We start from the raw sequence: 72,089 nt of genomic DNA, 5'->3' as shown, positions 1-72,089 counted from the left end.
GCCTCCTGGCCTGGCGCTGTCAGACTGGGCAGACAAGCTGGTGAGATATAGAGAGGAGAGCCGCACACCTCGTCATGCTGTCGTCATGACCAGGCTTGGGTTACACATGCGGCTATCATTGCCCCTACATAAAATAGGAGGGTGCGAGTGATAATAAAAAACACATAAATCTATGATAAACGTGTCAGGTTATCAGAATTCACACACATACGGTTGCTATGTTTGTTTCCCAACAATCAGTATACGATTGTGTTAATTTGTTCTGATATACCCTACTAGTCTTATTCTGGCATGGAGATTCAACAAAATTGACATAAATGGAGTTAGTGGTCATGAGGGGAAAATAAACTTGGAAGAAAACGTGCAAATAATTGTTCAAAAGGGTAGTTCTCTTAAAGGTCCTAAATATATCTGTCATAAACAGAGTTGCTTACTCCATGGCTTTGAGCAGGTGCAGAGTTCTCCAAAGTAACCTGGAGATTGATTTTTGTTCACTAGTTGTACACCAATAGTTCACAACGTGTCATATTTCTTTTTAATTCCTCTGGCAGAACCTCAAGCCAACTGGCGGGACAGCTGGCTGCTAGAAACCCTATGTGTGTGACTGTTTCATAAATTAGACACATATCCACAGATCGTGCCAATTTCTCTCTATCTTTCTCTCACTTTCCTTCGCACCGTCCCCCTCTCTCTCACACTCTCATGCTCTCATAAGAGCATCAGTTCCTGCAAAGATGTGGCACAGGCACACGGTAATGGACACTGATATATTGACACAGATGGAGAAAGAAGGACTGGCCGAAGAGTAGAAAGATAGAGAGAGATCTGATCATTCTCTCTATCACTCCCGATTGTCCATGTGGCCATTTAATGATCTGTTTTTCCTGCCAACACTAGTGGGAAGTAACATAAAGATTGAAAACACATCTTGGGTGTTAGGGTCAGTGGCAGAATTTGGATATAGCCAATGTCTGAAAGAGACACAAATAGAAAAGATGAGCTCTATTATTTAGCGGAGCAGAACCACTGAATCAAGTGTAAGCAGTGTATTGACATTAATGGCCTGCTATGATATTCTCCTTAAACATTTCAACAATTACCATTCCCCAGAGGGGCAGTGTTAAAGAGTGGAAGGTATAAATAGACATCCCATGTGATTTCCTCTCTGACAGAAAACAAAGCAGTCATTCAGCCATACAAAGTTTATTGGATTGTCAGCATTCACGTTATAATCTGATGAATTTGAAAGAGTTTAAATCCATTTATCCTAAGCTATGAAAGCTTAAGAATACTGTGCTGCCTGATTCAAACTGAATACTATGTCGCCTGACTTTGTTTGTGTATCCACTTAGATACACAACCATCATTTCTTACAGAACCATACACTTTTGGTTAGTGTGTAGGTCAGGTTACTTGACTTGATTTTTCCTTGCAGCCAGAGTTATGAACGATATGAAGAGGGAAAAATGGAAATAGCTCTTGTTTTGAGATCTCATTTTATAGGGTCCACTGAGAACTGAAGAATGACATTCAGCCTCATGAATTCAAGTGACCCTCTCAATAGCCAAATTGACCACAACTATTTACTTTGAACAGGGATGCCATGACCCTATAGGCAAGGCCTCAGTAAATGACCCTAGACAGGGCCTCTGTAACCTCTCCCTAACGGCTGTGTTTTATGATCACGGCAGGGACGTTCCAGGGCCAGTGGATGGGCGGCATGCGTCATGGCTACGGCGTGCGGCAGAGCGTGCCTTACGGCATGGCCACGGTGATCCGCTCGCCGCTGCGGACATCCCTGGCCTCGCTGCGCAGCGAACAGAGCAACGGCTCGGTGCTCCACGAGCAGCTCTCCGACAGCCCGGCGGGGACGCGCGGCGGCTTCGTCCTCAACTTCCACAGCGACAGCGAGCTGGGCGGCTCGGGCAAGAAGAAGGGCCTGTTCCGGCGCGGCTCGCTCTTCGGCAGCCTGCGGCAGCTGCGCAAGTCCGACTCGCGCTCGTCCATCTCCAGCAAGCGCAGCTCGGCGCGCAGCGACGCCACCATGAGCCGCATCAGCTCCAGCGACGCCAACTCCACCATCAGCTTCGGCGAAGGCGACGTAGCCGACGACTACCTGCCGTCTGAGGACCACGTTGACGCCACCACCACCGAGGCCTACATGGGCGAGTGGAAGAGCGACAAGCGCAACGGCTTCGGCGTCAGCGAGCGCTCCAACGGCATGAAGTATGAGGGCGAGTGGACGAACAACAAGCGCCACGGCTACGGGTGCACGATATTCCCCGACGGCACCAAGGAGGAAGGGAAGTACAAAAATAACGTTCTGGTGCGGGGCATCAAGAAGCAGCTCATTCCACTCAAGAACACCAAGACGAGGCAGAAGGTCGACCGCGCCGTGGAGGGAGCCATCCGGGCAGCTGCCATCGCCAGGACTAAAGTGGAAATAGCCACCTCAAGGTAAAATTAGCTCACACACATATACACACACACACACACACAAACACACACAAACACACACACACACACACACACACACACAAACACACACAAACACACACACACACAGCCATGTGAACAAAAATCCACAACACCAAAGCAGTACCAAAGCACACATATCTCAGACTCTGCACAGAATTATAATCTAAATTCTCCATCCTGTAGATCTCACGCCTGCCAGCCCTACCCGTCCTCCACCAAAATACACACTCATGTTGCGTGAGCGCGCTGTGTGCTTTAAACTGTGGGGCGTTATAGCTTTTTGGGGGTCGGGTGTCCCATGGTGGAGGATCACGACTGGGGCAGCGATATGATCCCTAAAAATGAGCCCATAGATTGCCTTAATTATCATGAGTGCAGCCCTGCTGAGTTCAGCATGAAGGAGTGTGGCCCTGGAAGCTGTCCTGTCTTGTCATGCAAGCAGAGGATATAGCCAGACAGCCAGGGCTGAGCCATATGGCTTATATGGAAGAAGTTCAACATGCTGAGGAGAATGGCAATATACAGTGTGATAGAATATGGTATAATAATAAAGAACAACTATAATGTGTAAGTATCAGCATTTTTTTACCAAAAAAGCAGACACAGCATACTGCCCAAAATAGTTGTTCAAGATAAAAGCAAATCGCACACACAGCATAGCTATCAAAGACTACCAAACTAAGTTTGGCTGTACAGAGCATGAAACACAATTCTGGATAAAGAACAACACCATTTGTTCAGGCAAAGACAACTGTAGGCCTAAACACCATATATCATAAAGCAGTGAGGGGTGAAAGCAAGTTGAATCAGTTTAGCTCACCACTACTCAAGTAACAACCGGCTACTATGCAAGATTAGTACTGCTCCAGCTAAATGAATTGCTTGTTTGGCAGTTTGCTAACATTTACTGAATCCCAGAAAGGGCTTTAGCCATGGACAATTCTCATATATTACACTCTCCTCACAATTGAAGAATTTGATAGGATGGTACTATGATGCATCTGACAGACTAATTTCCTACACTCCGGGTTGTTCCAGAGGATTGTGTATGTGTTTGTGTGTGTGGGAGAGAGAGAGGGAGCTGCAGCATTCTTCCTTGTTAAAATGTGGTCAGTTTTAAATGCACACAGATGATAGCCTGCATAGCACAATATTACACATACCATACTCAATATTCTGAATATGGTAAGTGTTGTATAAAATAGCATTGAATATATTGATATTTCTGATATACAGGCCAGTGCTAATGTTACGTAGCAGCCAGGCGGAGTAGCTGGAGTGCATGGGGGCTGTCGCATGGCCGCCAGCCACTCTCTAATGCTGATCAGCTGATCGATACTGATCCAGAAGAGTGCATAGGGTAGGGGTCAGGCTTTGGTGGGATGGGGACCTGAGAGAGAGGGGACCATGTGTTAAATGATAGATAGTGCGGTTTGTGGTGCGGTCAGCTGTTTGACCCTTTATGGACGTCTTGTCTCCTCCAGAAAGTGATAGGGTGAGGGTGAGTGGGTGCAATCAGCAGGGGAACTGAACATCTCTGTGTTCATCTGGGAACATCTCGCTGATAGAGGTTATGTAACTACACATTGGCTAGTTGATGCACGTGTTCTTTTTATTTATGCCTATTTATTTAATATATTAATGCTGTTTATTCAGTGCCAAAACATTGTAATTATTGCACTGCACTGTGCATAGTTGTGAAATAAATCACAGATCTTCTACACTACAACTGCTATGCTGTACTTCAGTTATTGATTGTTGAAATCCCAGTTGATTGCCTGTTTATTTCCTTAATTTCAATTGCTTTAATGCATTAATGACTAAAACATTCATGCAACCCAATGATGTAGTCACATGACCCGAGATTCATGTTGCATTCAGAAGTTCATGTTGGGACATGTGGGGAGGCTAACTGACCCTAGCACCTTGTAGGTCTGGGATGGCTGAGCCACGTCTCAGTGAAACATTATGAAAGATGAGTCTTCTCATGAAACACTTCCACACCTCAAGAAAAAACATACTCAGCTGCATGAGTAATGATTGAGACATGTATTTGTCCAGTGAACGCTTTGCTGTTGACTATCTACTATCCCTGTCAGACATGTTTTTTAAAAGACAAGAGGCATGGCTAGGTAACAAGAAAAGCCTCCCTTGGCTTTGTTTATTGTACCATGCTCTCTGACGCATTCAGAATTAGCTTCATGTTCAGATGTGATCAGACATTAGGCCTCCTCATGTTTTTTTAGGATCGGTGTAATTAAACATGTAGTCATGACACGTCACATTAGACATGCCTTTGACCTGTTTAAGAGCTTTCAGGCATTCCTCTTGATTTGTCCCACTAACCCTTTCTTATCTCTGAGGCTGTCTTCTCTCCTGAATCTGGCCACTCTTGCCTGTTGGTTACATTGTTGGATCTGTAAAAGAAACACCTGATTAACATGTGCTTCGCACACAGTCGATCGCCAAGCCTATGAATTTTAATGCAAGCTCTAATAATGAGGCCTTACGCAACCCGTGTAGTTAATGAAATAGTAATGTGTCCCAGAGCAGCATAATGAATGAAATATCTGGCCGTGCCTTTGAAGATTGTTATGGAGAGGAGTGATAAGCGCGGCCGAGATGCTAGAGAATGTGCAGAGAGTTGGAGAGGGGCTTTGGCTTGCGTCAGTGACTTCTGTCGCTTGACTGGAGGCCTGGGAGAGAGAGAGAGAGAGAGAGAGAGAGAGAGGGATAGAGACAGAGAGAGAGAGGGAGGGAGGGAGGGAGAGGGGGAGAGAGAGGGAGAGACCGAGGTGAGAGGGGAAGAGGGCAGTTCCTGGTACTGGCAGCGGTGTTCTCACACGTGGGTTCTGTCTCCAGTGTGTCAGCACCAGGGCCTGACTAAATAAGGCAAGACAGGAGTACAGCTCTGTAGTGGCGGCTCCATCTGTGCCACTGCTATCATCTGCTTGAGTACTCAGAGAAAGAGAGGGAGAGAGACACAGACAGATAGAGAGAGAGAGAGAGAGAGAGAGAGATTGTGTCTATTTGACCTGCAACTGAGATGACTCAGAACTTCATCGTTAGTTTACTGGTGCAGTATGGTTTCACAATACATGTTTGTAGTTTATGTCTGCAAAACAGTCATTCTTGTTCAGTCATCAGTGTCTAGGCTGTCTCACGTCACAGTTAAGAACAGATGTGTAGGCCTGAGAAAGGGAACTGAACAAGCCATGACTGGCACTGTATGTCAAAGAAGGGCAACAAGAGAGCTGATTATCAAAAGGAACCCTAAGCAATGGAATGTCCAGTAATAAAATGAAACATTCCATTTCATGGAGTAGATGAAGCTTGGTTCATAAGGTGAGAAAAGTGATATAACCATCTGGTTATATCACTTTTGGAACAACATTCTCAAATGGCCTCTTTATACTTGAAGAAGCCCCAGTGGAGGTTTTAAACATCCTGTCTGTTGAATATCTCACCATGGCCACTGCTTAATGACTTTAATACTCAATTAAGTGTAAACTAATGCCCTTCTCTATATTTGGTGTGTTTAAGGGGCAAATGGAATATGATGACTGTTGACTAATGCATTATATCGGGATGGAGATCCTAAGGAATCTTTTCCCCTCTAAGGAGTTATTATCACCTGGTAAAATATTTGCAACATGCTCCACACATCGCCCTGCGTGCGAATGAGTCATAATGATTGAATGAATTATAACAGAATAATTTCACAAACCCTTGTACTCCACCACTTACCTTGGGATGAATGGTAGAACGGATAACATAAAGGGACTGTGTGTGTGTGTGTGTGTGTGTGTGTGTGTGTGTGTGTGTGTGTGTGTATGTGTGTGTGTGTGTGTGTGTGTGTGTGTGTGTGTGTGTGTGTGTGTGTGTGTGTGTGTGTGTGTGTTCCTCTGTGGAAGGCAGGATGTGCTGGTCTTGACATCTTTATCGGAGCTCTTGTGTGAGCTAGTTGGAACGAGTGGGTGGAGGTGGAGGTGGAGGTGGAGGTGGGAGAGATGACGGCTGCCAAATGAAAACCTCAGAATATCTGCAAGTGCTCCTTCTGTCACCAAGGAGATGGTCCCTGGCTCAGTGTACTTCATACCACATCCACTACCAGGCTTTTATAGAGCACAAGCAATGCTTTAAAACGGACGCTTGAGATGACTTGTCAGTCCAAATGCATACTGAGTGCCATAGCACTGAATGGGAATAGATTGAGTAGGGGAGCTGTTACGCTGCACAGCTTATCAAGCTATCACCCAAGATAGACTGGAATTCTCCATTTGTGTGGGCAAGAGATTCTTATGTAATGAGGGCGGGCAAGAAACAGATCTGATGCTGGTTAGGTAATACTGAATGGCGGTGGTGGTGGTGATCAAATGAGTAATGTCACTGACACAATCTCTTTGGGAAATCCTCTGGAGTCCAGAGAGATGGATGCGTCCATCTATGCGGGTGTATCAAGCACAGCAGAGAAAATATACTTGAGCTGTTCTGTAATAATTACAGTGATCAAGATAACTGGTAATTAGCACAACAGTGCCATGCTTCATATAGCCTCGTTAATGAGCCCAGGGTGGTCTGACAGATAGTTCATAGGTTCATAATCCATAACTAATGTATGCAAAAACACACTAGTAATAGAATTACGTTGTGTAAAGAAATATGTTTATGGATAGAATATATGATATTGTTTATAGGAAATAATCTCTATGTTCTTCCAAAACAGAACGGATCTCTGATGATCTCTGAATTTACACATTCACTTTCAATTCACTTTAATGTCTAAGGACAGTTTGTCTTGTGTCTTACAAAGCTTATCACAAGGGGAAAGGCCTGTAATCCTTTAAAAGCAAGCTTAGTGCTCCTGAGGACAGTGAAATGATTGATACACACTCTATCTTGGATGTTTATTTTAGCCTTGATGGTCTGTATGAGACAGACTATATAAAGCTTCATTGAATTGGAAGAGTTTTTCCAATATAGATAAGGCAGTGTCAGGGAACCGGCATACTCCCAAGTGGATTCAAAGGCATTAGACTTTCTGGAGTAGTCCACAAGGTGATTGGGCACAGATGGGCATGAATAACCAGACAACAGATCATACTGAAGGGATGAAATGTTAGAAAGGGATAAAATTAGAGTGACATGTACAAGCTATGCCCCACTCCTCTCTGGCAGTCTTTTATGATAGCTTTTTTAAAGAAAAAAAGAGTAAGTCACTTGAGGATAATACCATCTGTTAAAGAAGGACTTTATTATTTCTGCAGGACATGCCACCCCAAACCTCTTGGTGTCAAGCTATTGATTTTGAGCCCGGAGAGGGGATCTGCAGAGCAGCTTATCTCATGTTCAAGCTCCTCTCCTCGCTCAGTATCTGGCAGTGCCATCCCCTTGTCTTACCCCAACCCCACCCCCCTCCATTCACTCACTCTCTCTCTCCCTCCATCCCTCTGTCCCTCTCTCTCTGTCTGTCTCTCTTTCTCTCTCCTCCTTTCAGGACGGCACATGCCAGGGCCAAGGCTGAGGCTGCTGACCAGGCTGCACTGCTGGCCAACCAGGACTCAGACATTGCCCGGGCAGTGGCTCGCGAGCTGTCCCCCAACTTCCATCAACCAGGTACATACCTCAACTCCCTACAGTACACACAGACACACACACACACACACACACATACACACACAGAGAGATACACACACACACACACACACACACACACACACACACACACACACACATACACACACACAATCACACTCGCACACACACACACACACACACACACACACATACACATACACATACACACACACAGATACATACACACACACACACACACACACACACACACACACACACACATACAGATACACACACACACACACACATACAAACACACACACACCTGCACACACACACACACACACACACACACACACACACACACACACACACACACTCTGGCCCTGTATGTACCACTGATACGTGCCCCCTCCCTCTGAATAACCCGCCCTTTGTGTCCCTCTCTTTGTGTCTGGCTTGAATGTCTCCCTTTTTCATGTATTTTTTCCACCCAAAGAAAGTAGAGCAGCTGTGCATGTAAATGAGCTTTGAATAGGATGAATATGATTATCATAATTTATCCCATGATCCTGTCAAACATTTCAAGGTTTCGTGTTTCCATACAGATACCGTAGAACAGAGAGTTTAGGGCCCAGAATGTTTTTGTGTTCTTAAGTTCACTTTGTATTTTTTTTATTAGTTTTCTCCTACAAATGAGAGCTACAGATCAAAGGAAATGAAGTAAATTTACAAGTATATGCCTTGAACAAAATGTTCTAATTACTAGCGAGCTACATTTGCAATTCTCCTCTTTAACATGCCTCTCTATACACTACCTTACACAACCTTACACAATGAGCTTGCATGCATATTTACTCGCAGATACACACACACACACACACACACACATACACACACACACACACACACACACACACACACACACACACACACACACACACACACACACACACACAGACGATCCAAGTTGATATCATGAACTCTATTTTCTGAATCAGCCCAAGTGGCTCTGCGTAGATACCTAGATATAGGGCCTAAAGCTATGCTAACCCATTGGTGCTTGACCTAACAAGAGTGCTGTTGTCTAGATAACAGCCCCAGGCAGTGAACTCTAGAACCTGTTCTGTTCCTGGCCTCCCTACTCCACGTACCGGCATCTCCTAACGATATGTCTGACTAACAAGAATAGAGAGTTAACTCTTATTGAATCTATTTATCTTTATCTTTATTTATTCAGCAGTTTTGTAGCAGAGAACCCAAGGGGCTAAAATCATCTCATAGTTTGATTATGAGATGTGTCTTTTACAGTTCAAACCAGGACATGACTTTCCATGACCATTAACAGTTTACTGAGAATACCTTGACATGCATCACAGAAGGATTGATCCATTTTTAATAAATTAACTCAGTGGCTTTGTCTACACTTTTGATTGCATCACCTGCTGATGAAGGCATGTTTTGGTTAGAGAAACATTCACACATTTCAGTAGTGTTCTAGAAGCTCAATATTCTGATGAGCTCACATACTACTGGACTGGAAATGTGTTGTGCTCATTGTCATTACGGATTCTTCAGGTTTCTTGTTTAAGGGAAGATGGTCTTGCAAGATTAGCGCTAACGGCTTCCAGTATCAGTCTGAAATCCCATGGCCATGTGAAATGAGTTTGTTTTAATGGGAGGAGGTGATATTAAACTGCTCCTGGACACAGCACGTTGTACTGCAGAAGCGATAGCACGGGATCGTCGCTCCACAGGCAGATTTACAGAGCTGGTGATGGCTAAGGGCCCAACTGGCTCATTGGAGCGTCGTCTCAGGGTTCTGGAGAGTGTGTGGGTGTCAGCTGGGGGAGCACTTTGCATTAGTGGTGGTCAGGAGAATGCAGGGAATGCCTGGAACCTCACACGGCAGTCGTAAACCAACTGATGGACATTTTTAGAGCCCGCTCATCCACCACTGGTGGGATAATAGTGCAAAATCCTGTGTTCTGCCAACATTTTATTTTTTTGTCAGCGGGTAAAATAAATGTGCAATACTTTTTGTCTTGTCCAGATTTTCCTTGTTTTGTAATAGAGAACTGGACTAGAGAAACACCATATCATATGAATGAAAACCAAGACCAACCACTGTGTATTAACCACTTTTTATCGAGACCAAAAGATAGTAAACACACAGTGTGTGGTGGTTGGTCTTATTTAATTGATATGTTCCTGCTACCAACCAGCAACTGCATATTGGCTGTGCATGGGGATTTCTTTTTAGCGTAGCATACATCATATATAAGTGTTGTTGTCTGTGTGTCTCTGTTCTTGTCAAGGCCCCGACTACATCAAACAGAGGTTTAATGAGCCAGTGGAGATTAAGGAGGTCCCAGAGGAGAAGAAGGAGAAGTCCCCGTCGGGAAGCCCTCACTTCTACCGCAAAGGGACAACCCCCACCCACACCCCAATTCACAGCCCGGGACCCACGCCTCCCCCCTCCCCGCCTCCCCCCACCAAAAAGAAGTCCTTTTTCAGTCGAAAACAAGACAATAAGACGCCCACTACGGAGACCGCAGTCACGGGCATCACGAAGGCCGCCTCCAAGATATCAGTAAAGCAGGAAACAGCTCTGGAGGTTGCTCCACCACCCAAGCCTGCCAAGTTAGCGGCGCCGGTCGCCAATGCCCACAGCAGCCCCGGAAACGGCGAGCTGCACTCGGAGTACCACGGCTACAAGGTCAAGGCCGAAGTAATGATCCCACCGGACCCACCAGAGGAGGAGATGGAGATGCAGGTGGAGGAGCCCCCAACACCACCCCCCATGAGGCAATACAGAGCACCCACCCCCAAACCCATGGCCCTCAGAGAGAGCAAACCTGAGCCAAAACTCAAGAAGCAGGAGTCGTTGAAGCCAAAGAGCCTATCTGAAACCAAGAAAGCCAGCCTGGAGATTACCACCGACAGTGTCGAACAAGAATCGGTAAGTGTAGGCTATAGGTGCCCTCCAAATACTTGGTTGTCTTCCTACTACACTTTCTCTGATATCTCTCACATGCTGGAGCACCCATGTGTCTCCTGTGAGAGGGAGAGGATGAGGATGAGTGAACTGATCTTTATTCTTTTTTTTTACAGGGCCCTAATTCAGTTCTGGTTATCCTTGTGATGCTTATAAATGTTGGTTTAGCTATTATTTTCGTCCATTTCCTAACCTGACAGAAGATCAAACAGGTAAGACACTGAGCATGGGAGCTTTGTGCAATGTATATAATTACAACAATTACGGCAATACTCTTTAATTAGCAATGCCTGTGATTCAACTCAATGACTATAACCACTCTAACTGTTTTGACTCCTTTAGTGACCTCATGAAAACTAGTGGCATAGGCCCCTAATTCTCTGCAGTTACGTCGACGGCCTTAAAAACAAAATGGCGGCAGGCAGACTCAGACTCAGGCAACTGGACGACTGGACTTAGAGCGAAACAGAAAGAAGGAAAAGAGAGTGTGTGAGAAAGAGAGAGAGAGAGAGAAGACACCTGGAGCTGTTGGGCCAGAGATTTTCCCAACAATCTCTCTGGTTATGATTCGTGTCTCTCTTGGTGCCCACTAGAGCTGAAGGAAGCAGATGTTGGGGAGAGCCAAAAATGAAAAATAATAATTAAAAAAAGAAAAAGAAAAATGAAAAAAAAAAAAGAATCATAAGTAAATAAAAGAGAGAAAAAAAGAGAATTCTGCTGATCCAAGCCAGTACCCCGTCAAGTGCATGGCCCCTCCAGTGGCGCTTTGAGAAGGGGGTGGGGGCGAGATAGGGGAAAGGGCTTAACTGGGTATGTTCGGAGATGCACTTTTAGATGACAGAAGCTAACAGCTGCCTTACTATTTTGCCATCTGACGTTTGCGGAGGGAGATGTGCGGCGCTTGAGCTGCCAGAGTGTGTATGTGTGTGCACACGTGTATCTGTGTGTGTGTGTATATGTGTGTGTGTATGTGTATGTATGTGTGTGACTGTGTCTGTGTGTGAGTGTGTGTGAACAGAGCTAACTGCCATTTCTCTGTGGCAGAATGTGTAAGTGTGTGTGTGTATGAATGTGTGTGTGAGTTTTTGTGTCTGTCTATGTGTGTCTGTCTCTGTCTGTGTGAGTTTGTGTTTGTGTGTCTGTCTATGTGTCTCTCTCTGTGTGTGTGTGTGTGTGTGTGTGTGTGTGTGTGTGTGTGTGTGTGTGTGTATGTGTTTGTGTGCGTGTGTGTTTGTGTGTGTATGTATTTGTGTGCATGTGCATGTGTGTGTGTGTGTGTGTGTGTGTGTGTGTGTGTGTGTGTGTGTGTGTGTGTAGTGTATGTGTGTATGTTTGTGTGTGTGTGCCCGTGTCCTTCTCGTCCCAGAGTTGAAGAGGCTGGGCATATTTATAAAGATAAGAGTCACTCAGTCTTATTCCATTACCTGCAAATGGACAGCCCTGTCCTACATCTCTCTCCGCTGACACTTGGGGAGGGTCACTCATGATATGGCCACGCGTAGGACTGGAGTTATGACGGTGTCTGAATTGTGTCCGTTTCTTAAATTGTTTTGTTTTAATGTTATTTTTACTACTGTTCATATTCTGTTGTGAGCAACAACTTTACAATCATGCTGTTTTTGTTTTGTTTTATTTGGTTTCATTTTTTAAAAATCCTAACTCTAAATATGATATGAATATAATCTTCACAAAAATAACACTAGCCAATAGACAGGACATTGTTTACCGAACAAAGATATTATGTTTCCAAGTACATTTAGTGTTGTAGAAATGACTCCTTTGAATTATTTTTGTTGATGTTATGAATTGGTGAATAATTAATTTATACCAGTATCTGAAATAATAGTGTGGTTTGGTTTTAAAACATTTTGACATGGGTGTAAGAGGTGATATAACATCATGTCTCAGAAAACAAATACTTGATCTTGTTTGTTCTTGTAATATAACAGTAGGGTGTATTGCATGGATTTTTTTCTTTAGTGTATTTACTTCTTTTTGGTTTGGGGAATGACCTGTTGCATTTGAATTTGCACCTTTAATTCTTTAATCGCTGAAAGTTACCCACTCACCTTTTATGCCCCTAGAGTTGTGGGGTTGTGTATGGCCATCATTCAGAATGCTTGAGAGTATTGTTTTGAGAATATTCAGGTAGAGCTCCTGATTCTGAGAGACTAGAATATGCAGAGACAGATGCCTTAAAAAATCATGAACCACTGTCAGTGTTTACCTCAGAAAAATTACAGAAGTCATTTCATTTTTGTTTTTGTCTTACCAGACAATTTTCATCATTAGAAGAATTTATTTATTTGTATTTATATCTGCCATCACTATTTAATGTGTCATTGATCTTTTTGTTAGGTAGAGCACAAGGGATTTGGATTTTATTTAATTTAAATTTAAAAGAGAAAACTTGTTATTTTTGCACCAGGGACAGAATAATATACATATATATTTTATATATTTTACAGAGTTCTATTTAGCTCAGTGCTAGACATTAAAAGGGTATTAATCGTGCTAACACCTCTGAAGCTACTTGATTTGAGACATTTGTTTGCATATAAACTTGTTTTGACACTGATAGACTGGAGGAAGTGTTGTGTTTGAGATAATGGCTGTAGATGAAGAATTAAGGGGCAGTAACGGCAAGGTGGCATATTTTACAGAGGGTTGTACTGACTGCCGCGGTATGTGGAAAATGATGGGGATCACCCGAGGAGTTTCCCAGAGGGAGAAATGGCAACAAGAATGTTTTTTTTTGTTTTGTTCTTTTTTCTTTTTCAAATGAACTCTTTTTCAAGGTGAAGGCTTTTATTTTTAATGTGGGAATTTTGTGGGTGCAAGACCCATTTGTGGCTATGTACATGGCTATTTTTTTAAGCGTACCCCACTGGCCTTCTCCAAAGAAATATTGTTATTGAAAGGTAAAACCCCCTTTTTGGTAATGTTTATGTGCCAATAAACAAACGTATGTCATGTTTCTAGTAATTTTTACACACAATAAATGAACTTGTTTGGGTATTTTTCTAAAAAGAAGCAACACTGATTGTATGCCATAACGAAGTTGTTAGAAAATGTAACGCATATTATACTTTTTACAGTCAAATTCATTTGTGCTGATGCAGTCAAAACTTTGAACTGTTGATGTGATTGTACTATTTCAATAATTGACAAAACAATGAGAATGTGTTGATAAAATTTTTGATACACACTACCCCTCAAGCCTTGATTAATACTCTTGTGTCTGTATTTTTTGGAATATTGCTTCTGTTAAATTATGATTAAAAATGTGATTTTATGACATTAAGATATTTTTAATTAATGTGTGTGTATAATATGTCACTTGGCAAATGCTCATCATCTGTATTAATTCTGCTAAAATGCAAAAGCATTTAACAACACCGGGACCAAAACCTAGGTTCAGATTGGGAAGGGAAGTCCCCTTGCTATAGCCTACACCCCAGCCATGGCAGCAGGTATGTGGTGCTTTATTTAAGAGCAGTTCACCCTACCACACACACTTGGGTGTCAAAACTGCCCCCTTGTCTGGAGGATTGCTGTGGTGATCCTGTGACCAAAATAGTGAACAACAGCTGCGGCAGGGAGTGTCATATTTGAGAGCAGAGAGTGTAGCTCCCCCTGTCCCCAACACACTTTACCCCTCCCCAACCCAACCCCACCCCACCCCACCCTCCCATGAGCACAAGGCTACCATAGCTTAATCCCATACAACAATCACAGTGAGCAAAAGAACATACTGCAAAAAACTGGTTATTGCATGACTAACACATGTCTGTTCTCTATACAGATTCTATGAATTGTGTTAAAAATATGTTTTTCAGTTCATAAGGTGTTCATAACGTGTATATAACAAAAAAGAAAACTCATTAATCAATCAAAGGGACATGCCAAGATTAAGTGGAGCCGTTGTTTAAGCAACAAATTAATCAAGGCTTTTCAAACAGTTGCTATTTAATTAAACTCAACCTTTGGTGTGATGTAATGGGATATGCACGTGTAAAAGGTACCAATGAAGCTCATGGGAAATGAGCCAACTGTATAGGGCTGATGTAACTGCACCACAAAGGGACAGAAAGGTGAGGACCCAAACAGAAAGTGTCATTGTAGTTTTGCTGTCCAACTGTTTTCCATGACAGTGAGCCATCATCTTTAAATATAGAGGCAGCTGGAGATCTACAGTGCCATTACAGAATCACACAGAGCTGGTTGCATTTCCCTTGATAACTGTTCTCCTCACATTAGTTACTCCCCTTCCCTCTCGAAATGCGCCGCCAGTCACTTCAAATACCAAGCTATCTGATTTCTCTCAAATCTCACAATAAACATGGCATTTATTTTTAAAGGTTCTTTTGAACCAACAGAGAGGAAGGGGGGTAAACTTAGAGGCTGAACAGTTTCAGAAACATTTCTGGGGGAATGGCCAAGGTCAGACAACACTGGTGACCAGACCATGTGAGGCATGCGAATGCGAGACAGCGACAAACCTCAAACATCTCCGACTACATACACAATCTCATGTTTCACAGGTCATAGCTTCTTTCATATAAAAGGCCCCTCACAAGAAGAGGGAAGGAATCTAACATTGGGGAAGATACAAGCCACGTTTACTGCTCCCCCATGCATGGCAACTGGACACCTTCCTGCAGACCAAAGAACGGACACACTCCCTTTATAGAAACTGTTATATCCATTTTCCAATGTTAATATGTGTGGGACATGCATGCATGGTCTCTTTTATTTTTAATCAATGTTAAAGCCACCACATGACTCTTTGAACAGAGGTAAACAATCATAAATATTCAGGCTAGGACACTCCCATTAACAAACTCAAAGGCATCTCATGTCTGTCCAAACTCAGGGACTCATATTGGCAGAACCAGACCACAGAAAACATGTTCAAGTCCATTACAAACTCTAATTGAACAGGATTATCATATGCGCGCGCGCACACACTCACATGCATGCACACACACACACATAGTACAAATGGCCCCTAGCCCAACACCCCCAAACCCCCACCCTGCACCTATGCCTCCACATTCACCTTTGGAGTATGTTAGAAGCACGCACAGACACACACACACATATAGACACACATATACAGACACACACACACATATCCTCCCACCCTGCACCTACGCCTCCCCATTCACCTTTGGAACATGCTAGTGGCTCCTTGATTAACCCCTCGAACCCCCCCCCCTCCTTTGCCATTAGAGCTAGATTGATAGGCCCCCAGGGTCAGAGCTCAGAGATGGGCTTGTCCGTGGGCACCTGTTGCCTCTCGTCAGGGAACCCAGCAACACTGTGCCCACTGGCAGATGCCACTCCAGCCCCCAGGGTCTTTCCGCTCCACGCTCCACCCATGCCCATGGTGTATATATAGCAAGCATGACACTATGGCAAAGGGCTGCCATTACACTGCCCCAGGCCGGCGGGTCCACCTGCCATGGCTGAGGCCTCTGGTGATTTAAAGAGCAGTTTAAAAACTCCTCAGAGCAGAGGAAGACCTGCTTCCTGGGATTGCCGGCTTAGAGCTCAGGACACAACAACAGGAGACATCTTTATTTTATTTTTATATTTTTAATGAGGGTGATTTACATTGCTGAATGGAGCTAAGTGTACCAAGTATACTAAGGCCGTAATCTCCCCCAAATACCCTTATCCTCACCGTTGTCCCAAATGACCTGCCGAGGTACAGTCAGCGAATTTATGAAATTTCAAGCGCATACAATTTTTTGTCACATTCAGCATTCATCTCCCCACGACCGCTAGCTGTCCATTCCGTGAGCACACTGGAAAAAAGAACCCGGTCTTTGTAGGCAGCCCAGGCTCCAAAAACTGGAAACAAACAAAGTGGGGGCAGACTGTCTCCATAACAAAAACAAAACCCTACGTGGAATTTCTATGGGAATACTGAAGGTTGGGGTGAACTTCCTCTCTGGCGTGTTTTGTTTGGTCCTTGGTTCAAATACAATGTAGGCCTACGTTGTTTTGGACAAAAGTGTCTGCATAAACATAAACACAAACAAATGTGACTTCCTGCACAATCACTGACTGCACCTTTAACAACTGTTAACTAGAATAAATTCTATAGGCCTAAGTAACTAGCCAACAGCGCATCACATAAATTTAGGATTCGTTAATGTTCCCAATTCCATCAATTGTTGATGGGACATTTATTGTTCTAACACCATACCATACCAATACTACTTAATTTATACAGTCTACGCAACTGTACAAAATGAACGGATTTCGTTGTCAGTTCAACTCGTATTTAAAGGTTCTCTAAGCATGGTTGGGTAATGCCACTTCTGTTGACGTTTCAAATAAAACAGAGAGCTTGCTCACCCCTCCCTCCCATGCATTTGAAACTGACATGAACACGCATGTCGTCGGTGATGAGCTGGAACAGTTTGTTATGTTTCATGGTCCAGGCTGGATTAGGTTGTTTTCATTGTTGTTCTGTTTTGTTTTTGGAGCCTTGGCTGTCTACAGAGACCACGTTTTCCAATTCCAGTGTATTCAGAGGACAGACAGCTAGTGGGTCATAAGGAGATGTTTGTTGTGTGATAAAAAATGTTTTAGCTTAGAAACCGTGTAAGAGCACCTTTAATAATATTACAGTTTTTCTCGATCGTTTTGATACCTGTGTCAACTCTGACATCACATTCTCAAAACAGTTAACACCCGTGTCTGAACAAAAGCACTCTGGACAAAATGACACATTTTGCTTGCAAAAGGCTGTTACTCTCTCAAAACACTTAAAACATGCAGCAAAAGCAAATCTTGCCTTCAAACACTACAACTTGTTGCCAATTCAAAAACACTCTTTAATCAATCATTACACACTTGACAACAAAATGCAAAATCTAGTTCTCAAAATGAGCATTTTTGCTATGTCTGTTCCATTACTTTCTCATTTTTCTGGTATCAGAAAAAAACTGTGAAAAGAAAAAATGTACTGAATAAAAAAATAATTTATTCATTCCTCCCAAGATGTAACTGTCATTGACATGTAAGACATACAGCAAACACCTGTACTGTACATTTCATTGAACTACAACTTTCATCGAAATAGACCTACAGTAAACAACTTTTGTACTGTTTTCTCCACCAAATAGGCAATACAGTACTTTGTCTAAATGTGCATTAGATCCATACTTGCAAATAGCAACACAAAACAGACATCTCTTATGTAAAATGAATAATTGCTGATTGAAGAATTGTGCAAAGGAGTTTCACACAGGTGTATCAGAGATTCAGACTTATGCAAGGAATCTATACCACCTGTGAAAATATGTTTTCCTTTTGTTTAGCATGGGAAAACCAATAGAGTTTGGGGCTTTTGAATGACACCTCTGCTAACTGTTTTGCAAAAGGGTGTGAGAAATGTGTGAACCCAATGAAAATGTGTGAACACATTCGCAAGAGATGACTTCTGCTGTGCAAAGAAAGTAGTCATGAAGACCAAGTGGGTTCCAGTTTACTTAAGCAGGTAAAAGCAATCGAGAAAAACTGTTACAGAGGAATTCAGAGGAAGAAAAAACATTAGCGTCAGAGCATTTTGTAAAACTGTGTTGAAACAGGTTTTGTTATTCCTAAGAAATATGTGGTTTGAATGGGATGAAATTCTAACTAACCCCCCACACACATTTACAGTTGGCCTTGGGTGTTGGCATTTCTGAGAGAGAAAAAAACACACAAAACCTGTTTGGCAGGTTTATTCACGAATAACCTACGGTGATGTCCATGTCAGTAAATGTTGTCATGCAGGCAGTGTGTGGTATGGATACAATGCCCTGAATCAGGGACGTGTCTATGGGGAGGCTGGGGGACAGGAGCGGATTAATCATTTCCTGTGCCCTGGGCAACAAGACTCAAGGCCCCCCACCCACACCCCATAGCAACAATCGCAAAGTCGCTGTCATCAAGAACCTATACTTCTATACTAACAACATGGCTCAGTGAAGATGTATGTATGTACAATAGCCTCAGCATAAAGTTTATCAAGAGACAGAACAAATGCACAAATGTTTAACATACATACAGAGTAATCAGTGCTACAGAGCAATCAGTGCAGTGGAGAAAAAAGTGGCAGTAGGCTATAAGCTGGTATGGAGACATCAAATTGATTTTGACGTAAATGAAGTATGAAGCATACTCTCAGAAGAAAATAAAGGGAACCAAATGCCCAAACCAATGGTTGAAAACATTAAATAGCTTTTTTTTTCGATTGATAAGTCGAACAAACAAATTTGTACATGAAATGTAACTATATTCTGTAGTTTCATTGCTTCTAGGCATAATCATAATTGCATATGGCTTGCCATATGTTATGATGTTTAGCCATTAAATGTTCAAACAGCTTGCCATGGATGCACACACTGCCAAACTTTGTAATATAGCACCCCAAAATAATGAATTTCCTCTCCATATCAAAGAATAAAAAATGAGTCATGCGCAACTCTCAACTCGGCGTTTGGATACACGACATCTGCACATAAGCACAGCTTAACCGAGCCTACTTCAGGTTACAAATGTAGTTTGCAGTTTGCATATCAGTAGTCTTGTAGTTTCACAGTTGAGTTTGCACATTTTGTCAGCAGGTGGTGTTAACTTGGTGGACACTTATTTAAGTGACAATACGTGACAAAATCAGTTTCTAATTCACTAGCTTGTAATCAGTAATGCTAAGTGGCTCATTAAAAAGCAAGCAGCACCTTCAACCCCCATGCTGTGCATGCCTCCCTTTTCTATTGCGTGAAAAAAATCCTACAAAATCCTAAAAAAGTCTACTATGTCGCTCATAAAGCAACTGTGTTTGACAGTGGGCCTGAAATCAATAATTCATGTCATGTCATCAAGCTATTCATTTACAAATAAAATAACAACAGCAAAGACACTTACCACTACTGCCTGACTACTGTGTTCTAGTTCATCATATAAAAAAAGATTTTCTTTCCCTAACTTATTTGAACAGTAGTGGTTTGATAAAACCATTGGAGAAAAATGAGTGAATATGTGTCAACAAAACTCTCTCTTTCTCTCTCTCTCTCTCACACACACACACACACAGAATTCTAATACGGTACTCCCAGGTTGTGTCGGAGACAATCCCTCAGAAAGCAGAGACCTTGGTTCCCATGGATGACATGGAGAGTTGGCTTATGGTTTCAAAGAGCAGCATCTTTCCCTGGCCTGTTTAAGCACAGAAATAAGATACGTCGCCAGTTCCTCAATGAATGACAATACTCAGCAGCTGATGATGTGCTTGGCCCGTGAGTCAGAGCCAAGATCCTAAATGCTACACTGGCCCAGAGGAGTAGAGGACTGCTCCCTCCTATTGGGCTAATGCACTGGCCCCGAGGAGTAGAGGGCTGCTCCCTCCTATTGGGCTACTGCTTTCTACCTTCCCCACCACAGCTCACACTCCGCCTGGTAAGGACATTCCCTTGAACACATTAGGATGGATGTTTACAGGCAATAATAAATTGTATACATGATTCTCATATTCGTCTTTCTGTAATCAATCACAGTGTTTCGACCTAAAAATATCTAAAGGGGCTACTGGTTAGCGCCTCGGACGTGTATCCAGAGGGTTGCCGGTTCGAACTCCGACCAGTAGGCATGGCTGAAGTGCCCTTGAGCAAGGCACCTAACCCCTCACTGCTCAACGTGCGCCACTGTTGTTGCAGGCAGCTCACTGTGCCGGGATTAGTGATTGCTTCACCTCACTGTGTGTTCACTGTGTGCTGAGTGTGTTTCACTAATTCACGGATTGGGATAAATGCAGAGACCAAATTTCCCTCACGGGATCAAAAGAGTATATATACTTACTTGTACTTATAAAGTTTTAAGATGACTGGGTATTAGTCAGATGGCAAAGGAATCACTACATTCTTAAGTAAGACAAGGCAAAAAGCCACATGGCTTGTTGGGATGTGGTAAGAAAGCTCAGTCTATATAGCTCAGTCTTTCTATAGCTTGCTGTAGAGCAGCCTCTGCTGGTGGAGCATCTAGTCCAGAAAACCTGACGCTTACCTGCATTGGCAGTTTTTCCACACATGCACACACACACACATACACACTGGCAGTGCACACAAGTGTACACATTTGTACACACACACACACACACACACACACATGTAAACACAAATAAACATAAGCTGACATGCATTGGGATGTCACCAACATATATTTTCTCTCCAGTTTGTATAGACACACAAAAGTGTACACGGTCACACAAACACACGCATGCACACACGCACGCACGCACACACACACACACACACACACACACACATAAACGCATGCACGCAGGCACGCACGCACACGCACACACACACTAGAAATGTTTGGATGGGTTATCCCCCTCCGCCCTCCATCCACTGTTTTTTTAAGGTCTATGGGCAATGCAAAGCGCTGACACGAGGCTAAAGCTCTTGCTTGTTCTAGAAAAGAGACTGATCCAATGCAGCAAAGATATTTAAAGGCTAGTAAAGTTAATAGTATAGCCTTTTGGCTATGTTGTATCCCCAGAATATCAGCAGTGAACTCCGTCTCCGATCGGTAGGGACAAAAATAAATAAATAGACTACATAAAATGCACATCGGCAAACCTCACCTTACTTGACCATTTTTTATAATTGTAATAAAAAACGCAATTTGGCACATAATTTCAACATGCTGCTATACCTACTAATTAATGCCTTTGCACTTTATTTTTTTGCAAAAAGAAAGAAAGCCTGAATAAAATAATAATATGTCATTCACATTATAGGTTAATTAACTCTATCCACTGTCATATCAGGTTGATGACTAGGACGAGCCTGTTCTGAAGACTCCCGTTAATTTTGACTGCATGGGAAAAGAGCGCGTCTTTTTCAGGCAGATAGTGCAATTCATTTTATACCAGTATAACAATCATACAAGAAACAAACTATGGAGCCTCGATATTAAAGAAACGCCGACTCGACTCGATTCATTCCGAAATTTGCTGGTATAGGTTACCATAGGCTACTTAATTTAAGGTTTTGTTACCTTTAGTGTGTGTGTGTGTGTGTGTGTGTGTGTGTGTGTGTGTGTGTAGATTTTTCATTTGAGTGAGTTTGAAGTGAGACAGTTTGGGGTCTTTGAATGACATCTGTTAACTGTTTTACAAAAGGGTGTGACTTATGCTGTGCAAAGAAGGTGTTAATGAAGACCAAGTCAAGTGGATACCAGTTTCTTTAAGCAGATCAAAACAATCGAGGAAAACTTCAATTATTTGTGAAGGAAAATAAATCAGATCAAATAAATATGGCTATTATCTAACATACAAAGACAGAACTCAGCAAGAGGTCTCTTTATCTGGAGAATTGCTTATAACTCATATTGTTCTTCAATCTTGTCACAGTGACTGATTCAAAAATTAACATTAAAAAGGATAGCCTAGGTGTGGATTTTAAATGCTGTGCTAATTACTCCATTTCTCTTTTTAGTGATGGATGATGGTGAATAGATAGATGGTGAATAGATAGATGGTGAATAGATAGATAGATAGATAGATAGATAGATACTTTATGGATCCCCAAGGGGAAATTCAATAGAGATGGCACAAGGGCTGTAGACTATTTTTCTTTTATGTCCATTGTGATATTCAACTGGAGAAAAGTTTCTGGACGAAACAACTTCACAAAAACCAAGTAGGTCCCCTATGGGGCAAAAAAGACAAGAGTCAAAACTTCTTTAATCTGCTCGGTGTATTTTGGTAGCCTATATTTTACCGGATACTTACTGGAGTTAGTTGTTGATGGAATGATTTGGTGTATAAAGGAATTGTGTCACGGAAAGACTCTGAGGATATAAGGAAACATTAAAAAGTTGACATTATTCATTCAATATTCATTCAAGTTTAACAACTGTAACAAATCTTTAATGCCTTGGTGCTGGAACAAGGGAAGCGAGTGTGTTGTTAAAACTAACATTCCAGTGTCAACACTAAACTTTTACACATAATTTAGTTTTTATTAGATGTGACTTAGATTTTCTCATTGCAAATATGAGGTAGCTCCTGTTACAACAACAACATATGTGAGTTTTTCATCATGTTTCATCATGCATCCTGTTCATCTAGACCAGTGGATCTCAACCTGGGGTCCACGGACCCCACTAGGGGTCACCAGAGATTGCAGGGGGTCCGCACAATGTTGCCAGGGCTGACGTTGTAAGGTTACCACAATTATATTTGCGCACATTAAATGTATAAAATCCCAATAACACACCCGATTGGATAATCAAAATTCTCTATAATCCAAATTAAAACATATTTTTGTTCCACATTTAAATTCATGTAGCTATTTATTACCTCTGACCTTATAAGTTTGTAATTAATCACTTTATACTTTTTGTGTGTGTATGCGGGTAGGAGGCCATGTCTTAGACACAGGCAAGGGGGCCTTCAAGGAAAAAAGGTTGGGAAACACTAGACTACACCTACCCCCTTTGATGAGCTGGCATATTTTGAAGTATTCACAGGGCTCTGTCCTGTGATGGACCTCAAACCACTTTACACCTTTAGACCACACAGACACAGTCGCTCCAATAGAACTCACAGGACTCACTGCAAACAGCAAGAGCATTAAAATATAGCTGTCAATGGGATAAAGCCTTGCAAAAATTTGTGAACTCAAAGTGAGTGTATTTATAGGGGAAAAAATATGTGTATTTGAAAAGAAAGATTAATCTCACTTAAGATTCCTGATAATGTCACATGATATTCATTCTGTCCTAATAAACACGGTGATACACTCAAAAAAGCATCCATGAACTCTCCTGTAGATAAAGAAAAAATATTCAATAATTTGGATGCATTTCATTTTCAGTCACTGAAATATGAGGACACATTCAGATGCACTAAATCAAATATAGTAAATGTATTTGATTGATCAGGTTCTTGTTTGCTTTTTGCAGTGTCAGCCTCAAAGTTCTTGTAAAAAAGATTTGATTTCCAGATTATCATATCTGACACCAAATATATACTTTGTGAGGATGGTGGTCACAAAAAGGTGCTTGAGGTTACCTGATCCAAAGATAACAATTACTTTACGTCTCTTCAGGAATACTATTTCTCTTCCAAGGCGAATTACACGACAATATGATATCACCCAAAATACAGTTGAATAGGTTTAAAACTATCAGAGCATAAGCCATGCTCTGATAGTTTTAAACCTATTCAAGCCAAGTTCATATTTTAAGACTTGTAATGGATTAAAAATACTTTTAATTACGATTAAGAGTGAACCTGATGAAGCATTGGCGAAACACGTTGTTCACTGGAAAAAAAACAGCAAAGAAAATCCACCAGTGTGCAGTGATCCTTCACTTTCTTTTAATGGAATAAAAATACTTTTTAAAAGAAAAAATGGATTTTACATTTTCCACATTGCACACTGTTGCCATGTGGCAACAATTTACCACCATCCTCACATGCTCTACTCCAGTAGAGCACCTTATTTTGCTAGATTGATCAACAGGCTTCATCGACGACATCTAGATGGCAGACATTTCAAAAAGTTGGTTGTGCTCAAAAGGTATCAAGCTAAAAAGCCCCCTGCAGTGAAGGCCATGGACACACATAGATACACTCCCTTCCCCACACTCACTCAATCCAGTTACTTGCTCAAACACAAGTTTGCCTGTTTTAGTAGAACTTTGAATCGTTTTGGTATAAATGTAGCCTTAATGAAATTTTGAGATTTAGTTTTGCAAAGGGTTATCAGGCTTCTTTTGAAAAAAGTATTCTGAGCATTTTCAAACTACAAAAATACAGTAGGCCTATTTTATTTTGATACATGGCATGGCAGCTGTATTTTGTATTATACTAATACATTTAAAAATGAAGGTATTTGGCAATTTATTTTAAAATACATTTTTATGTATTTTTATCCATCCCTGTCTACTAAATTCCTGATCCTGAAAAAACAATTAATCTCAGTATTCCTCTACACTTCATACAATATTCAGTCAACCCACAGACAAAGGTCTAAGATATACAGGCAAAGCATCAATGTCAAGTAATAACCAGATAATTAACTTACCCTCATAGGTATACCAGATTGTGACAGAGTCTGAAGAGCATAACAACTTCTTTCCAAAAACATAAGCGATACATGAGACCAAGATGGCCACCTTTCGTAACATAGTGCACATAGTGTGAACAAATTATGACTTAACTTGTGCAGTGTTTTGGATTCCAAACATCCTCCATATGTCTGAAAAGACCTATTGTTACATATGACATTTGTGCCAAAAGGGAAGTGTGGGTATTTTTCAGAGAGGAAGTCAGAGGGTCACTTCCTCTATTAAACATGTTTTTTTTTTCCTTTTTCATGACATGCAAACCTCATGTAGATATTCAACAACTAAACCATGTTAACAACAACCTAATAAACAATTTTATTCCATGCATCCCAGAAGTCAAACACGTAGGCTACAGCATAAGATAACTTCATAGCCAACTCTTTACAAAAATGTGATTCAAAGCAGTGAAAGCATCCTCAAAACAATATTGCAGCTATGGTATTTAACTTTAATAGATGTAAGATACCAATTTTGTGGTTCCTGGAAATGGACTGGGTACATCCTCCTTTTTCTGTCATACCTTAGTTACTTGTCTGTCAGCAACAGCAGAAACAGGTGTAGTTTGAATTGTCCTTTAGTTAAAAACCTAGTCCAAGTCTTTAAGCACCAATATTTGACTGGTGGAGAAAAGAGAGGCCATTGATTCTTTTAATGAAGGCTGTGCCAAATGCAAAAGGTACACTGTTAAAGTGCAGAAAAGTAAAGTTCTTCAGCCTTGACTATACAGTCCTTCTTTTAGTCATGAATTACCCATATTAAAACAATGTATTCAACTTCAACTTTAATGTATGACTACATCCTGAAGGGGACACATGTTGTAGTTTTGAACATTTGGTCTATTTTTTATCTGGTTTGTGGTCATCCACTTCAAATGTGAAAGGTTGGTCATAGCCCATTAGGTGGTTGTAATCATGAGGCAAAGTGAAGGAATCAGGGTTCACGAGCATGGAGTGGTTCTTTGCATAGAAAGTGGTGAACATCTTGCTGATTTCCGGTACCTTTACGTCACTCTGATGAAACACAGTCTTTTTCTCTGCTAGTAGAACATTGTATGTGACGGCTGTATACAAATCTGTTCCCTCATTGTGATACAGGCGCACAACGTAGCCTTTTGTGACCAAGTGAAGGAGAACAGGGGTGATGAAGGTGAAAAAACCGACGACTCCACAGAATGCCACCTGTAAGGGCAAACTCTGAACACCAAGGCCGGTCTTCATCAACACATATGGCATGACACAGATACTGAACATGCTGCAGGAGTAGGAAAAAAACTTCACACCTGTCGACAGAGAAATACATTATGACCAAAGTGCTCTATAGATTACTCTGACCAAACTGAGTGTATGACTTTTCTATTTCCCAGAGCTAAAAGCTATGTGGACATTTCATGAGTGACATAATAATGTAAGGATATACCAACCAAGGACAGACTTGGAGATTTCCCCTGAGTAGACAAGTCGTCCATCTTCAGAAGGTCTTGCGGCAGATGCATACCTCACTGTGTTTTGTTGTGATATCTAATAATAATAATTTAAAAAAAGCAGAACATAATCAACTTCACACCTGTTTGAAAACAAAGAGGCTGGCTTGGCTAGGCTACCGTTTCATTTATCTCCAGCCAATCATGCAGCAGAAAAGCTCGTGGCAATGCGAGATAACACAAAGCATCAGTCAAGGACGCTGTCTTCATACCTTATTTCTTTCTGTACTTGTAATCGACCTTTGTAGGCCTTCGGTCAGAAGCAGGCGTTGATGTGCATTCCTTGAAACGGTAACGAACATGCGCTTGAACGCTGCAGAGGTAGTGCGATTCCATACATTCTGACTTACCTGTGCACAAACATAATTGGAAAGCAACTGTGATTTATATTGCGAAAAGCTACGCAACCCACACATCAAACGTACGTGGTACATTCTAAATATACTTATAAACTGTCTGTGTGTGCTCTCTATCTGTAAGGTAACTTCCAGACACTGGCCCCTTCCCAGAGCCTTATTTCTTCGTCAATGACACATTTCGTTTTGCTTAAACAAACACTGCCACCTACTGCATTGGATGTGTAAAGAATCCCAACGTAGTCAGTCACATACTGTCTATGGTCACATATGGTCACATTAGAGAATGTCTAATAAAGGGAGAACTGCCACTCTCGGAAAACTTCCGGTTTCTGAACTGGTTGCAGGAGCTGTACCCCTCAAAATCCACTTTTCTCGGGTTATACTTTTTTTTCAAGTAATTTGAATATTGTATTCGAAAGGGGAGGCAAAGAAAATACACTTGGTTGAGTATTATATTTTTTAAAGTCACTTAATTGTTCTAAAAAGCCTTTCAAACGTGTCAATGACGTCATTCATTAGCACAATGCTAGCGTGTTATGGGCAACGACCCAACCTGTAAGAAATCAAAAGGACATAAGTACTCGTTCATTTAACTTTTGACTTATAACCCATGTTGAAGTTATACAAACTACAATCAAATCTGAAATTTGTCAACGACAATCAGGTGAAAGAGACCAATTTAGCTCCATTGACTCCCATTCATTCTGCACTCATGATATAGCCTATTTGAAAAATTTTGGGAAAGAAATGAAGTTAGTGAACTTAAATGAACTTTAATTCCATATTGTTCTGATATACTGTTGATGTTCCAACCAAACCCTTTTGATTCTTTTCGGAAATCCCAGCAATCTTTAGGAACTGATTGCTGATTATTGCTGGACACTTCCCATCAGCCTAACCCAGTATGTTAGGGACGATTTAATATACCCTAATTAAACTGAATGGAGACTCATATGCACTTGTGGGGGTTGTTTTAATAGCTCCTAATGCAATTATTATCGCTTTGAATTGAATTCTCTCAAGTTTCCTTAGAGAAGTCTTGCATGCTGAGCTATAAACAACACATCCATAGTCTATATTAGATCTTATTAAAGCTTTATAAATGTACATCAAAAACTGTTTATCTGCTCCCCAACACTGTCCAGTGATCATCCTCATTAGATTTAAAACCTTTTTACATTTTGTTTCAACATGTTCTATATGAAGTCTTTCATCTAGCCTAACCACATCCTCAAATATTTAAATTTCTTCTCCCTTTCTACTGATTGTTTGTACAGCATAATTTTATATCTTTCCCAGAAAGATATCAAATTATCTTCTTTCTGGTAAAGAACATGACTTTTGTTTTAGGAATGGAGAATTTAAATCCCCAATCAATACCCCATTGTTCTAACACTTGTATGTCCTTTTGAATAGCTGTGGTTATGTATCCTATGTTGCGTCTCCTTTTCCATATGACAGCATCATCGGCATACAACAGCCCTTCATTTCTTTCCCCAATTTTTTTACCATAACCATAATATTGAATATGGGACTAATAACACTCCCTTGAGGAATTCCACTTTCCACCACTCTTTACTTTACCAACTCGTTGTGACAGGAAGTATATATAATTATACATTGATTATACACTGATTCCCATTTTATCTAACTTAATTAATAGACCCTCTCTCCACATAGTGTCATACGCTTTTTCAATATCTAAAAACACTGCCACCATGACTTCTTTCATAATTAGTGTCTTCTCTATTTCATTGCTGAGCTTTACTAGAGCATCAGTAGTTGATTTGCTTTTCCTTAACCCTGTTTGATATTTTTTAAATGGACATTTATATACAAGAAAATAATTTAACCGTGCCACTACCATCTTTTCCATTAGTTTTCCTAAATGTGATGATAAAGCAATAGGTCTGTAATTCTCTGGATTGCTAGAATCCTTTCCTGGCTTGGGAAATGGAAGAATGCACTCTAAAAAATACTGGGTTATTTTCTCAACCCAAACGCTGGGTTGAGGCTGTCAGGGCATTTTGTGGGGTTGTTTTTACTCATGTTGGGTTATTTTCTGTAACCCAGCTTGTTGGGTTGATAGTTTAGGACAGCGCCCCTCCTCTCTCCCACCTGACGTGGAGTACACTACCCAGCACCTGGGTGACTTTAACACAGCTGCATAGTTATTTGAGAGTTCGAAAAAACATCGTTATTCTTCCAACCGTCCAGTCCACCAGCTGTCGGCATGCAATGGAAATCAGGCGATTTCGTAAGGTATGTATCTTTAACTTTTTTTTTAAATGTTTTATCCAGACGGATTTTAAAAGTCCACCCAGAGATGTAGAAGCTACCCTTCATGATATGAATGGATATTCTGCCTGCCAATTTCGTTCAGCCTCAAACAGGTTAACAATTGTGTCATTCATGCTAACTAACGTTAGCTAACATTAACTTACAATTACTGTTCATGTTAAATATACACAAAGACAGACTCATAAAAACATAGTTCTTTGTTCACTGGGTATGAACTGCTGACAGAAACAAAACGAACTTTTACAACGAACTAAAATGAGCATACCAAGCTGGTTAACATTAGCAGACCATATAGCTAGCATCAATGCTAATTAAATATGCTTCGTGGTGGTTGTAGCCTAGACTATGGTTGCAGCTAACGTTTGTCAGCTAATATAAGCCAACACAGTTGAAGTAATGTTAGTCTCTTCACAAGCCACACGTACGGTAATAATAATGGCAAACAACATCTTATTAATTCATTCAGGGTAGCTTCATATTATAGCCATGTAACTTAACGTTTTTGGGTGTTTTTGGTTGTAGCAGAGAAGACGGGCTCTGGTTGTAACATCAGACAGTCACCCGGTAACGTTAGCATCTAGAACTAGAAGCTACAAGTTATTATAACAACTCCATAGGTGGTCATGGTTTCCGAGTGTGTTGCGCTAATATTTTTTCTCCTGGTGGATTTTTAATGTTTGTCAACATCATTCAATGATAATGGTTCATGAAATCTTGATATAAAGTTCTGTAAATAACAGTGATTAATGCACTCTTTTTTTTTTTCTTTGATTCACAGGGGTGATGCCCAAAACAGACGGTGGAATCTGCATTTTAGTATCTCTTCCTTTCTTTTCTTAAAACAGTCAATATGATTACCTTTGTGAATTTCTGCAAATTTGAATCCAAGTAAATTGGCTTTCTCCATATCTGAAATTGCTTCATTTTGTCCTTCAAGTAATATAGGAACATGGGGGGTTATATTTACCTATAATCTTTTTAGCATCATCCACATTTCATTCAGTGTAGTTTCTTTTCCAATTGTTGAACACACTCTAAAAAATGCTGGGTTGAAAACAACCCAAACTGGGTTGTTTTCCACCCAGCCGCTGAGTAAAATGGGGTCCAACACAGCATTGGGTTATCTTAACCAAGCAAATTGGGTTACTAAATTTAACCCAGCAACTGGGTTGAAATTTAACCAATATGTTGGGTTATGTTGACACAACTGTTTAGTTAAAGTTACATAATGGGTGCCCAGGTTGGCAATCAGTCAGGCAATCAACCAGGCAATCAGTTATTCCTATTATTATACTTATCATTAATAGAATAATTACAACTCCTCTCCTCTGAAACCCTCCCTCTCTATGTTCCAGCTTCTCTCCTCCTGGCCCAACAGCAAGCCAGCCTTATACATATGCGCACACACACACACACACACACATACATCCTCACATACTCACTACCCCTCACCCCCCATCCCCACCCCCATCCCAACACCACCTCATTCACACTCGTAGAGCTACCATCCGCACCCCCCCCCCCCCCCCCCCCCCCATCGACCCTTCTTTTCATTCCGGTCATCAATTTCATCCCTGATAATCATATCTGTAATCATCCTGGACGCAAAGCATCCTTAGCCTTTCTGTTATTAATGTTATGTTGTGTTATGTTTGTGGAAGCCAAGTCAATGTGATGTCTTGTTAAGTTACAGTATGTGTTTATGTAATGTACGTCTGTTTGTCGTATGTAGTATTCATGTGCATGTCGTAGTGTTGCATTTTCTGTAATGTCAATGATGTTTGCAAGTTACATAATGTTTGGGTTATGTAACCAAATCCCCAAAAACTACTGGTTGATTTTTAAAATAATCTGCTTGTACAAACTTTTAATAACTCAAAGTTTGTATTTACTTACTTGAAAGTCACACCTTCTGTTAACAGCTTTAGGCCTGATGTAGACAGTCTATATTAAATGACCATCAAAAGCCATGTAATGAAATAAAACAGTTCGACATAATTATTTATTTGATAGTTTTCTTTATTTTTGAATAGATAGCATAGTATAAAATGCATGTGATACTTCCATGAAGGCAGGCAGATTCCAAAGTTCGTTTTGGGGGTCAGCCCTGTCAATCAAAGAAAAAAAGAGTGCATTTTTTAATCACTGTTAGCCTACAGAACTTTATATCAAGACTTGCTGTTACGGGCAAACAGTTTTAGTTCCGAAGATGAAAATCGATAACTTTTGTGCGGCTTGGTCTGAAGGTGTTATGTGCTAAGTTTCGTGAAAATCGGACAAACTATGTGAGGCGTGAAACTTTTTAAAGGTTTTTGACAAAATCCAAAATGGCGGAAAATCCATCATGGCGGAAATTGACATCATAGGGTGCGTTGAACTCATTTTTGGCAATTGGGCATACGAGTCAAAAGTTACGTGCGTGAACGCACGTCCAACTTTGGCCTGTTGGTGGCGCTAGAGCGCTGGAGGTGCCGGCATGAAACTTGGTGCAATTAATTATTGGCCTGTCCCCAATCAGTGTGCCAAATTTCACAACTTTTCACCAGTCGGTTCTATAGGCTGCCATAGACTTCAATGGCGGAAGCGTAATAATAATAGGGAAGAAAAGATAGAATCACTAAGGGTTGCCCTGCAGCTTCGCTGCTTGGCCCCCAAATAAACGCAGATACATACATACCTTCCAAAATCATGTTGACAGCTGCTGGACTGGACGGTTGAAAGAATATGCCTGCCTGCCTGCCTGACGATTTTTTTTCTCAACCTTCAAATAACTATGCAGCTGTGTTGAAGTCACACTGGTGCTGGGTAATGTTTTACCACATCAGGTGGGGGACAGGAGGGAGCACAGCCCTAAACTATCAACCCAGCAGTGATAAACTATCAACCCAGCAAGCTGGGTTACAGAAATGACCCAATATGAGTAAAAACAACCAAACAAAATGACCCAACAGCCTCAACCCAGCGTTTGGGTTGAAAAAATAACCCAGCATTTTTTAGAGTGCAAAATTGTCTCCAAGATTCTTTTTTTTGCTTCTTTGATAACTTTCCTAGCCAAAGCATTTTTTCTTTGATAGTCCATAAGATTATCCATTGTAAGTGTTCTGCGCAATATTTTAAAAGCTCTATTTCTGTTCTTAATAGAGCTGGTAAGTCCCGCCCTTTCCGCTGGACCTCTAAATTGAAAAATCGTCAATGCAAGTGAATGTGAGAAAATAATTATTTTCTGGTCCCGTTTGATTTGTGCCATGAATGTGAACATATGTCGTCTGTGAATTTTTAATATAATTTTTCATGTTGCATGGACCGCTCTTGGACCACCATATTCAGTTTATTAACTTGCTGTGAATTATTACACAAAATGTTCATTAAATGTACGAAGAAGTATTTCTAGGTGAATGATTAATGATATGACTCGTACAGTATGAAGGCTACAGTAGCCTAGCTAATGTTAACTAGCTAATGTAGATCTAGCATTACCAACCTCCCTGCAAAACTCGCCACACAACTTTAGGTCTTGTCCCTCATGCTGGCCCTTACAAAACCCACAAGCTGACCCTCGGACACACAGCAGTCAATAATGTGACCCGATTTGAAGTGGCTTTCACCCCTTTGGACACTCTTGATTTCGTCCTTGAAACAGTGAAATATTCACGGGGGCATGGATGGTTTGCTAACCATTTTAGCAGGTACTGCAGTTTCTAGCCGGTGGTAGCATCCAGCTTGTGCTATCAGCTAGCTAGTTCAAAAGTTTAAGTACTTAATGAGGATATACAGGGCTTTTTATGCCTCGACTAAGTTGTTGTTTCCCATAAACAACAATTCATGTTCATAGAAACAACAAGGTCACTAAAACATAATATATGTCATACCTGTGTTGCAGCATGTAGGCTAATGTTAGCAGCATTATAATGACATTCTAAATGTCTGAAAGGCTAATGATTAGCCTATCGGCTACCTGAAAAGTTAAGTGTTTAAACTAGCATTTACAGTGTCCTATTTGATGGTGTATTGGCCCTGACTAAGTTCGTGTGATATATAACCCACAATCCTTGTTGATACAAGTACCAATGTTCGTCTAGAAAGTTTTTATTCACATAAAGATTTTCGCCTTATGCAGTAAGACTCCGCCATCTTTGTCAATAATTTTCGCTAAAGAGTTTTAAACTATGATCATAACGGCCTTTCCACCAATCAGAGGCATCACTGTGGGATTGTTCAGGATTGTGGGTAATGAAGTACTTATCCAAGACATCGCGAATAAAAGACATTTATCTCAAAACGAGGTGAGTGCCCCGTGAACTTTTGGTGTCTATATGAGCATACACAATCGCTTAGTACAGCCGTAGCTGGTTTTGAGTCTACCATGTGCAGTTAAGTTTTTATGGCTTATACCTGAATTGTCAATGGAGAAATTGCATTGAATTCTTACTTCCGGAAACTCCTGTGGGCGGGACTGTGATGCTCTATAGCTCCTGAACACTCCTCATTCCACCATGGGACATTAGTTTTTCCCTTTTGGCTCATATTGTTACTCTGGCTTGCTGCTACAACAGTACACATACTTAAGTTATGATTAATTTCATCAATACTCTGATCTGTTTCTTTATGTATTTCATTTAATTCATCTTCATTAATCCCATATTGCTTTCTTAAAACACCATCTATGATGAGCATACATTTCATCAATCTTAAAATTAATATCTATTTTACATAGTATTGGAAAATGCTCAATGCTCAATGACCTGAACAGTTTTTTCGGTTGCAGAGACCACAAGCAGTACGTGTCAGGAACAACACCTCAAGCACTCTGACCCTGAGCACGGGGGCCCCGCAAGGGTGTGTGCTCAGCCCCCTGCTCTTCACACTGCTAACACATGACTGTACAACCACTCACAGCTCCAACCATCTGGTGAAGTTTGTGGACGACACAACACTGGTGGGCCTCATCATTAAGGGCGATGAGGCTCACTACAGAGAAGAAGTAGACCTGCTGGCTAAATGGTGCAAAGACAACAACCTCCTGCTGAATGTCAGCAAGACCAAGGAGATTGTTGTCAACTTTCAGAGAGGCCACAAACAACTGCCACCACTGTCCATCGACGGAGATGCTGTGGAGAGAGTGAGCAGCACAAAATTCCTGGGGGTGCACATCAGCAACGACCTCTCCTGGACCACCAACACAGCATCACTGGCGAAGAAAGCCCAGCAGCGCCTCTACTTCTTGCGCAAATTGAAGAAGGCAAGTGCCACGCCTCCCGTCATGACCACATTCTACAGAGGGACCATCGAGAGCATTGTGTCCAGCTGCATCACAGTGTGGGGTGGAAGCTGCACAGATCAGAACAGGAAGACCCTCCAGCGCATTGTTAACACAGCTAAGAGGATCATTGGAGCACCACTCCCCTCCCTGCAGGACATTTACACCACCCGCAAAGCACTAATGATTGTCAAGGACACAACCCACCCTGCACACGAACTGTTCAGCCTCCTGCCCTCTGGAAAGAGGTACAGGAGCCTCCGCTCCCGCACCACCAGACTTGCAAGTAGCTTCATCCACCAAGCAATCAGGATGCTGAACACTCTACCCACTCTCCCATCACTGACAGCCCACCAGCTAGCCAGGAAGCAGCCCCCCAGGACCGCCCTGTGGAACTGCACTGTGACTGCGCAGTCTAACGTGTTGCTGCTTCATATCAAGCCTGATATACTTGAAATGACTGCATATCAATGTAAATATACAGTACACACAAGCACAAGTTTAAACTTCATGTAAATGTTATCAATGTTATTTATCACTCTGCCACAATGCTGCTGCTACTACTACTCTGTCAGAAGGTTACGCTAGGACTATGTAAATATACAACACAACTACCTCTTAGATATATGTTCTATATTTCTATATTTTGATATATGTTCTATATTTCAGTCTCGCACTTTAATGTCTGTATGTGGTATATCTGTATATTTTTATTTTTTATTGTCTATGGCTATGTCTATGTCTAAAGTATGTAAAGTATGTCTATGTCTGCATGGGAAAGTGAGAAACGAAATTTCAATTCTTTGTATGACCAGTTGACTTGAAATGATCACATCCAAGACTTGTGCTATGATTAACTTCCCATTCACCTGCTGGTTTATCCTATCAATTAAAGTGAGGTCGATACATGATGTCTCATTCTTGTAAATATTTATTCTTGTACCATTACCATTATTCAAGCATACTAGCATCCTGTCATTTATCATGTCTTCTAATACTTCCCCATTTAAATATGTATTTACTTCCCCATAAACTATTGTGAGCATTAAAATCTCCTCACCATATTTCTCTTTGGCCTCTCTTATTAGTCAAACGAACTGACTGCACTTTGGATTTAAAATGTTTTAGGCCTACCCATTTTTTTTTCACTGATTTGGATTCGATATGGGGACTTCATTCATTCAACACATCCTGCATCGAGCCATTTAAAAGTGTGAGTTAAGTCTATGGGCGCTTGGATGCAAAATAACAGGAAAGTTTCACAAAGTCTTTAGCATAAACGTCGATAGGGCAAGGACAATAGGCCGAAAATAAACTGTGAGTGAGCAGTTTACAGCGATACTAGCCCGACAAAAAGGTCCATTCATTGCATGTTTGCAGCTGGATATAGCATATACGAGTTTCTTTCAAATTAGCTTAATATTCAGCCAAGCATAAGCTACACGAGTAGGAGCAATACAAACGTTTTACCATAGCATATGGCCTATGTAATGTAGGCATGTATATTTCACCTCATTTGTTTTCTGTTCTATGCAATATTGTGTGTGTGTGTGCTTTTTTGTTTTATTTTCACGATATGTCTTACATATTTTACATCCCTAGTTCTGGCTACTATGGCAGGACTGGCCTACTGCATTTCTTATTCACTTACTTCATTGCATGCAAATGCCGACATAAAACATCAAAGAAATAATGACACTGGATAGCCTAATCATAATCATGTTGCACGAGTGGGCCTGGTATCAGTAGTATCCACCAGGACTGTAGATGGCGGGCAAACAGCATGACCTCACTAATCCTCTCGGCCTGCCTCGCGCCTCAAATCGATACACTTCCGGTTCCGGTTTAGCGCTGCTCAAAACGGCTTCGTCTGTAAACACGTAAAATCATTTCAGAGGGAGTTTGCTCCGAGTCCTTGTTTACTATTATGCAAAGACCACATTTCCGACACCCAGCAAATTCAGCTGGACCACCCCCGAGGCCAGGAGGATTCCGGAGTCCGCCGCCAGGTTTCATAGGTGGACAAGGTGGCATGTGCTCTCCCCCATGGGCGTTTGCAGGTGCCCCACCGTCGCCATTTGGACCGCGATTTGGACAATATTGTGGTTCTCCAAATACGCCTCCGAGAGATTTTAGAGGTAGTAGCACTAACGATAGTTTTAACCGCAGCAGTGGAAGTGGTGGCAAAACAAGGCCGTATGGCGCTTCTCCAGGCCAGCACACACCGCGTAGACAGTATGAGAACCATCGCGGTTTTTCGCCCAGACACTCGCCGTTTCAGTCACCGAGTCCAAGGCACAGCGGATATCAGGTATTAAACGTTTGTTCGTATCGAATAATGCGAAGTGTGTTACCTACGCTAGTTAGTAACGTCGATGCATTCATTACCTTCCCGTCAAACTTTACCATCTAGTAAGGTAAAACTAGTTAAGTTAATAAGTCCAATCATATCGTTGGACGTTTGGATGGATTATATGATGGTTATGTGTGATAAATGGAATGAACGTGAATTTCGGTCTATTCTGTTGTCAGTCGGAGTGCCTTGACCAACACGTTGTTGTAAGGGCAAACTGCTTTGTTGTGGTTAAAATGCTAATGTCTTGCATGATTGGTTCTCTCCCGAAGGGCTCACCCCGGAGTTCCACACCGTTCAGGTCACCGCATGGCAGGGAAAGGGTGGCAGATAATGTGGAAAAGTATTACAGACCGTCAATGCTACAAGACCCTTGGGCTAATCTCCAGCCAGTGTCCGTAACAGATGTACAGCAAAAATGCGGTACACCGAAAGTAACAGGCACAGGCAGGCAAGGCAGATACTACAACTAGAACTTTATGGACTTCAAACATCGGTGACCTGACCGATTCTATATCTTTTTTTTACATTGGATGACAACCATGCGGCCTGACTTGCGTGTTCTCATTGTCAGAATTGAGAACGTGTAGCGGCTTACATGTTTGATGCTTTGGACATAACGGAGGACTTGATGTCAAGATTTTACCAGCGTCACGGGAAGTTGACTTGTTATTACCCAGACCCAGCACTGCCTTCTGGTGTTTAAGATTGATACTAGGGAACTTTTGACTTGTCAGTGGCTCAGCCGTTGATAGTTGGACGCGCAGCTTGTGTCTCGTATGCAAGTCAAACTTCATTTTCCACATCTCATGAGTTGTGAGGCTATCTGCAAGTCTTAATTTGCAGATTTAGTGTTTGGCGTTTGATTTAATTGTTAATCACTGATCTGTTTTTTTATTTTATTTTTTTTTTACAAAAATACATTATGCATACAATTAAGATGTATGGAGTCGGAATATGGATAAACCAACAAATTGAGGAAAAGTTGCATTACCAGCAAGACAACTTTGTGTTGAACAAAGTTTTTTTTTATATATATATTTTTAAGTCCTTTAATATACGAAGCCATATGCAATACAATTGATTCAACTCAGGACTTTCTAGTGTCGGGTCTTAAATATTTTAAAGCTCAGTTGTACTTGTGTAGTCAATGTTTATTGTTAGTTGTATTAGTGAAAGGTCCTTCTGTTGGATGTATGAGGAAAGCAAAATCCTAATGTCATATATCTTGGCCTAAACTCGGGGATGGTATCATGACACCAGTTTTTAAACTCCAATGTACTTTATATGTATATAAATACATAAAATCCAGAGATTCTTCTTTTTCATACTGCATTTGTGTATGTAGGCTACTAGTGTTACATTAGCTTGACATGTTTGTCATTAAGTGGTTTTTAAACAGGAACTAAACCGTGGAAAGGTGGCAAAGGAGATGGTATTGCAATTTAACTTCAGTTAAGAGAAGGCATCGTTCATGTGCAGTGTATTGTATATTCAGCTATTTATCAGGAAAATTGAATCTTGGATTCTCACACTTTCATATTTATTTGAAAACATGATTAACAAAAAGTATGAATGGTGTTTGGACTTTGAACCTGATTTTTTGGCTCTTTGCTCTGGATAATTAATCACCGAAACACATCAACTGACAGAACAATTCTTATCACAATTACACCACAGCCGACGGTAAAGGGAGCACCAAAAATAATCTTGTCTACACGCTATTTTTTGTCTGTCTTTAAAGAGCATTGTACAGTTTTTAAAAAAAAACATTCAAAGACTTGTTTCTTTTTTATTACAACTTAAGTCCTTTTTAATATGTCTCTTTACGTCAGTTTGCTCAAAGCACAGCAATTAGAATGTGGGCACCAGGAGCTTCAGCTATGTAGTCGATTGCAGCTTCATGGCACCTGACTTGCTCTGATGAATCAATCACAACAGCGTTTTAATTAAGGACGTCTGGTTACCAAGACAGTTTGGGTAAACCAAAATACCAAGGCTAAAGCATTAACACATTTTATAAAGAGGTGGAGAAGGTTAAAAAAGTAAACAATGGCAATGCACCGGTATAAAATATTTTACCAGCATATCCCTACTATTTGTGGTTCATATCTCTGTAGTGATCCTTTTCCAAAACAAACTAACACAAGAAGCATGAGTACTTCACTTGCATCAGGTCCTGTAAATTCAGCAGTTATGTGTACGTATACAGATGTCTGATACTTGTCACACATAAACAGGCTACATCTGGACATTGACATTGCTTATTCTTCAACAATGACATGAGGCTTTAAATTGTGTAATTTTATACAAATGACTGCCCAGTTTAATTCTCATAAATACATTAATAAAAATGTTATTGATGAGGGCCCATCCCAAAGACTAATCCAGGTGTACATATTGAAAAGGAGTAGCTCCTTTAAATCTACACTGGAACTGGTCATGGCATTTCTTCATTGAAATAACTGGCCGTGGCAAGTTTGCAAGATGGGTGAGCAATATTTATAGTGTTCCATCACTACCTGGCTTTAGATTGGTTTCTTAAGAACCAGTGTCCTGTTACAATTTAGCTACTACAGTACATATCGTTCCTCAGAATACCCATTGTGTCAGTGAAACAAATGAAATGATCTGCGAGAATGTTTAAAGTAAAACAATAAAATATCACATTGACATTCTAAGGTTGTGAAATGCCTGACGACTTCAAGTTCAACTTGTTCTTTTTTTAACCTTAAATACAGGAGTGTGCTTTCGGTGGACGCCTGTCACCCACTCATGGAGAGGGAACCCGGGGGTGGCTCAGTCAGTCAGGGCCATGTTCTGATGTACTCTGAAATTAAGGCAGCATGTCCAAAGTACAATGAAAATATGACCTGAAAGCAAACGGCAGCCGTCAAACCTCCTTCCAAACAAACAGGAAAAGACATACATAAGGTGTTGCATATGACATCCGTGTGAAGACACCTACATCTGGGATGGGGAAAGCTTAATTATATTTGGAGTGTGCATTGAGGCAGTAGATCATCTTGCGTACTGTACAGTTAATGCAGCAATTGAATAACAAAATGATATTCTGGAACTGGGTTAGCAATTTACAGACCCAATCCGTGCAAATGCAGCAAGATGGTTATTTTACCCAAAATCCTCAACTCATAGTGACAAGAGCATGGAAAGGATTTACGGAGTTAGAGGGAGTATGAAGTGTTTCATTTGAACCTGCTTTAACTACGGAGCCAATATATAATAAGTTATATGTTAAAAAACAAACAAATAAAAACAATATATAGTGTAGTCCTTAAGTAAAATAAAATTGTCATGACTGTGCCGAGCCACAAAGTAAGTTAAAAATATTCAACGATTAATATGCCTCTCACTGATTCCTCTCCATGATGCTTCACATTTTTTTCTCTCTCTCTCTCAAGATTCAGTTTGTTTTGATTCACACAACCCACCCATATCTTGTGGACAAAATCAATTGCCATGAAACCATGAAACTTGTTCTCCCAACACCCACAGCCTAAAGGAGGTGTTGTCACAGGTGTCCTTGGCAGGTCAAAGGGTGGTGAGAAAATCAGACGGGCTGTGGGGGAGCAGGGGAAAGCGGAGTCTGGTGGTGGGAAGTTGGCATTACAAGCACAGGTCACCCAGTCATTATAGAATGCAGCATCGCTCTCGAATTCTCTTTGCCAAGCTCTTCCTCTTCTTTTTGCCATTCTTTTCTTTGCTGTCCTCCATCTTTCTTGCTCTTATTTCACGCATCAAGTCGAAAAACACCTGTAAGATGCAGAGATGTTTTTCAATACACTAGTGATTGAACTTACTTCTTAGCAACAACAAACTGAATTATGAAAATATGATTGGTTATATCTCCAGGCCACCTGCAGTTTCTTATTCCTTCAGTAGTGAAAGAATGCTTAAACTAGAATTCCGGCGATTTTTCACATCTATCTCTTTCTCGAGGTCACCCGAGTATTGTTGGGATGAAATAGAACGGAAAAAAAAAAAAAGAGTTGCTGCAGCCAACAGCTAGAGCTGCCAGGCAGTTACAGTGCTGTACTAATGGGGCATCTTTAAAATCATCATATGTTAAAGGCTAAGGGATTCACTGTGTTTATACAATATATAAGAGGCTAAGGGATTCATTGTGTTTATATAAAAGGCTAAAGGTCGGTGTAGTGGTTAAGGAGCTGGGCCAGCGTGCAGTAGCCTGAAAAGTTGTGGGTTCAATGGCACTTAACCCCAAATTGGGGACAGTGTAATCCCTTGTAATATAGTTGACATGTAAGTCACTTTGGACAACAGTGTCTGCTAAATTAATAAATGTACATGTGAAGGATTCATTTTATAATATGTAAAAGGCTGAAGGATTCATTGTGTTGATACCTTGTCCACATTGGCGCGAGTCTTGGCAGAGGTCTCCACGTAGCTTACACCCCACTGGTCAGCTCGCACCTTGGCCTCATCAGTTGACACCTGCCTCCGGTCCTCCAGGTCGGACTTGTTCCCCACCAGGAGGAAGGGCACGTTCTCATCCTCCTTCACTCGGAGGATCTGCTCCCTGAAATCATAAATCAGATCGCTGAAGGCATCGTCCGCTCTGCCCAAACAAACTTCTGCACTAAATGTCACTTCATTTTATTTACAGGTGCATCTCAATTTTAATATCATGGAAAAGAAATTTATTTCAAAAGGTGAGACTATAAATTAGATTCATTACACTTTTTTTGTCGTTTTAATCTCGATGATTACAGTTTACAGGTCATGGAAGTCAAAAATCCAGTAGCTCAAAATATTAGAATAAAGAATTTGTAATACATAAATGTCGACCTGAGAAGAGCTCTAATAAGCTAATTTAGTCAAAACACCGGCAATGGTTTCCTAAGCCCTTAATGTCAGTCTGGGCTTTCCCACGATATATTACAACTTTCTGAGATGCACCTGTATGATACAAGAAAAGATTAAAAGTACCAATTCAGTTCCAGTAAAACGGGCCTAACTGGTTTACAGCAGGTTCCTGATCATTCCCTTAACATTAAAGGTGCAGTCTGCGATTGTGCAAGATTTCAAGCCCATAACATATTTTGTCACATTCATTCACATGCCGCTAGCTGCTCATTCCGTGAGTACACTGTAACAAAGCCCGGGGGGTATTCCATCAACCTTGCTAATGAAGGCTGCGCTTAACAGAAATAGCCTGGCTTGAACTAGCGTAGACTTTCACTTGGGGCTGAAGCAGTTCCATTAACTGAAGTTAGCGGCATCTTGGCCTCGTTTATTCAAGCGAGGTTTAGTTCAGCTTCATCTCTGCTCGTGCACGAGGTAGAACAGTAGACCAAAACAGTAGATTGACGAAAAGAGTATATGTCGTAAAATTAAGACAATACTAGATGATTTCTGTTCGATTTGGCAAGCGCCAGCTACAGGATTTTCATCGAAAGTCATCAAATTTAACATCGAGAGAAAAAAAAAAGAGTTGCCTACAGAAATGGGAGAATAATGAAAGCATAGGCCTACATTTAAAACAACAATGCTAATGGTGAAATAAATTGCGAGTTTGATTAGCTTTACTCTATACAGTCATACAGTCTATGCTTGAACAAAACGAGTGAATGAATAAATAGTATAAACTAAAAACAACTTTGGCATATGGACATTCAAAACTATCTATAGCCTACGTTCTTAGATTACTGTAAAAGAGTATACTCCAATTATTATCTAGATGTAGGTGGTCATAAAATAAATTAGTATCAACATAATAGTATTGTCTCCCATAAGTCCCAAAGTGTTTGAAATATACCGTATTTTCCGGACTATAAGTCACACTTTTTTTTTCATAGTTTGGCCGGCCCTGCAACTCCGGTGCAACATTTTTATATATATATATATATATATATATATATATATATATATATATGTTTCCTCTTCATGAAACATTTTTTGACTGGTGCGACTTATAGTCCGGAAAATACGGTAATTATCTGAAATGCAATATGGCTTTCAATTTGTCATTTATGCCTAGTATTTAATCTGTGTAGCACACAGTTGATTTGACATTCATGAACAATCGTCGACACATGAAGCAGTTTTGATTATTAGCTGCCTACAGGCTACAGAATTATCCTTTGGCTTGCATCAGATATAATAGCCCACTGGCAAAGCATATTACTGTCAATGAACAGCCTACCAAATGCGCATGACCCTTTATCAACAGTATATGTCTTTCATTAAAGAGTATAACTAAAAATGTAATTATCAAGGTGATAAGCTATGTAGCCTTAATACTTGTATGGGTAGCGAACCTGTGAACACGGAAGAATATAACTCCTTTGCTGTGTCGTCTCGCTGCACGTTACGCCACCACAGAACGTAAATGATGCAGAGTAGCAAGATCCCTAGAACCACACGCACGTGAAGTTAAAACATTTTAAGTCGCATAATTTTCATAAATTCTTTGGAGCAAGTGGATGTGTAAATCCATGCTTGGTGACACTGTCGGAAAAAACATTTCTAGGCCTACTTCTATTTTTGAAGTTGTAGGCTACAGGTGACTAAAGCACAGGTTGACGGAACCATCTTTTTGGACTCGTTTTCCGACTGATTGGGTTTTTTTGCAACACAGCTTAATTTAGCTTGAAAGTTAGCCTGCTACGGAGCAGGTTAGTTCTGTGGCATAAATTCCCATAGTTACCAAGCTGGGATTCACGTTAACCTCATTAATGGAACGGAATTCTCACTAAAATTAGCGAGACTTATCGAAATAAGCCAGGTTTGGCCTTTAGCGAGGTTGATGGAATACCCCCCAGGTCTCTAGGTAGCCCAGGCTTCGAAAACTGGAAACAAACAAAGTGAGGGCAGCCTGCTCCCCAACCAAAAACAAAACCCTGGGATTTCCCCTGAGAATACTAAAGGGAGGGGTGAGCTACCTCTCTTGTGTGTTTCGTTTGGTCCTGTTTCAGACAAAACCGTCTGCTAATAATTAAATAAAAACAAACAAACTTGACTTCCTACACAATAGCTTACTGCGCCTTTAACCAACTGGCAAACATTTCGTGTGCTTCACCTGAAGTCTGCAGTGGCGGCAAAAGACTCCAGCTCTGTAATGGAGAACACACAGAGGAATCCCTCTCCACTGCGGAAGTAATTATCTCTGATAGCCGCATAGTCCTCCTGTCCGGCTGTGTCCAGAATGTCTATTTGGACCTCCTCGCCATCCAGAACCACTTTCTTCCTGTAGCTATCTGCTTTTGTGGGTTCATAGTCCTCTACAAACTGAAAGAAAAGACTAGTTAGTATAACTCTTTTAATGACACTAGGGAGGAGTGTAACACAAAAACACAATCCTGATGTCATTCCAGGAAATCGTAGGCTTCTGCCGCAACCACCACATTGAGCTTACCTCATCATACATAAATTGCAGCGTGAGAGCAGATTTCCCCACTCCACCACTGCCCACCATTATCACCTTGTGCAAGGCTAGGGAGTTCTGCCCCTTTGGCTTGTTGGCTGCCATCACTTTCCAAACAGGGAGGCAGGGGAGGAACCACAGACAGAAAGAAAGAGACAGAGGGCAGGAGGGAGAACGAGGGAGGTAAGAGGTGAACAGTTGCCTTTAGAGAGCTGGACCAATCTATGGAGACAAAAGAATATTTATTGTAACTAGGGCTCTACAATTAACATGTAAACTCATACAGTTTATTGCCAAACCAAATCCACCAACGAACACATTCTACATAAACATGAGCATTGTAAGGCACAATATAGAAAAGAATGCTCTAGACCAGGGGTTTTCAACTGGTTCTGTGCCAGGGACCACCATTCTGACTAACAAGTAATCCACGGCCCACTATTGTGTGTGGGGGTATAGGCCTAGTTGGAAAGGGTAAAAGACACCTCACAGCACTCTCTCATGAGCGGCTGTCCTTTGAAATCACACAAAACCTTTGCATAATATAGGCTTCTCAAGAAACTGTAATGTGTCATGCGTCTCCACATGATGCAAGTTTCGGCGGTTTCATGGCCTTGTTGAAAACAACGTTGAACATACGAAACAGTGGTGGGCCTACCTCCTCTCCAATCGTTACTGTAAATCCAAATTTAACAATCTTTACAGTATTTTCTTTCTCGTTTTCCACTATGTTTTCTCCGAAGTTGTAGCTTTGTCTGAAGAGCATGCAGCAGAAACCTGTCCATCTGTCCTGACATCTGTCACTTTCCTTACTAAATATCGATCCATGCTGGGTGCTGACTGGCTAACTTCACCTTAGTTTAGAAACGTTAGTTAACAGCTCTTCTCCAAATTTCACCAAACTATTAAGCTTCTTTTCAACGAAACCTCAAAGCTAGCCTATCCTGTGTCAGTTTTAATCTCGTCTCCTCTATTGTATTTTACATATTTTCAATAAGTTCAGTATTTACACCACTGTGCAAATATTCTGGAAACGGATTAATTCTGGAAAAAAGTTATGAAATTCCGTAGGCTGGAATGCATGTCACGGTCCACCTGCAATGACTGCGCAGGCCACCAGGGGGCCGCGGACCACCGGTTGAAAACCCCTGCTCCACTATACGTTTTTTCTGTTTAGATAATCATGTGCTTGCTTTTAGAAAAATGTGTGAATCAGCATAAATCAAATCTGAATGAACCCAGTGCCCACTGCCTTCCCAAGGCATCTCCCCACCTGTGCAGGTTTTGATTACTTCCTTCATAGATAATAAAAGGTGGGGAGAACACATTAATCCAATCTCTGTTTGTCACGTTTCATAATTAGCCCAAAAGTGTGGCGTAAAGAAAGACATTTTGTACATAGGCCATGAAAAGTCGTGGAAAGTAGGGATACACTGATTATGAAACTCTGGGCCGATATTGATACCGATATTTCTTTTATTTGTTTACTTAAAATTTGTCTATTTTACCTAGTACAAAATTGGTGCAACATAACAGATAAACATCAGCCACTGCCATCGGTAAATGTCCTATAAATTTGCTGTTAGCTGATATCAGTTAACAAGGCGGATACATATGTTGGGCCGATATATCGGTACATTCCCTAGTGGAAAAGTTTTGAGATCTTGACAATGGGTGGGAACCCGGTCTTGTACGTCATATATAAATCACTGACAAGATAACTACACTTAATTATGCTGGACAAGTAGTCTAACTGAACTCTAAATACTACACACATTTAGCCTTATAGTTATTCTAATCATGATATTTACGTGCTCATCCTCACATCAAAACAAACATGAAGGCATTTTCCCCCACTCACTACTGTTTGAACAATGACTGGCATAGACAATCTCTCTTGCAAACAAACTCCGGGTTTATTGTGAGGACATGTGAAGGTTTTTTTCTTTCTTCTGTCCCCTCAAAGCTAGTGTTTATTGGATAAATAAATAAAAAAATCCACACACAACCACAACAAAGACTCTTTTTAACTTGCGTGCTCAATGAGACTAGTCAGTCTGTCAGGTGCCAGCCCCCTAGCTACAATGCATCATGGCTGCACGGGCTGAATCATAACCAGGTTTTGATGCTCCAGCTCTGAGAAGGGCGTACGGGGCTTCAACGGACACCTCACCCGAATTCAGCCCAGTCGACCCACAAGCTATCGATGTGACCGCTACGCTCCTGCATACGTTTGCAGTGCCTACTGTGGATACAATACCGGGTGAGCAGGCCCTTTTTTGAGGAGGAGAGCTGCTTACAACCAAACAAGGTCAAAAAGCTGCAACATTGTTTTGCAATTCAAGGCTAGGAAAACCAACCACTTGCTTGCAGACATCAGCATGTCAGGGGCTAATAAATAACCACACAGTTAGAAAATAAATACTAGTGATGATGACAAATAGTAAGATTGTGAACAGGAACAAAAAGGCTGAGCCCTGCCCTCACCACACAGTTTGCAATCTAAACTGTCTGCTAACAGGGTGTGGCACAATAAACAAACATCTCTCCAAATACAGTCAGCAAATGACTCCAGCAGTCTCACAGTGAGTTTTCTAGTGATGAGGAAAACTACAAACAATTTAAATCTGTCAAATGTTTTGGAACCAATGCATTGTACAGTTTACAGGATGAGTGATTGGACACCTTGATTTTGTTTGAATGGGTCTTTTGTTCATTTATGTGTGCCAAGGTCAGTGGATAAAGAACAAAAACATTGCAGTTCCAGAGGAAGTCCATGGCCATTTGATTCTTCCTCATGATTTTCATTTCCCTTTACTGAGAATTAAACAAGGTACTCTGCTTCCACCATCTTTCACCACAACAACCAGAACCAAACAGAGTTTCATACAAAACCCCTCGGTTAGAGTGGAATTTCTAACGTTCAGTAATCTTTTCCTGTCTTTCCTACCACCCTCTGCATCACAAATCTTGTGGGGATTTCCTTGTGCAGACATGGTTGCTAAGCTACAACTGTTTCGTTAACCCATCCTCCCTCTCTGAGCGCTGGCAATTTTCCACAGGATTTCCATTGGAGTATGAGACCACACAAACAAATGTACACAGCAGGGTACATCAGGATTTGTATGGTCAGTTTTTTTTTTTTTTTTTTTTAAAGGGCACCCAAACTAAGCTGTAGCCTACATTTACAGTACTCCAACTTTTAAATTGTTCTAGAATTGTTGGGAGAATTGTTAAAAAGCTTAAATTGTCTATCGTGTTGTAAGTCGCTTTGGTTACAAATGTATCAGCCTAATGTAATGTTATTGCAGATACTATTTTAGGACAGTGCCATTAGAAACGCCTTGATTCACACAGATGAACATTTAAGATGGTCCAGTGTTTTATTTTAAGTGGCTGATATTAGAGGTGTGTGTCCATGGTGAAATATCCTGTTTAAAATGCCATCCATGTTTGCTGCTCCTTAAACCTTCCACAACCACTGCATCAGATAATAGGCCCCTGTGTCTCATGCCAAGGGTATGTTACTTCAGCCAGTACATCCAACTCGCAGACATGGGTGTCAATCTATGTAGTGAACGTATAACTATTGCTGATAAAACAAATAAGTCTTACCTATTGCACACATTACATGCACGTCAATAGTCTAAAATCAGCCAATGCCAGGTAACAACAGTAGGCCTATAGGCTAAACCACTATACCAAATCCATGGTCCCAATACGTTCTCGGATAAACATAGGTCTATCCACTTTTATGGGTCCAGGTGTAAAAAAAGTTAAACAATTCAATATTCCTCTAATGTTTTTCGTGTCTCATTTCATTATTTTGGTGTCACATAATATTAGTTAATATTATATATAGTTTAGCTGGTAAGCCTTTGTGTATGCACCCAAATTTGTGAATGGTCAATTTGATGACAGTCACATTTACATTTGTCTTTAAAAGGTGTTTTGGGTGATCTAGGATGACAAGTAGGGCTGGGCGATATGGACCAAAAGTCATATCCCGATATATTTAGGTTGAATATCGATATATATCCCGATATTGTTTCCGCAAAGTTAGAGCTGTAAAATGAAATGTTCAGTCAAATATGAGTAGTTTTATTGAAAACTCACTACTCAAATAACAATAAAATGTAAACATAAAACTGGAGTGCCTTTTTTTTTAAATCAAAGCTCCGCAAGGTGCACATTTAAATAAAAAAATATCTTAAATAAAAATAGCCTATAAAATAAAATAGGCCAATCTTTTTCTGAAATAAATATATTTGTATGAGAAAAGTAGCGTGCAGTTTCACAGCAGTGCAGAGAGGGGAGCAGTGCAGAGAGCTCCGGTCAGCGGCTTGCGTGGAGCAATGATCACGGCGCAAATTTGAACTATATATCGATATAGGCGATATGGTATAATTCCATATCGCATTTTAAAATATATCGATATATCTTTTATATCGATATATCGCCCAGCCCTAATGACAAGTGGTCAGTGAAGTGTAAACAATCACCAAGACTCATTGTGATCTGGGGCCGTATTCACAAAGAATTTTAAGGCTAAAAGTAGCTCCTAACTGGCGAATTTAGGAGCAACTCCTAAAAATAATGGGCATGCCACTCCTAACTTTAGGACTCCTAATTTTTTTCACTAAAAGTAATTCACGAAGCATTTTAGACCTAAAAGTAGCACCTGGGACAGCTTAGAAGTCGAGAGGACTCCTAACTCACTAAGACCTATTCACAAACAGCTTTTTTTGGCATTTCGCGTTGCGATGTTTTGAAATCCTATGTGGCTACAGTAGCTTCCAATCGCGAGGGAACAATTTTGCATTGTAGGCTAGGCATAAGGGATGCAATAACGCCACCAACAACCAAAACTACTCATTGTCAACATGTAAATTAAATGTAACGTCTCATTGTGAATCAAATTAAAATGTTCTCCTCTTTGCAAACATAGGCATATGGTGACAGATTAATTTAATAATGTTGCAAAGATACAGCATCAATCCGTATGTTTCATTGGGCTACTAGGCTATTTGTTTTGCCTTACTCTTTATTCATTTAGGCTAGGCCTTTTTATTCAGTTATTCATCAGCTTACGTCCTTCGCACTACTTGTGTAGCGCACGCAGACCTGTCACTTATCATCCTAAGGGAGGTGTTTGGGATCATTCCCGCGTTTGGCTGATGATTGTAACCTATCAAGGTGGTCACTTCAGTCAAGCTCGTGCATGAGTAATGACTTCATCCATAGCAACGAAGACTCACTCTTAGTTTAGGAGTTGTCATTTTTCTTTACTAAGAGTAGGTCTGGAAGGCTTTGTGAATAACTTTTAAGAGAAAACTCCTAGCTAAAATATTTTAGTGCGATTTAGGAGTATTCCTAGTGGTAAGATAAAAGGCTTTGTGAATATGGCCCCAGATCACTCAAACTACTTGCTGATGTGGTCTGAGACCAATCTGACCACATATCTTTTTTGTAGTGTATATCTTTTCGCTGTGGTGTCACAATGGGAGTTCTAATGAACGTGGACGCTGGCAACATCAGAATCTAAACACAAGTGGTCTCTGGCTGTACACCTTGGAAACATGTGTAACCAGCAATGTGTCTCGGCTGACTGCTTTTCAGATCACCCAAGACACATTCTAAACACAAATGTAAACATGCCCTTAGTAGTTGAAATTAGACACTGGTGGATATTAACTTTGCCACTGTTTGGATACTGCTCCCCTTTAGGTGATGCCTATTTCCATGTTTCTGCAAATCTCAGAGCAAATTTGCATCAGTCTAAACCCGATGCTACTCACACAAACCATGAGACTAGTTAGATTTGTAAGAAATCAGGTGGCATGTTCCAACACTTAAATGCCACAACTGGGTGAAGGTTGCACCACTTTAAGAATGGCAACTGCAGAGGGGGTCATAATTATCATCCTATATGGCCTATCCATCCCAGGCTAGAAAAACAGAATGGGAAAGCTTGTCGTTTCCTGCCTCTATATCCAGGCTCAGTGAAGTAGGCCTAGATATTTACTCTTCCTCCCTGGGTTCTGTGCCCAAATAATTTCCGTTGGAACCATGCAAAATCCAACTCTAAAGATGACACCCTGGAGTGAAGACACTATTCAAATGATCCAACAACACATTATATGAGGGACTGAAGTACTGACCCCCACATTCTTAAAATTGAAGGTGTACTCTTCAGCACAAGGATGAAAGCAACACCAAAGAGTTTTTTGTACCTTAAAATAATGTTTCCAAAATCATTTCAGTGGTTCATCAACTCATACCAGGGTGAACGGTACTTCTGCATTCGCTTTGCGACCCTCTATCGGCGATAACCGAACTATGAACTAACCGATGGGGTAGCGGATCTGTAGTTCGATGGAACGAGACATAAGTAACTACAAATTTGACTTGCTTCTGATGTCGCAATACATCATACTTTCATAAAACCATGCAACATACTCTACCTTGTCTGTGGACATAGTTATTTCCAAATCCAGTGCTGGATAAACAAATAGTGTGCGTGCAACAGAGGAAAAGTGCTTTGGTGTTGCTTTAAGCTAGGTTAAACATGCACATTCATCAGAGAGGATTTCTCCATGACAGTCACAGATCTCACCCGGCACTAGAGAGACAAACACACCACACCTACACTACATCGGGTGTGCACCATAGAGCTGGTAATCACATTGCACCCATCGCGAGGAAGGGAGAGAGTACCCCATCTGCCTGTTTGTGTATGGAAATGTCTGCTTTTCTCATAGAACTTTTAGGAGCTTTTGGCATTCAAGCTTACGGCAACTAAGGACAGTGCAATTTCTACGTCTATTATCAAGTAAGACAAGACTCAAAACAGCAACCACAATGCATTATTTGGCATCTGAGTTCAGGCTTGTGCCTGTCCCAGCCAAAGGACATTGCTTGTCCTTTATAGCAAAGGTAGATGAAATATGCTAAGGATTTACTATTAATGACACTGGGCATAAAATGAGCCTCAATCAATGCATAATAATCAAATGACAGATGAACTCCCCCAGTGCACAGTAGAGATATCATGACTAGAATTTCTAGGCCAAGTGGGATCTCTGTGCAGGGTGTGGTAACGGTCTTCTTCTGAGTGGATAGCCATCATACATAAGTGTGAAGCGACTGGCTAGACGACAGGCGTAGGTTCAAATTACACAAAACACTAGACTTCTTGAAGTAAGATTTAAGCCACCTGTTAGGCTACGTTGCCATTTTACTGAAGGGAACTGAATGGGCTGCTACATTTTGTTGGTAACCTGGATTTTTCGCCGATAATTTTGACCGGGCAGATTAATCAACCACCTATTTTGCTATAGCGTAATCACCGTAGCCTACTGAGTTCTGGCACACCCTCGTCCAGAATAGGCTACTCACTGCATCCTCCACTGACAATGTTGGCCGTGTAGTGGTAAAAGAAACAGGAACATTGCCGGACCAATAAGGAATGTTGCATCTAGCAAAATACTTATACACGCAAGAAAGCGGCCTTGTGGTCCATTTCGCCGTAGCTTATCAGCTGCTATAATACTGTCGAAACATGCTTTGCAAGGCATTTAGTGAATCCTCTTAATCCGAAATGTAGTTAGGCTACTATGCACAAATACTACTGTTATTTAGTTGGGGACATACAGGAAACGTCAACCTATAGCGCTACCACAGCCATAACCAAGACATTTGACATGAGTTAATGATGAGTAGCCTATATAGCTAACGTTAACGATAATGATACATGTAACGTTAACGTTGAACGAGTTAGACAGTCAGCTAGCTGAACGTTAGCTAGCAGCCACTTCAACTCTACATGGCAGTTTACCCAGCCAACAGGCAAGCTATTCCACAAGAAGCCATCAACGTTTGGCTGCAAATCAAAATTGTTTTTAATTATGTGCAGGGAAATGCTTGCACTTACCAAATGATGATGATGCGGTGTAACGTTAGTGACACCCGTCACCAATTTTGCCCTGTAAGCTAGCGTTTCTCGTCACAGCATGTCGACCCAGATCGAGGCGGAGACCACAGTGACCGGTGGGGTTTGGATCCACTGTTTCCAAGCAAGCTGGAATAGCTAGGATAAATAACCAAACGCTAAACTAGCAAATCGGTAAACGAAATAACGCTTTCATACAAGCCGAAAAGCGATATCCCGGATTAGATCCAAATAAACCGGTACACTAGATGGCGAACTAGCTAGCCACTCATCAAAAAGAGCCTGGCAATTCTAAAATAAATCTATTTAGTTAGCAAACTAGCTGCTATCAGTTGCAACGACAAAAGAGACAAGTTAGCCAGCTAGCAGCTTGGAGGGTAACCTGTTAACGCTAATGGCCCGGGTCCAGTAATTTCCTCTCCTGGTTTACGGAATATTGACTTGAACGAGAATTTCGTATTGAAACGCCCCTCAGAATTTGAGGCTCCTTGTATCGCAAGCAATTTTTTCCCCTCGCTCGCCGTTGGATATGTGAACACGTCAGTTTTTGGCTGAAATTCAGCCTGGAATATGGCGAAAGGGCGTGGGCTTTGGCGAGGCTGTGACTGTGATGTCAATAAGCACAGGGCTTGTATCCGATTAAAACCAAGGGGTTAACATTTCGTCATGATTTACCGGAAAGTGTGATATCGTTTAAAACTAGAAAAGCAGTTTGAATGAAGTTTCTACGTTAAGCGGTTGAAGCTGCATTAAATGCGTTAGAAGAAGAAAAATACTAAGAATACTTTGGAAGAACTGCATTTTCATGCACTGTAATAATAATAATAATAATAATAATAATAATAAGCCACCGGATTTCAATCCATGCATCCCCTCTAACTGTGTTTAAAACCATAGAACCAAAACCATAGAGCCAAACATCTAGAATCTAGTCCCCCCTGTGTCTGAACTAAGTGTCAGACACACACACACACCCCTACACGTGTACTGTAACATGGGTAATTTATAGAACTCGTTTCAATTTATTCTGTTTATTATTGACATTTTTCTACCTTTGCTGAGCGACACTCCCATTGAGATTGGGCAACATAATTTCTGAACGATTTGGATACTTACGGGCAACGATATGGAGTCAAAATAGGGTCTTTAATATTGAGAGCTTGTGTAAAGATGTTCACGTGTAATTAAGTTTTGCAGCTGTGTAAAAGGAGTTCTGTATGTGCAAAGACATTTACCTGTAGAATTATTTTGTACATGTGTGAAAAAAATATGTACCTGTAGAAATATTATGTACTTTGAAAGAAATGTGTGTCTGTAGAAATGTTTTGTACACGTGTGGAAAAAATATGTACCTGTACAAATACTTTGTACGTGTGTGAATCTCCTACACTCCTGCTTTCCTGCGCAACACTGAAAGTATGAGCTTGTGAAACTGATATACAATGCGTACAGACTTTTGACCCTAATTTTACTGCCTTTCTGAAGAGCCAATCAACACATTGCTTACTGCCAACCAATCAGCGTTCCCCACCGACCACCCAGATTTTGGCGCTAAACAGATTAGGCTTGTTCGACTTCATGCAGATCTGCCAAAGATAATGAATGCGTAAGAAGATGGGTCGTCCTAGTTCATGTCTATGAGGGCAAAGTGGAGTTCAGTCAGAGACGGGCTCGTCTGTCCGACTTCTGTCAGCCGGGGAGGGACTTACCACTGTGTCACTATGTCACATGAGCTCAAAATATCGCGGGAGTCTTAGCCTGCAGACAGATCTTGCAGTTGCCTTCCACGGTCTGCACGCCCGGAACCCCCCCCTCATGACGTCAGTTCAAAGACGTCATAGGGCCATTTGGGAGGAATCTCCTCATGACGATTTTGACGGGTGTCTCATGCTGCTTCCTTATGTGTTGGAATATGCGAAAATGAACCGAAATCGAAGGGATACCTTCTTGTGACCCTGCAAGGCGAAACCAGTTGTTTACAATTTACAAAATTAAGTTAATGTGCTCACATGAACGGCCATTCACTAAGCTTTCTAACGATATGTATATCAAGGGTATTGCAAAAAGTATCGCTAAGATAACCGCATCCAAAGTTGCCATGGTTCTCCTGTCACGATATGCCAGAAGAAGAAAAAATCACCTTTTTAAGTAAATTGTCACATGCAATAGTGTGAGAACACAGCTATTATTAGCCTTACGGTAGCGTGACTTTGAAGCGGATGACTGACTATGTCCAGTTTTATCAACCGAGTGAGTGTCTTTTTCTGCCCCCTAGTTAATACCTGGGACGGTCATAAGGTGTGACTATAGGATATAATTAATGTATTTCGGGGGAAGTAAGGGGAGAAGTTCTGTGTACACAGATTGTGTAGGCTATAGGCCCACTTTTAAAATGTGCTACGTCAATGGAATACTTCTCCTGGTCCGTAAAATGACACCAGGATATTTGTAAAAGTTTGTGCTTTTGACCGTTTGTGCCCTGAAAGGCAAGTCTTTCACATTCATATTCGGTTACATCTGCCAAGAAAGATAGAGAGCTTACACATTGAGTAACGAGTAGCCTAATGAGTACATTTTAGCTCTACTAATGAGTACATTTTAGCTCTACCGTAAAACCTTATAGCGGCGTGGACAAATTGAATGACTGCTAATGTGTTTAATCTTCACCTAAATAAAGTCAGGGTTTAACAGTCAAAACGTATGTTTATCTGTGAAATTTGTTCACAATATGAAAGACTGTAGACTGTCAAATTATGCGAAAACATGAAATTCGACATTTTAACCTGTACGTTTGTTTATCGTGGATTTTCTCAAAATACCACTGTGCGCAAGACGACTGGTTTCGCCTTGCAGGGTCACATGTGATTTCTGCAACAATGGTAGGCTAGCCTACTGAAAACGTTTGGATATTCTGTTATTTTCTGCTGTTGGTTAAATAGACACACTAGGGAAAACACTTGATATTGAATTTATACAATGCAGGCCTGTTAACTGTATGACAACAGTGGTTTATTTAAACTACATCATAAGAATGTATTTTGTCAGTCATCTTGCTCATTTTAATGAGTAGGCCTAAGAATGAAAGTTATGCTGTATTTAGTGCAAACAAAATCCCGCGATATCTCCCGCGAGTCAAGTCAGGCAGACTGTAGCCAAACAATCTTTGCTGTAGCCTGTCTTTCCGGGATGAGCTGCCCTCTGTTGTAGCTCCTCCCGGCTAGCCTCTGAAGATCACGTTGACGTAGAAAGCCAGACAAAAAAGTCAGACGCAGTTGATCTCAAACAAGCCTACTGTTATTGTTTTGTGCTACATGTAGCCTCTAGCTAAACGGCTGGAAAACAAATTGTTACATTGTATTGCACGCACAGCAAAACCGTGCAATGCATGAATTGGTGACCGGATTGAAGCAGCAATGTAATCTATTGTGTAAGAGCATTGCATCGATATTAAAATGACCAACACAGTACAAATGCAAAGAAAATACATGTCATCTCATCTCAACTATGGGCGCAGCCATGTTTGTCGTAAGGTCGTACGTCCACCTCGGGGTAGGCCTACCCTCAAGTACTCCAAAGGTAAAGGGGTCGTGCCTCCGTGAAATGCCGCAAGAAAGCTGGGTAATTTAAACTTTCCAACTCGGGCGACGGAGTTAATGGAAGTTTTTTTTTTATTTATTTACTTATACATTTCATTGTAGTCAGTCAAATACAACACAAAATAGAGAGAACAAAAGACATACAATATTACATCAACTACACAACATACAGGGGTACAGTCACAGTAGGCCAAGGTGGACAGGCAGGTAGGCAGAAAAAAAAAAGACGCATTAATAACCCTTTGAGGTCACATACGACTCATACAGAATCAGAGTTCTCATGGCCTTAGTATTTTTTGAGTACCTAATTGAATCAATGTAATGTCTATACTCAATCATAAAAAAAGAAAAAATGTTTTAGAACCACTGAATTTGCTCATATGGATGTGGTATTTAGCAATTAGAAATAAAATATTTATAATGAAGTGTTCACCTTCATATTCAGCTTCAAAGTCAAACATACCAAAAAAAACATCCTTAAAACAAAATGAAAAATCTGGGATTAATACTGTGTGAATGAACTTTAGGAATTCTGACCAGAATTTCACTGTGTGGGTACAACTCCAAAAAAGATGTGACACATTTTCATCAGTGCTGTTACAAAATGAGCAGCTGGACTTAATATCCTGCTTGTATCTTTTAAGGAAGGATTTTGCTGGATAAAACCTGTGTATTAGTTTAAATGAAATCTCTCTCACTTTATTAATTGACGATGTATTTGAAAGGCAAGGACCACACTTTCTTCCAAGGAATATTCTCTACTATACCATTCCAGTATGGAATAACATAGGGAATAGTAACAATGTCAGTCTGGAATAACGCTCTGATCTTCCTATTGATACTGTGATTTTCTACTGAGAAGCATAGACGACCCACAGTAGTATCAAGTAAGTTGTTAAGATGAGTAAGTGGTTGTGGGGGAGTATTACCCTTTAACAACATTATAATCCCAGTGGGAATGGCATCAAAAACAATAGCATATTCCTTTACAGTTACTGGAATTTGATATGTTCTTAGGAATTCTGAGTATTTGTATAGTTTACCATTCAAATCAAAAAGTTGGCTAACAAGTGTAATGTTATTGTTAAACCAGTTTTTTTTTTTTTTTTTTTTTTTTTTAAAGAGATTTGTTTTTGTAGAGAATATTCTCGTTATTCCAAATGTAACATTTGTGAGGTGAGAAGTTATGCTTATATGTGAGAGACCATGCCAAAAGCATTTGCTTGTTAAAGTTAGACAATTTGATAGGGATTTTACTAATCTTATAATTGCACATCAATAAAAACTCCAGGCCACCAACTCTAGAAAAAATATAGTTAGGGATAAAGTTCCATAAGGATGCAGGGTTATTAATAAATTGTCTAAGCCAGTTTATTTTGAAAGTGTTATTTAAGGTTGTGAAGTCTAAAAAGTTCATTATAACAGACTTTTTAATATTATGTATTCTGTTTTTCCATATAAAGTTAAACAACATAGAATAATTTTTTTTGGACAAGCTACTATCTACCGCTAAAGAGAGAGCACCATAAGTAAGTCTGGATATACCATCAGCTTTTGAGAGTAAGATTCTACCTCTGAAAGATAAGTCTCTTTGCAACCATGAATTCAGTTTCCTTTGAGTTTTCTGAAAGGTAGGACTAAAGTTTAAAGAGCACCTAGTAGATTGGTCTTTGGTTATGATAATTCCTAGATAAGTGACCTGATCTCTCACAGGGATGTTATGTATAGAGGGCACCAAGCAATCTTTTACGGTCATAAGTTCACATTTTTTTAAGTTCAAGTGAAGACCAGAAGCTTTTGAGAAACCATTAATTAGGTCTAATAATGATAGAGGAATTTGGGAGGCGTCCTTCAGGAAGAGTGTGGTGTCATCCGCAAGTTGACTGATTTTAATCTGCCTATCAGCAATTAAGATTCCTTGCAAGGCACTGTTTGAAATATAAAGAGCCAGGATTTGAGAAGCTATTAGGACCAAGTAGGGTGAGATAGGACAACCTTGCTTGATCCCACGAGACACATTAAACCTTGGCGATGTACCAAGATTTAATTTTACTGCACTATTGCCATTCTTATACAGGGTTCTAATAGTTTTACAAAAAAAAGTGACCAAAACCAAACTTTCAAAGCTTTCAGAGCTTTCAAAATGAAGCCATGTTCAAGAGAGTCAAAAGCTTTATAAAAATCAAGAAACATAAGAAAACTATTATCATTGATAAGATCGTTATAGTCTAGCACATCCAAAATCAGTCTAACATTGTTAGCAATATGACGTTTCCTCATGAACCCAGATTGTGACTCATCAATGATAGAGTCCAGAACGTATTTCAATCTATTAGCAAATATGATAGCCAACACTTTATAATCATTATTTAGCAGTGTGATTGGACGCCAGTTCTCTAAATGTTCCTTATCTTTATTTGGTTTGGGAATTAGGATGATGATACCTTGAGTCATACTTGTTGGAAGAGCTTCACTATGAATGCTTTCTGAGAAAACATTTAGCAAAAAGGGAGATAGTTCTTTGTCAAACATTTTATAGAACTCAGAGGTAATACCATCACACGGGCTTTTATTATTTTTAAGACTATCAATCGCTTTCAATACCTCATCATTAGAGATATTATAATCACATGCATCCCTATCCTCTGCGGAAATGACTCTACAATGGTTGATTGAATCTATAAATGAGTTAGCGGTCACTTCACAGTATTTAGAGGTATATAGATTGCTGTAAATATAGATTGGTGGCAAAAGGTAGAAATATCTTTGGGATTATCAACTATTAATGGAAGTTACGGTACCGATCCACTTGCACGACACGTCATCGTGTAGAGTCGCGCTGCCTCCCCTCGTTCAGTCTAGGCCTGTCAAACTCGATTCCTTTTAAGGATCCGGGTTATTCTGAGTCACTCACTAAACTGATCCGGGTTGAACGAGTCACTTGAGTCATTTGAGTCAGTATTGCTAAATCGCAAAGAAATTCAGTCCTACGTTCAAGCAGTGCCGTGGGGTGCTTCATTTCGTTAAGTGCCTTCTCATGTTGGATGTGGATCCTCCATGATTTGAAACCAGGTTTTTGCAGCACTTGCATTTAGCCTTTAGAGTTTTGCTCTCCTGGTCAAAGTGCAGCCACACATTGTTCATCTTTTTGGTGCTCATGTTCAGAAACGTTGATCTTATTGACAGAGAGGGTAGCCTATATTATAATAATTAATTATTTGTTGTTGTTTTGTTAACAATAGAAAAGTTTGCCTAGGTCTAATGCTACTCTGCTACAATGTTTATTACCACTACTACTAAATAGTAGGCTACTAGGAATTTATTCTAATAAGTATTATAGACTACTAATACTAGGCAACTAATAATACTATTAATCATAGCTATACTGTTAGGTAGCCTAATATAATAGCATATAATATAATATAATATAATATAAACTAGCCTAATATAATAGCGTCAAAACCTCCACCCACTCACGGGAAAGAAAGCAGTTTGAGCCAGACTGTTTATTTATTGTCTTAACCTAGCCTAAGCAATTGACTTTCAATGTAGACATAGAAACAGGAACGTAGAAATGCCCTGCAGTGAATAAATTATTATTATTGTTATTATTATTATTATTATTACTACTACTACTATTCTCATTAGGCCTATTATTATTATCACCTTGACACGAGTAGAAACTAGGCTACTCGCTCGTCTACAGATCCACTCATGTAGCCGGCTGATTCGACTGACTCGCACTCATAACAACATAACGTAACCGGTCCGCCCGGCTGATCCAAATGACCCAGGTAGGCTAGCCTACTCTCCATACAAAGCTTGCAATGTTTCGGACTGTCTTCGCGACCTAATTGCATTTTAAAGTAGGCTATGCGTGCAGAACATATGTTATTTCAGAAGTGAAAGCATGGCTTTTGTTGTGGATTTGCTTTTTACCTTGACAAGGAGTTACTCGCTCCTCTAAAGATCCACTCATGACAACGTAGCCGGCTGATTCGGCTGACTCATAACAACATAACGTAACCGGCCCGCACGGCTGATCCAACTGACTCAGGTAGGCTAGCCTACTCAAGCAACTCCATACAGAGCTTGCAATGTTTCGGACTGTCTTTGCGACCTAATTGCTTTTTATAGTAGGCTATGCGTGCAGAACATATGTTATTTCAGAAGTGAAAGCATGGCTTTTGTTGTGGATTTGTTTTCCACCTTGACGAGGAGTTACTCGCTGCTCTAAAGATCCACTCATGACAACGTAGCCGGCTGATTCGGCTGACTCGCACTCATAACAACGTAACCGGCCCGCCCAGCTGATTCGACTGACCCGGGTAGATACTCAAGCAGCTCCATGAGCGTGCAGTTCGGACGGTCTGCACGACCTAATTGCATTTTAATATGCTACATCTATACACCAAATCTAATTATGTCTAGGCTACATGCAGAACATTGAATGTTATTTCAGAAGTGGAAAAATGGCTTTTGTTGTGGAATTGCTTTTCACCTCGAGGAGGAGCTACTCGCTCTCGCAGATCCACTCATGACAACGTAGCCGGCTGATTCGACTGACTCGTACTCAACGTAGCTTAACCGGCCGGCTGATCCGACTAACCCGGATTGCTACTCAGCCGCTCCAATCTGAGTCCCATGGTCTGTGAGTCTGCAATGTTTCCGGCTCTGCGGGAAGTTAACCAGTTATCTCGGACTGCCTGCTCACTCAGTCGCTTGAGTTGATTTGTGGAGTTGTGGTTGCCTACGAAATTGTTACATTTTTGGCAGCTACGATGGCTAGGGCTAGGAGGCTAGCTAATGTTGCAAGAGGTTTGTGTGTGGCGCTGTTTATCGTTTTAGATTGAATTGTAGTAGGACTCAACTGATCCGAGTTAATGATACTAGAGACTCGCGACTCATGGGTTAATTTAAAGACACGGGTGAAAGATCCGAGTGAATCACGACTTAAACACCTTTAGTTCAGTCGTGTGTGGGCGTTTTGTTTGAAATGTCAGTTACCAGCTCATACTCAGTTCGTTTTAACGTATCTTAAGTGTTTTTCCACAAATGGACCACAATTTTAGGCATGTAGGCCTACTTAACAGTATACAACACATTAATAGCCTAAACAAACTATGCAAGCCATTTGGAAATCTTGTTTTATTTAAACTACTCAATGTAATCTCAAATGCTCACCAGAAACACCAACAGTCAATATATTCATCCAAATCCTAGTTTCGTTTGTTTTATGGACTACTAGGTGGTCGTGGAAGAGATCGTTAAAACATTATTTGTCTTGTAAGCGGAACCAAAGTTTCACAGGCACCGTTGTGGTAGAACAAAGAACCTACAACCTCGTCCTTTCCATAGACCGTAAAAGCAGAGCCTGTCTACGGAGAGCCTCCCCATACAATCCCATACAAACCGAATTTGGCTGCAGTTCACCAGAGTTCACCTAGATGGCGATCGCGGACGAGTCCAAAATATGGGGTCCTATGGAGCTACATGGCTACATTTATTGTTTTCACCTATTTAACAACTGAAACCCTCAGATTTTATTTTATTTGTCACAAAATGGATATGGATTATCAATCAAAAATGAAATAATCCGGGAGTCATGTCCTTTCGTTTTCTTACAGGTTGGGTCATGATGCTATGATCATGCTAATGAATAGTATATGAACAGTAGGCCTATATGAAGTAATAATGATGTCATTGACACATTTGAAAGGCTTTTTAGAACAATTAAGTGACTTTAAAAAATATAATACTCAACCAAGTGTATTGTCTTTCCCTCCCCTTTCGAATACAATATTCAAATTACTTGAAAAAAAATTATATCCCGAGAAAAGTGGATTTTGAGGGGTACAGCTCCATAGACCTCCATTCATTCTGGACTCGCCCGCGAGTGCCCCTAGATGCAGTACCACACCGGAACTTGGTTCCACACCGGTGAACTTGGGAATTTGCCGTTTTTGTCACTTGAAAGCTGCATATCTTTCTTTCACAAGCGTCTTACACTATATTTTAAGCAAATACAGTTGTTTATTTAGGATTAGTGAGTGTATGTTTTAACCTTTGTTGTGGCATCCGTGTTTGTCACACATTCAGACAGCAAAGCACATGAACACAAAGTAGCCACGTGGGCGGTCCTTGTCATTCCCAAGTGCCATGAATGCACCATCAACCCCTAATGGTAAATTAGGCGTATTCGTCTTCATGCAGATCTGTGCAGATCTGACTTGATGTGATGCATGCTGGGTTGAACACAATGGAGCCTATTATGTACTTATTTCCGGAATTGACGTCACTTCCTGGACTCGTCTGAGGCTGGTCTGAGGTCTCTAAATGACTTAACCCCTACTGGGGTGATACTGCAGACTCGTAAAATTAGTTAGAAAATATGGCAGAAAAACGACAAGTTTCCTCATGCTGCTTCCTTATGTTGGAATGTGCAAAAATGTACAAACAGTCAAAAGAATGCCTTCTTGTATGTGATTTCTGCAACTGTGATACTGAAAACATGTTGATAGTCTATATTTGTTGATGTTTTTGCTGTAAAAAGTAGGAGTCCCAAAGTCTCCTAAATTCGCCAGTAAGGAGCTACTTTTAGCCTTAAGATTCTTTGGGAATACGGCCCCAGATGTAAAAAAGATTTTAAGTGCAAGCTATGAAAATACTATGCAATTTTCCAGTGAATATACTTAGGGCTATGTCCCAGTGCCATGATATTCCGAGATCCCTGACTGTACCTTTAATTAATAAATAATCTATCAATAGTGATACTCCATACCTGCTGCTTTGTAGAGCAGCAAGTCCCCCGTTAAACCCCTCATCTTAGGGTACTCCTCCATGAGGACTCTGGAGATCTACATTAAGAAATAACATTATATAGAAACCCTGATTCAGAGCAGGTTCAAAGAGCACTTTAAGTAAATTTTTGTTGTTTAAGTATAAATGTATAATGTAAAAAATATATACACAAAATAGAATATAAAAAAACGGACTAGGTCTGTGAAATACAGATAAAAAAAAATGACTGTTGCATCCGAGATGGGGCATCAAAACCCCATTCTGTCTAATTCTAGTGATGGCATGCTGCATGTTTAGTTTGTCTGAAAACCAGTAGTATAAATAACATATGGTAATACATTCAGAATAACCATATTGACCAATCCATACACTAATCCACTCCTAATTTTTTTGACCGAATGTGGGAGAGCTTTGAAGAAGTCGAGAGGACACCTAAGACCTATTTACAAACAATCTTAAAGGTTGATACAACCTTTAAGCAGCTGTTTGTAGCATTTAACGCCGTAATGCTACAGGAGCTCTTAAGCATGAGGGAATAATTGTGCATCGTAACTAAGGGATGCAATAACAACGTCAACAACCAAAACCATTCATTATCAACATGTAAACTAAATGTAAAAGCTTGTGCATGACTAATGATGTCAACCATAGCAACGGAGCTCTTCTATTATGTTAGGAATTATAATTTTTCCTTACTAAGAGTAGGTCTGAGCGGCTTTGTGAATAGGTTTTAAGAGAAAACGCCCTAAAACTTCTAGTGCAACTCTAACGGTACTCCTAGTGGCAAGATAAAATGCTTCCTGAATGCGTCCCCTGAAAGATCCTTCTTTAAAATGATACAAATCTTTTCTGTGAAAAATTGTAGGTGGCAGTGGACAGAGGACCCAGTCACTTCTACCCCAAGGGTCTCAAGGCGAACACGGGCAATGGAAAAAAACTCATATATATTGTCACGCTGCAAGAGACCCTAGACATGACTCCCCTTGCCCCTGATGCGGATGAGTTCAGAAAGATGCCTAAGTCTTGTTGCAAAAATTGCGGGGTGAATATGCCTATCCAGCTGCTGGTGAGCCACATTGGTGCATGCAGCCAGGTAAGTATTTTGTGCATAACCCAACATCAAATATTAGATAACATAATATCTGTACTATTACACTGTCATAACGTGTAAATGTTATGGATAGTCCCTATATGGTTGTATGGTTTAATATTTGTACATTTCAAATAGCAGTTATGTTGCCAGGAATCAGCCTCTGACCAGGAGAAAATGGACTTACCTGATGTCTATATAGAGGAACAGGCAAAGGTTAGTGGATAGTAAAGGATGCTTACTTTTTGTTGTATTGCAGTACTATGAACTGTGACTAACGGTACTTTGCATTTACTACACTCACTGTGTATGATATATATATATATATATATATATATATATATATATATATATATATATATATATATATATATATATATATATTTAATCTGGTTCGAGAAAACTCTTCTTTTCAGTGTACCTGTCCAGTTTGTGGTGGGGAGTTTCCAGTAGAACTGTTGCCCTATCACGGAAGTTCATGTGGTGAAAGGTAAGCAGATGTAAAAGCCAATACAATTTGAAGTCGGTGTTGAACTGTCAAAATGAATACATACAGGTAATATATTCTATTTAATGAAATACAACTGTTTCTGGTTTAAGTGCACCTGAGGAGCTGCCAAGTACATCCAGCACTGCAGACAGTGTTTCAATGAGTGTAGAGAGACAAGGAGGTGCCTGATCATGTAGAATTGAGCATTTTGCTACTTAAAAGGATATGCCTGAGGATACTCCTGGATGATAATGGTTATGATGAATTACAGGTGCAAACTTTGTTTGGGAGCAAAATTACATTAATTTGTGGAGTTTTGAGCAAGGCCGATGTTTGCATTAATAATTAAATGGCTTATAGTAGGGGGGCCTATGTGTCTAATTTGGGGGCTTGTGGGATTCGCATGTTAATTTTTGGACAGTATTATATCTTTCTTCTAGGGGTTCTTAAGAGTAAAAAAAAACATGTCTCCATTTTTTTGAAAGTTTTGAAGGACCCAAATCAAAGGTCAAATTCAGAAAAGGTCAAATTTGGTGTTTTGTCCATAAACCTCACATTGCTGGTATTATAGCATAGGGTTTGGTGCCAAAAAGCAAAGATATTCTACAAGGTAGTGTGCAAAAGTGGACCACATAAACAATACAACATTACAAAACATTTTAGGCTGATGATTGATCTCTTTAAAAATAAATTGTGCCTAAAATTCTCGAAATTGTCCGCTTAAAAAATAATACTACAATATCAATACTATCAATTCATGCCTATTAGTGTGCTTGAGTGTAGGTCTAGCCTGCTCTGACAGTTCTTGTCTACACCCATTCAGAGCGCAAAGTGCAGAGATCTCTGTTAAATCAAGTTTAATAGACTTTTACATAGCTAGTACCAGCTGAAGTCTGTAAGGCCTTATAGCCTATGTAAGTGTGAAGAAAAGAAAAGGATCAGATAGACAAACAGACAGGTGAGTGTGTGTGTGTGTGTGTGTGTGTGTGTGTGTGTGTGTGTGTATGTGTGTATGTGTTAGAGAGAGTAAGAGAAAAAGAGACACTAGCAGTTGGCTGTTGATGGCTGTCAGTTATAGATTTTAGAATATCGAATAACCTGAAGCACATTAGTGCTCTGTTCTTCATGGTTGGTGATCTAAGTGACCTTCTAGCCTTCTACATTTGAGCAAGCACATTTTCATAGTTCATGGTGGCACAGTCTAGTTAGGTTATATTCTGAGGTGTGTCTTTCTGTTAGTCAGGTGATGGCACATATATTCTAAAAGAAACAGATTTTGGGCTATGTATCCAGTGGACAGATATGTGTGGACTTGTGAATGACCCATCACTAGAGACATATGGCAAATTTCTTGTTTTTTGTCCATGAGAGAGTATGGAGATGGTGATCACAGATCAACCAAGAATTACAATGTTACAGTGGAGTTATTTTACAACAGAACAAAGCAGTTTGGCACAGGAACTGCTACAAATCCACCGGTAACAGTTAGAATCTGCAGAGTGCTAAGATTCGCTACTAGAAATCATGTGAAGCAGGCAGGACTCAGTGTCTTCAGAAAAGATGTGGTAGACCATCTTCTGAACCTGCACCAACACCTGCAACTGCATCAAGTCCATCTAGAGGGACTACACTTGTTCAGCAGCAGCTGCTGCCAGCATAGATAAGTGCTTCTTCTGTCAGAAGCAGACAAAAGAGCGTCTTCATGAGGTGTCCTCTTTCAATGCAGGCAACCAACCAAGATATAAGTAATATTTTAAAGTCAATGACTTTTAACAGGTAGCCAGTGTAAAGATGCTAGGATGGGGGAAATATGTTCATATTTTTTGTGTGTGTGAGCAGCTGCATTTTGTATAAGCTGTAAGCTCTTTAGACAGGTATTATTACAGCCAGCCTATTGCAATAGTCTATCCTGGTGACAAAAGCATGGATTAATTTCTCGGTATCTGCTAAGGATAAGGACTTCCTTATCTTTGAAATGTTCCATAAATGGTAAAATGAAGTTTTGGTGATTTGTTTTATGTGATTATTTAGTGCTAGGTCCTGGTCAATTACAACTCCTAGGTTTTTAACACTTGTGGATGAGGTCAGTGGAAGATCACTATATGTAGCCTGTGATGTGGATAGGATATCCCTCATCTATTTAGAACCTAAAACCATGACTTCTGTTTTATCTGAGTTCAAAAGCAGGAAATTATTTGTCATCCATGTCTTTATATCTCTTATACAGTACATGTGTCAAGTTTAGCTAACGGGGTTATTCATCAGGTTTTATGGAGAGGTATAGTTGTGTATCATCTGCTAGTACTGAGCTTTGAGGCACTCCATATGTTACCATAATCTGGGTAGATGGTTTATGGACCTGTACAAATTGTTGATGGTTAGGAAGGTGTGATCTAAACCAAGCAAGTGCTGAGTCTTTGATGCCAAATTTTCAAGCCTAAGTAGTATGTCATGGTCTATGGTGTCAGTCCAGGAGGACCAGTATTGATACAAGGCTAGGTTTTTTGAGGGAGGGCTTAACAGATGTCTTAAACGACTGCGGTAGGCCTACATGCCCTGATAGCATTGAATTATTTATAATCTAGAGCAAAACATTATCCAGAAGGGGAGACCAGTCTTAAGAAGGTGAGTAGGAATAGGGTTTAGTAGACTAGTTGTAGATTTTGATGAGGAAATTGTGGAGGTGAGATCTAATATGTTGTGTATATGTAAATGAATTAAATGTTCATAATATCATTTTGAAATACATAATACGTTACAAAATATTAACGCAATAGTGTTTACTTTTGTGGGGGGCTGATGTCATGTAACGGAAGCCGCAAAACCTAAAACCGCAAGCCTGAGAGTTTATTTTACTGTCTGTGGAGTTAGCTGAAGATGAAAAGAAACCAACATTTTGCCAATAAATAGTAGCTTTACTGCGTTTCACTCTTGTTAGAGAACGTTTACAATGTCAAAATGCACCAACAGCAACAGTTGGGCTACATAAAGATGATACTTTTTGGGTCCTCTCCATTAAGATCCAACTTGAACGTATGCTACTCCATTTAATTGAGAGCGCGTCTGAGCGCACACGAGAGGGAGAGAAAACGAGTGGTAGGTTCCAGCTGGCTTGTCGTTGTTGATGATAATTGATACCTCCTTTTTAATATGAAAAACGTATAAAAGGAAGGCAACAAAGACGAGGTTAGAGGAGATTGCGGATTTATCCGGTTTCCACTACTGACCAGTTATAAACTGTGAGAGCCAGGGCACTTTGACATAGGCTACTATAGGCTGCACTCACTGTGATTTGAAAAATGGACAAAAATATGAAGATTATCTTTGCCTTTGTGTAATGGGACTGGTGAGTCTTGAAGTCTTCAATAATTCGTTTACATGAACCACATATATGCTGATTGAAACGCATTCCACTAGCTAGGTGACTGGCTCAGGCTCATCATTCACTTTTCATTGCAAACAGAAAATGTCTTGCTAGCATCATGTCATTACATGCTTCTATTTCCAAAGGAATGAAAGCTGTTTATACCAACTTAATATCATGCGTATCGTTGTTAATATTGTGCAAAACATGTGGTACAGAGTTTGTGGACTAGCTATAGGCTATATTTCAATGGAGCTGGTAAAAAAAGATCATTATGAGAATGTGGCCACAATGGGCTTAAAGTGACAGTGCACCATTTACAAATGAGTTAAACAGCATCAAATGAGTAGTATTTCTTAAGAAATTAATACTTTAAAACACAATTACTGTGTCAGTATTATCATTTAAATAATATAAAAGTGTTTTACTTAAACCTTTGTGGTTACTCATTAATTTTGTGATTTATGTTGTATTTAATATGCCATTTAAGAAGCTTTAGTCTTTAGGAACTTTTTAATTGCGGTTAATCGAGATTAATTCATTTAAAAATATATTTTTTTAATCGTTTGATAGCCCTATAATAATATTGGAGGAACACACACTTGAGTTTTCGCTCTACATCATTGGTGCTGTTAAATTGAGTCCACAAAACCTGAAAAATGCTCTGCACTTCCTCTAGTTCCTTAAGATGGTCACTTGTATATGCTGGGTCCATGATGCCTGGATTATTCTGTCACGACCAGCAGGTCAGGGTTGCAAATTGGACCCAAATGCAGACTCAGTGAAACCGAAGTGGACTTAAACAAGATTTTAATGTGTCTTCTTTCACACATAAACTTCTCAGAAAAACTAAACCAAAACACAAACTCCAAACCGTGACAGATTTAGTGAAAAAGGTTGCATGTACGCTCTATTACCTAAGCGACGAGGGACAGCTGAGGAAGACGGCCAACGCATTCGGCTTGTCGCTATCGGCTGTGTCCGTCATTGTAAGACAGACATGCAAAGCTATCACCATCCATTTAGGTCCAAAGTACATCAAAATGCCTTTTGTGGAGTCCGAGGCGAAAGAATTAGTTTCGGGCTTCCGTCGTGCTCATGGCATGCCACAGTGTTTGGGAGCTGTCGACGGCACCCACATTGAAATTAAACAGCCATATACTGTACAAACTCCATGGAGTACATCAACAGAAAGGGTAAACATTCCCTTAATGTGCAAGCCGTTTGCGACTACAAGTACAGGTTTATGGATGTAGCTGTAAAGTGGCCTGGAAGTGTGCATGACTCACTTTGGCAATTCCAATGTGAATACTTGGTTTAACCCTCTAGGCGCCACAGGCGACTATAGTCGACAAGATGCGGCACTGAATAAAACGGCCGATTTTGTCAAATAGGGTGTCATAATTCGTTCAAACTCCACTCCACTAGATGGCAGACATGTCATACGTCATCACCGAGTCGAAAAATCGTCATGCTTCTATACAAAATCTTCCCGCTAGAGCTCATTGAATCAGTGCGAGAAATACCGGAGCTACTGTGCGTGTGTGCCATTTTTATCAGAGCGGTATTGTCAACGTCAGAGAGTATTTGCACTACATTATCGTGTAATGGCATCAGAAAAGTTTACCCGCAATGAAGTGTTGGGTTTTCTATTCGCTGACCCTGATTCTGAAGGAGAATATCTGCCTTTAGAAAATGACGGTGATTCGTTTACTCACCACGCTTCAGATGCGTCCCTGCCTTGCAATGGTGCAGCTGGACAAAGTTTAGACCTACACCAAGCACAAATGAATCCTTTGCCCAATGTAGATGGTCCTTTGCCCAATGTTAGTGCTGGGAACAATGTTTCACGGGGTCGTAGTGTTCATCGGGAAGTTAGCAGGCGTGTTAGTGATGTGGGAAACGAGGCTGGAAGTTATGTGGGGGTCCAGTCTTTTTACAGCGCTAGCCAGCTAGCTTCTTTGTCTTCTGACCGTGTGCCTCTCCGCAATCGCGGCGACAGTAACGTGTTGTTGGAGCATTTGTCTAATGCCACTGGGGATGTTAGACGAGGTCGAAGTGTTCATAGGACAGTTAGGGGGCAACGTGGAGGCAGGGGGAGTCGCAATGAGAATGACAGTAGGCCTAGTTCGAGCTGTGCAACTTCTCTCCACTCGGCGCGCGCGCGAGGCAGATCAGGCCGTGCTAGTCGCAGCAGGAGCAGAGGCGGTGTGACACGGGGCAGAGGAGCCATGAATAGTTTAGTGCAAGATGATGGCTTTGAGTACTTGGCCAATGAGGAGCAGTACCAAAGTTGGATCACGCCCTTTGATCAGCCAATTGGTTATCTGGGGGAAAAAGAACTCTCCAATGCCAATTCGCCCCTAGATTTTCTATCACTCTTTCTCTCTGATGAGTTCTGGAATTTACTTGTTATTGAGACAAATCGCTATGCCCATCAGTTTTTAGCCTCCCATCAACTCCAGCCACACTCCAGATTTCATCAATGGTCTGACGTAACTGTCAGTGAAATGAAAGCCTTTTTTTCCCTGCATTTGAGTATGGGTCTGGTAGAGAAGTCAGAGTTGGAGGATTATTGGGCTGAATATTGGCCAACAGCAACACCTGGATTTGGGAAGGTGATGTCCAGGAATAGATTTGAGATGATTTTGTCTTTCCTTCATTTCACTAATAATGAGGAGTATGTTGACAGGGGTCAGCCAGGCTATGACAGGCTATTCAAAATCCGCCCAATAATTAATTTGGTCATCCCCCGGTTTTCAGCAGTGTATGGCCCATCTAAGCAGCTGTCACTGGATGAAATGACGATTGCATTCAAAGGAAAATCAACCCTAAAAATGTATAACCCAAACAAACCAGACAAATATGGTTACAAAGTATTTGTTCTGAGTGAGGCAAAGTCAGGCTATGTGCTACAGTGGTCCATGTACACTGGACAAAATAGGCCTAATGGTGATTTCGGTGCCACACACCTTGTTGTCCGTGAGCTGATGGCCCCGTACACAGGGAAAGGGCATGAGGTGTACATGGACAGCTATTACACCTCGCCAGCCATAGCAGATGAGCTGGCAAACAATGATTCGGGTTTGTGTGGGACTGTCAGCAGTAACAGGAAGGGGATGCCAAAGGGCCTCACCCGTGAACAGCTGCCATTGAGCAAGGGAGATGACCCAGTCTTCATGAGGAAGGGGAAGTTGCTAGCTTGTGCGTGGCATGATACAAAGCGCCTCACAATGCTCTCTACACTGCATTCCAACACATGTGTCAGAAAGCGCATCAGGACCAAACACACTGATAGTGGCTATAGGGAGATAAATAGGCCTGTTTGTGTTGATGACTACAATTCATTCATGGGGGGTGTCGACACAGCAGACCAGAGAATGAAGACCTACCTCTTTCCCCATAGATCAAGGAAATGGTACAATAGAATTTTCAATGGCATTCTCAGTGTAAGCATGGTGAATGCCCACATCATTTACTGCCGCTGCACTGCTGCTCCTCACAAGCCCCTGAAAGTCTTTGTGCAGGATGTCATCTCTGCTTTACTGGAAGGCTTCTCCAGGAAAGAGAGCAACAAAGGCCGAAAGTCATCCTCACTGGGAGACATGCCACAGAGACTCACTGAGCGCCACTTTATGTGCCAGGCTGATGGTAAGCCAGATTGTGTCGTTTGTTCTGATCGGACCCACCCTAAAGGCCGCCGTCAGACAAAATACATGTGTAGGCAGTGTGGGGTGGGTCTTTGTGTTGTGCCTTGCAATGAGAGGTACCACACCCTGAAACACTACAAGAAATGTCACTTGGATGGATAGGGAGTCATTATCTCTACAGCAAAAGGCCTGCTACATAAATTCTTTTTTTTGTCTGCCATTTATTAGTAATGATTTAGACTGTTGATTTACTATCTATTTCCCTGACCATAGTAGTGTACACTATGTGTTCTTTTTTGTGAGTTCATGTCCTTGTGATGTATGTGTCTTTGTCAGCTAAAAAAAAACAACCAAAAAAACATCAACAAAAACAACAAAAACAAAAAAAAAATACTAACATTGTCTCTCGTCTTGTCTCGTCATCTCACTCCTGATCTGTGCCTTGCCGTGGCGAGTGAGCTTTTGAACTAAACAGGTCTTGTCTACTTGTGTTTGTGTGTCATATGAATAATATATATGTACCCCATACATGGCTTCAGAGTGCCTGCTGTATGTAGTAAATGGAAAATCTCTACAGCAAAAGGCCAACCTACAGCTACATTCATTCGGTTTGTTACTGCCATTTATTAGTAATGATTTACACAGTTTGTTTACTACTTACTATTTACCTGAGCATTCAGTATTGTGCAATATAGCACACAGAAGATGAGGGACATTTTGGGGGGAAAGAAGTGCTGAATTTTATCATTCAAACATGTGACTTTTCATGAAAATTCTATAATCCAAGATGGCCGCCA

The 72,089-nt window shown here is 40.7% G+C and overlaps 5 protein-coding genes and 1 long non-coding RNA gene across 9 annotated transcripts in view; 4 read left to right on the top strand and 2 right to left on the bottom strand.

The window, feature by feature from the left end:
* jph1b (junctophilin 1b) overlaps positions 1-11,454 on the top strand; it is a 13,167-nt gene extending 1,713 nt beyond the window's left edge. The window contains exons 2-6 of the mRNA XM_042107383.1: positions 1,692-2,457; positions 7,976-8,094; positions 10,374-11,017; positions 11,170-11,265; positions 11,396-11,454. Of these exons, the coding sequence (XP_041963317.1) occupies positions 1,692-2,457; positions 7,976-8,094; positions 10,374-11,017; positions 11,170-11,250 (1,610 nt within the window). The 3' untranslated portion in view covers positions 11,251-11,265; positions 11,396-11,454. The remainder of the gene's footprint in view (positions 1-1,691; positions 2,458-7,975; positions 8,095-10,373; positions 11,018-11,169; positions 11,266-11,395) is intronic.
* Positions 11,455-22,282: 10,828 nt separating this feature from the next.
* On the bottom strand, positions 22,283-27,191 carry LOC121706390. Of its 4 annotated transcripts, XR_006031038.1 has the most exons (7): positions 26,888-27,191; positions 26,616-26,712; positions 25,153-26,474; positions 23,804-23,887; positions 23,553-23,675; positions 22,851-22,909; positions 22,283-22,767 (listed from the first exon to the last, which is right to left on the bottom strand). XR_006031038.1 is itself a non-coding variant. In XM_042088094.1 (4 exons), the coding sequence occupies exons 1-4, from the start codon at positions 25,262-25,264 to the stop codon at positions 22,684-22,686; spliced, it is 378 nt and encodes a 125-aa protein (XP_041944028.1). In that variant the 5' UTR covers positions 25,265-26,035; the 3' UTR covers positions 22,283-22,683. The 4 variants fall into 4 exon arrangements, 1 of the variants encoding a protein (XP_041944028.1); XR_006031040.1 differs by lacking the exon at positions 23,804-23,887; XR_006031041.1 differs by lacking the exons at positions 23,553-23,675; positions 23,804-23,887.
* A 9,236-nt stretch (positions 27,192-36,427) lies between these two features.
* On the top strand, positions 36,428-38,273 carry LOC121706404 (M-phase specific PLK1 interacting protein). Its single transcript, XM_042088122.1, has 2 exons — positions 36,428-36,903; positions 37,218-38,273. The coding sequence occupies exons 1-2, from the start codon at positions 36,520-36,522 to the stop codon at positions 37,416-37,418; spliced, it is 585 nt and encodes a 194-aa protein (XP_041944056.1). The 5' UTR covers positions 36,428-36,519; the 3' UTR covers positions 37,419-38,273.
* A 1,155-nt stretch (positions 38,274-39,428) lies between these two features.
* Positions 39,429-52,910, bottom strand: LOC121706400 (ras-related protein Ral-A). Its single transcript, XM_042088107.1, has 5 exons — positions 52,284-52,910; positions 44,342-44,572; positions 44,006-44,214; positions 41,329-41,503; positions 39,429-40,719 (listed from the first exon to the last, which is right to left on the bottom strand). Exons 2-5 carry the CDS (start codon positions 44,453-44,455, stop codon positions 40,597-40,599), a joined length of 621 nt encoding a protein of 206 aa, XP_041944041.1. The 5' UTR covers positions 44,456-44,572; positions 52,284-52,910; the 3' UTR covers positions 39,429-40,596.
* A 10,667-nt stretch (positions 52,911-63,577) lies between these two features.
* On the top strand, positions 63,578-64,278 carry LOC121678132. The gene is made up of 3 exons (XR_006021164.1): positions 63,578-63,791; positions 63,927-64,004; positions 64,205-64,278. It is a non-coding gene; the product is annotated as an uncharacterized LOC121678132 (long non-coding RNA).
* A 5,595-nt stretch (positions 64,279-69,873) lies between these two features.
* LOC121689142 (piggyBac transposable element-derived protein 4-like) lies at positions 69,874-71,454 on the top strand. The gene has a single exon (XM_042069276.1). The coding sequence runs from the start codon at positions 69,874-69,876 to the stop codon at positions 71,452-71,454; it is 1,581 nt and encodes a 526-aa protein (XP_041925210.1).
* The last annotated feature ends 635 nt before the right edge of the window (positions 71,455-72,089 follow it).

This window comes from Alosa sapidissima, chromosome 1, assembly GCF_018492685.1.
Source record: "Alosa sapidissima isolate fAloSap1 chromosome 1, fAloSap1.pri, whole genome shotgun sequence".
NCBI lineage: Eukaryota > Metazoa > Chordata > Actinopteri > Clupeiformes > Clupeidae > Alosa > Alosa sapidissima.
Note: the sequence above shows the minus strand (reverse complement) of the source record. Positions and strands in the feature narration are given on the sequence as shown.

Coding starts and splice junctions, on each gene's coding strand:
- LOC121706390 (XM_042088094.1), bottom strand. CDS start 25,264: ATGTGCACTATGTTACGAAAGGTGGCCATCTTGGTCTCATGTATCGCT. Junction 22,910..23,552: donor ATGCCAGCTCATCAAAGGGG/GTAGGTGTAGTC, acceptor TTATATCCTCAG/AGTCTTTCCGTGACACAATT. Junction 22,768..22,850: donor TCCATCAACAACTAACTCCA/GTAAGTATCCGG, acceptor TTTGCCCCATAG/GGGACCTACTTGGTTTTTGT.
- LOC121706404 (XM_042088122.1), top strand. CDS start 36,520: ATGCAAAGACCACATTTCCGACACCCAGCAAATTCAGCTGGACCACCC. Junction 36,904..37,217: donor CAAGGCACAGCGGATATCAG/GTATTAAACGTT, acceptor TCTCTCCCGAAG/GGCTCACCCCGGAGTTCCAC.
- LOC121706400 (XM_042088107.1), bottom strand. CDS start 44,455: ATGGCAGCCAACAAGCCAAAGGGGCAGAACTCCCTAGCCTTGCACAAG. Junction 44,215..44,341: donor TGCAATTTATGTATGATGAG/GTAAGCTCAATG, acceptor CTTTTCTTTCAG/TTTGTAGAGGACTATGAACC. Junction 40,720..41,328: donor CTCGCGCCAATGTGGACAAG/GTATCAACACAA, acceptor TGCATCTTACAG/GTGTTTTTCGACTTGATGCG.
- LOC121689142 (XM_042069276.1), top strand. CDS start 69,874: ATGAATAGTTTAGTGCAAGATGATGGCTTTGAGTACTTGGCCAATGAG.